Here is a 64,421-nt window from a genome sequence, read left to right on the forward strand (position 1 = left end):
GCTCCATTGTCTTTATGCTTCCAAGTTCTTTAAGTACAGCCTCAGCAGTTGTACTGACCTCTCTGTAATCAGTTGTTTTGGTGAATCTTTAGGCTGACATAATTCCTAAATGGTCATGAAATTTTACCCTTCATACTGTCTTTGGGGACCTTAATGCATATCCAGCAGAGAAGTCACTTACCACAGCATCGTTCCCAGTTATCTGAATCATTAAGTGGCCGTTATATGACTCATACCTACCTTGTTTCTTACAGAATTCCTGGGAGTAACTTTCTAACATCAAATCAGATGTAACTACCTAAAATTAAGCGAGCAGTCATGCAGAAGCCAGCAGACAGCAGGCAGTGACATCACTAACATGGCTGAGATGCTTCGCTTCAGCTCTGGGTGAAGATGTCACCCTTGATTAATCTGACTTAATCTGTGATCTGAAATTTATGGTTATTTTAGTCATTCCCCCAGTTTCTATATTGTAACAGTCATGAACTACTTAATACACACACACACACAGACACACACACACACAAATCTGAGAAAAAAGTGATAGGACATGAAACAAATTCTAGAAATCCAAATTCTGGTATCGGAAGCAGTTAGTTGTGAGAGCTCATGGCAGCCTGCCCTGTGGGGACTTTGGTTTGTTAACTAGCTACTCATTTAGAATTACTACAGGTCATTATTAAAGGCCAAAACTCTGCTTGAACATGTCTCTTTTAGCCTGAAACTGTTTGTAAAATCATATCACTACAAGCACAGCTGTTTGTATAGGAAGTAAGACTGCTCTAACTCAGAGACTAAGAACCGGCAGACCAACATAGCCATAGCTAAAGCAAAGCCAGGCTTGCTAGTTGAGTTTTGCCACAGGTTACCTTTTAGGGCTGTTTTTTGCAGTGGGAGAAAAGAAGCCAGGAAAACCATCAGACTTGCTTAGTGACCAATGCAAGAAGTGGGCATCAATGTGAGTTTCTAAGTGACCAACGATGACCCTGCTGGTTCCTAGTCTGTAAACTGATGGCTAAGTGAACTGGAGCTGTGGGGCTGTGAGGCAGTGAGAGAGTGCCTGCTTAGCCTAGCATGCACAAAACCCTGGGTTCATGCACTATGCCTGCATGAGTCAGGCTTGGTGGCTCGCAGTTACTGGGGGTAGAGGCAGGAACAGTGAGTTTGATGCCACCTGAGCAACAAGAGACCCTGTCTCGGAAAAAAACGAGAGCCAAGTTGTTAGTCGTATTTTGACATAAATAAGGTACACAGTTCAGAAAATAACCTATACTCAAAGACTGGCTCCATGCTGCATATAATTTTCATACTATTACAGTGCTCTTTGTATATACATAAGGGGACTTTATGTGACTGTTCAAACCCTATGATCTACCTGAAAATAGTCCCAAAGGTATTTTGGAAACTATCATTTCAATGTGCATGCAAGAACTTCATGCTTTTTAATGCTTTATTTAAATACTGGCTTTTGTAATTTGCATCATGTAATCTTTTACATTTCAAACCTAATTACAGATTGATTTGCACTTCTTACTGTGTGGTTTTTATATAGTTGTTACAGTCAGGGCCTTTGTTCAGAGAACAAAGGTGCAGTTCTTAAGATGCCCAGAAGGTGTCTGGGTTGTGCTGCAGTTTCCACATCGCAATGTCTGAAGTGTGTGCCTATTATGAAATTAGGACTCTATGCCCTTTTTTTTCCCTTTATAAATAGAAATGAATATCAAACTTTTATAATAAAATGTCTTTTTAAAATAGTAGAACAAATAAGTGTAATGTTTTTCCTGGGGGAAAATATAAAGCAGAAAAGGATAACATTATACCACACCAATTGAACATTCTGGGATTTTTTTATTTCTCCTATATATTTTTATTAAATGATATCTTTTATGTTCACTTTTTAAAAATTTGGGGATATCTTATAAATATTTTTAATTACATCTGAATTTCTTTTGAATATGAAATAACTTTAATACATAATTTGCTAGTAACATAAAGAATAATAATAAACATTAGGCACTGCTGGGTGCTGTACAGAATACAGTAAATACAGTAAACACAGAACTAGCCTGCAATGGCTTTTTCATATAAATCATGGTTATCTTACATGCAAACAGTAAGGGTGTGATTCTGAACATGATTTGACGGGTTATCATTTTTTTTCTGCCGTGACAGCAGATGCCACTGATGAAGAACAACTCCCCTGCGAGTATCAAATAGGTGAGGCTCCAGGTTATTCGTGGTCAATACATTTGTCTCCATCCCATTCCTATTTAACAAAATAAGCAAAATATCATGAAGTGCAGGAGATATTTTCTGGGAGTGATTTTAGATGCCCTCTATCCCTGGCACCATTTTAAATGACTTACTCTAATAATTCTATTGAGATAGGCACGGCATGCACTATCTCTTTAAAGAAAGTGTGGTTTATGAAAAGGATGCTTTATAAATGTCTAATCCTAGCTATTTTCCACTGCAAATCCATTGTGTTTTAAAAAAACACAAGAATTAGCAATTAATAATTATGTGCTATTTAGCCAGCAGTTTGTGTCAGATGACTATATAGCTAATGTACATAAAGACTAAAAACTATTTCATTGTCTTCCAATATATTTAACTTAGGTTAAAAAGAATAATTTTTACAATACAAGTAGTATTTTATTGCTCTCAGTAATAGATGTATTTTGCATGCAGCCAATCAAATGCACTATGACTTGATTTTCAATTCCACAAACAACCAGGATGTGAGAAATTCACACATTAATCACCGAGTAGGAGCCTGCTATGCTGAACTGAAAGCAGGGGACAGCAAGCCCATCTTCTAATATCTACATATAACAATCATCTGTAGTTATAACTGCTCTGTAAGGATCTCATCACTTACCCTGCTCCTACAGCCTTAGAGTCTTCTACTGAGTTAGCTCTGAGTATTTTTGTCCACAATGTACATAATGCCCCGTATGTAACATTTATACTGCATGTATGTTTATAGGCACTAATGACTAGCTTTAAAGTAATCCTATGTATGCAATAAGCATGTTGTTATTTGCCCAGTGCTAGAAGCATTCAATGTTTTAAAATATTAGACCTTAATTACAGCTTCACTTAAATATTACTGACATAATAAATTATTCTTAGTTCTGTATTAATAGGGGCAGCACACGTGGCTGAATTGTCTTGGTTTTGAAGGGAATCTAATCAAGTTGGTTTGTTTATGCATTAGAAGCTAATTTACTTCATCAGAATAAGTTGGTCTCTGCAAAACGCCCTGAGTGTCTTGGAGCTCTTGACTGGTCTCTTGTCCCTCTTTCCATCCCTTTTCATTACTAAGATATTTGTGCAGAAAACCGATCCTAAATTGCTGTTTAAGGTCACAGCGGCTTTTTAGAACTATATAAGCCAGGAACACATTGTTATTTTACTAAAAGCAGTCTGTTTCTACATATTTTTATCTTTAAAAATATCAATTATACCATATAGCACTAATCTTTTAATTTTAATTTATTTATTCAAAAGGCACCTTTCAGATTCAATGTATGGACTTTATCTTAAAATTTTGCTTTTGTAATGACATTTGCTTATATCTAATTAATGATTTAATAGAAGACACTAGAACATTGGAACATGACTTCTTTTCTGGTCTGGATGTAACCAGATTCATTTCTATGGACCCTGAGTCAGAAGTGCTTCAGGATAACACATTTTGGGACATTTTAAAATGAATTATATTTTTATCAAAGAAGACTCTAATTTTTCACAAGTACTAAAAATGTATGATTTTATAGTTGTGTAAATGTAAACTCATAATTGTACATTTTTATAGTTTGTAATTTTATGATTCTTATTAATTTATAAATGTATTAAAATATTTCTTACCAGTAGTTTTTTAAAAAGTGATCTTACTAGTGTGTAAATCATAAATACAACAGCTGTACTTCATATTTAAAAAATAAAGTTGGTAACATTTAAACACTGTAGCTCATATTCCCTGCCTATGTGCTTTACAGCTTCCTTGCCAAAATAGGAGGGTTGGTTTTTTGTTTTTTGTTTTTTGTTTGTTTCAGAAACTCTTTGTGATAATTTTACTGATTTGGCTTCACTCTTTGTTCAGTCTGTATATATAGCTTGGTATTCTCTCTCTCTTCCCTTCAAAACGTTTTACAACTGTCTCTATGAGCAACCAGAAAAGACTAATCTAATATATATATATATATATATATATATATATATATATATATATATATATATATATATATATATATATATATATATATATATTGTATATACACTTTATATATATATATATATATTTTCCAATTATTTCTTATTTCTTCCTCTCAATTTGACTCAGACAAGTATTTGCGAACAGTGTGTCCTAGTCTCATGTAGCCTTTCATGCTTTACGGAGGGCTTTTCGAGAGCTCAATCAACATTAATGGTGCATTTCTAGTTAAGGACACAGAATAGGGAGAAGTCAATTTGAGATCCCAGATGAACAAGTGTTTTCAGAAAGAATGGGCACAAATGGGTTTAGCACACAGAAAACACAGTGAACTGGCCTGCGCAGAGCACTCAGGCAAGCCAGACACAATGGGAGACTGAAGCACTGCAGAGCTTTGTGATCGACACACAATTGGAGCAATGGACTTGCTCCAACCATCTATGTTAAACTGTTGAAAGATAGGTGAAAAGCAGAGCATGCCGGAATTCTATAGAGAGTGCTGAGGAACAGCAAATGGAGAGCTACATCTAAAAAGAATGAATGCGCTCATTCACGAACAAAGTCAGAACGGGCGCATTTCCCTAGTTAATTTGCTTTGGAAGGGCACTTTAGGTATTGAGCCATTAGAAACAACAGAAAGTATTTAAACTGCCACCATTAGAATTTTGAAAGAACATAGTCTACACCTGGTATTTTATAAACATATCTATATGCATTATGTGGATACATGAAAACATAACTACCTTATATAGTTATAGTAAATTCTCACAAACTTATGACCATCATAGTTATGGTGAACCTCTTCCACTCAAAAAGATGCTAATCTATATCAATGGCAAAAGTGCAAAAGTACAGTTATAGAAACTTGAAACTAGATGTCATGCATTACATACAGAACATGGAAGTATTAATATCAAATGGCTTTCATTAGTTGAAAAAAGTTGTATATTTTTAAAATATCCCTTAAGTGGATTAATATGCTTTATGGCTTTAATAAATTTAATATCATTATGAAGGGGTGTGGAGGAATAATAAATTATAATTTGAAGCTGTTAAATACATGAAAAAGATGAATCATACCTTAATTTATCCATCACTAGCAACTTGGAAACATAATTATACTAAGAATTAGCTGTACACCATTTAGTGGTTTGGGCTGAAAGAAAAAACCTACTTTATATACATATTAGATAGCTTCCTCAGCAGAAAGAGTGGAAAACGAGCTTTGAGACCAAAAGTTTGAGGAGCCGAGTGACAAGCTCATTAATTAGGTCGCCAGTGCCTTTCACGCTGTCCCAGACACAGTGATTACTGCATGAGCGAGCGCTCCTGGCCCTGACAGCACTGGCTGCCATCAGGCGGAACTGGAACTGTCTCTGCCCCCATGCTTTCTAACCTGTCTGCATTGAAAGCCTGGGAAAATGGCCAACCTTAGGCCACCTACCAGACCCTTAAGAAGAGCGTCTGAGCCTTTCAACTTCCCTCAGGGGATGGAATCTGCCTTCCCACTAAGGTTCTGCTGGTAGCAGGTTTCATAAAAGAAAGGAATTTAAATGTTAGGAAGACAGCTGTGCAGTCCACCAAGTGGCGTAAATGCTACAGGGGCTTGGGCAGGAGCAGTAGTGATCTATCAGTAGACAGTGAAACTCTTCTATTGTGTCTGATTTCACCAGCCTTATTCTTCAAACTCTTTTCTTTGAAAGTCTACCCCCACCCCCCCCCACCCCCGTTCTGTGAGTCATCTTCGGGATTGCCAGTCATGCAGCCTACAGTTAGGATGTGGACTTAGGGAGTGATTTCTTCAGTTTATGTTCTTCCTGACAATTGATAAGAGGGAGGATGTGACACAGGCCTCTGGCGGCCACTTGCCTGCCAAGAGCCTTTGAAGGGTAAGGCAGTGAAAGCAAGGTGATGTTATTGACTAATATTTGAGTCTCCAGATGATGTCTCAAGCTCTGTCCCCTGACTTCCCAGTGAGATAGCCAGTATGTTCCTTTGGGGCAAAAAAATTGCTGTCATCTGCGACCAAAAATGTGCTTTGTGTGATTCAAACCTCAGTCTGATGTAAGAAGGGCAGTATCACTTTTATTTTGAATAATTTATAAATTTATTCTGAGTAAAGTATAGTGATTTAGAGCATATTGATTATGAAGAATGTAAAACAAATTTATAAAATATAAAGCAAAGAAAATACAATCTCTCTTAGGGTTAGAAGGATGAGAAAAGAAACTTACAAGAATATAAAAATAACATCCTCAAAACAGACCCATAGGCACAAGAACCATACAAGAGTTTTATGTTTAATAAAATAACTTTATGATAAGGAAAGCAAGAACTGAATGTTTCGTGTGATTTTTTTAAGAGTGACATGGCATAAAGTCTAAACAACACTATAATGTAAATCAAAGGCCTGGGATGGACAGGCCTGTTGTTATGAATGTATACAATCTTTACTTCTCTGGCCCTCCAGTTTTCCACCTTTCATTAAAGCGTCTTTATGTCTACAGAGTTGCGAGTGGGCACTCAAAGCTCACTGCAATCTCACAGCCCCGCTTTTGTGTCTTCTGTGTGTCAGACACCTGCTGACACTTCTTCCACTCTCTGCTCCCACCTAGGGGCCGAGGAAAAGAAAGGCTCAGAAAAGGCTCAAGCAATACAGATTTTTAAATCACAAGTTTTACTTTAAAATAGAATATAATTTGGTGACATTTAAGATTCTTTTTTTTTTTTAAAGATTTATTTATTTATTATATTTAAGTACACTGTAGCTGTCTTCAGACACTCCAGAAGAGGGCGTCAGATCTTGTTACAGATGGTTATGAGCCACCATGTGGTTGCTGGCATTTGAACTCCGGACCTTCAGAAGAGCAGTCGGGTGCTCTTACCCACTGAGCCATCTCACCAGCCTGACATTTAAGATTCTTTATCAAGCTGCTCCGTGGATTAAATTTTTAATTGTACTGTACTTTTATTTTGTAAGCTAGACTCCTTTTTTATTTCTAACACAGAAAAAAGGACACCCTGTCCCCTTATTCCTTTCTAAAACTATTGCAATAAAATATTTAGAACAATTCTTTTATTATTTATTTATTAGATTTATTTATTTATTCTATGTATATGAGTACACTGTAGCTGTCCCCAGACACACCAGCAGAGGGCATCAGATCCCATTACAAATGGTTGTGAGCCGCCATGTGGTTGTTAGGAATTGAACTCAGGACCTCTGGAAGAGCAGTCAGTGCTCTTAACTGCTCAGCCATCTCTCCAGCCCCATTTCTTTTATTTTTATACACATTATATATAATTTACATGCTATTTAATGTATGTATGTATGTATGTATGTGTATTTTGAGATAGGATCTCAAGCAGGGTAGGCTGACCTCCAACTCCTTAGGCAGAGGACGACCTGGAACCTCTGCCCCAGGCACCTCTGTTTCCTGAATACTAGGATTACAAGTCAGTGTATGCTACTGTGTCTGGTTTATAGAACCCAGGTCCTCCCGAGTGCAAAGTAAGCACCCGGCCAACCGAGCTGCACCTCTCGTCCCATCTTAGCCACTTTGTGTAGATTGTGGTGAGAAAGACATGCAGTTTACCATTTTAAACTATACTAATGTGCAGTTCATTTTCAACCATCATCATTCATCTTTAAAGTCTCTTGAAAACTTCAAAACCTTGTTCCCATTAAATAGCTTCACTGTCCTCTATCCAAGGTATCTGTCGTTTTGCTTTTGTCTTTATGGCTCTGACTACTATAGGTAACTCATATTCATATAATTATGCCTGTATGATAAATTGTGAGTGGAGTATTTCACAGACATGCCTTTAGGCTTATTCATGTTGCAGTATGTGTCACAATTGTCTACCCACTTAAAGATGACTAAGAATCCACTATGTGAATACACCACATTTGGTTTAACAACTCCTTCACCTTTGGGCTATTTTAAGTGACCTTTCTATGAGCATATGTGAACATATGTGTACAAGCATCCACTCGAATCCTTTTTTTCACTTCTTCTGGGCACTAGAACATATGGTAGTTCTGATTTTTTTGTTTGTTTTTGTTTTTTTTTCGAGACAGGGTTTCTCTGTGTAGCCCTGGCTGTCCTGGAACTCACTTTGTAGACTAGGCTGGCCTCGAACTCAGAAATCCGCCTGCCTCTGCCTCCCGAGTGCTGGGATTGAATGCGTGCACCACCACGCCCGGCTCAGTTCGAATTTTTTTTTTTTTAAAGAGCCACCATACTTTCCACAGCAGCTATACCACTTTCTATTCCCACAGCAACACGTAAAAAGACTATAATACATTAGAATAGCTTTCTATATCAAAACAAAATGTGATGCTTAGAAAACAGACATAAGGGCTGGAGAGATAGCTCAGCGGTTAAGAGCACCAGCTGCTCTTCTGAAGGTCCTAAGTTCAAATCCCAGCAACCATGTGGTGGCTCACAACCATCTGTAATGAGATCTGACACCCTTTTCTGGAGTGTCTGAAGACAGCTACAGTGTACTTACATATAATAAATAAATCTTTAAAAAAAAAAAGAAGAAAGGAAACAGACATAAAATGAGTGTTCAAAGTAGCATCAAGACATCATCATGACATTAACAAAATTGTCAGTTAAATTTCTCTCATTTGCCTATTTTTTCAGAATTAGAATACTTCATACAACTTTTATGCTGTGTGTATGTTTCCATGATATTACAAAGACAGTATAATCATCTTTTGTGTATGAGTATGACAGGGTCTTAGTGTATCTCTGGATGGTCTGGAACTAGCTGTGTAGACTAGACTGGCCTCAAAGTCTCAGATATCAACCTGATTCTGCCTCCCAAATGCTGGGATTAAAGGAGTTAATACATACCTGGTCATAATTATAATTTTAATGTGTGTGTTATGTTCAACCAAGAAAAATACTGTAATTTGCTCAACCACAAAATCACGCATTATTTAAGTTGCTAAAATTTTTCTGGCCTTATAAATATGTAATAAACACATTTATGAATAAGTACTTTTTAATAATTCCCATAAGAAAATATTAATCAATTAAAAGATGTATTCTGACAGCTGCTAATATTGAATTTGTTTCCAAAGTTGTTTCATAGATTTTGTACAATTTCCTCCTTTCTAAATGAGGAGCCCATGGCAGGAGGTTCTGTAATTTTTCTGTTAACCATTACGCCTCTAACCAATTATTTATTACCTAGTAAATACAAAATAAGTGGGCATGCAGTGAACTTTCCAGGCTGTGAACATCAGGTCAATTTTGTCTGTTTAGATACAGCGCTGCTAAGCAAGTGAGGCAGGGCAGGCAATGTCCACACAGCTCAAGGGCAACTGCTGCTAAGGTTTTCTTTGTTGTTGAAAATAATTTTCATACAGTATGTTCCCATCACAGTTTCTCCTTCCCCAACTCCTCTCAGATGCTCCCCACAACCCCACCCACCCAACTCCACCTCTCTCTCTCTCTCTCTCTCTCTCTCTCTCTCTCTCTCTCTCTCTCTCTCTCTCTTTCTCAAACAAGCACATCTTTGAATATCCACAATTTAAGAAAAAGGAAAAAAAAGTACAAGAAACACAGATATATACACAAAAACATAGACACACACTCACACACATACACACCCACACAGATATACATACATACACACATACACACCCACACAGATATACATACACACACATACACACAATATACATGCTCACAGACACATACATAAACACATACACACACACACAGATATACATACACACACATACACACAATATACATGCTCACAGACACATACATAAACACATACACACACACANNCACACTCACATACACACACTCATACACACATTCGCACATATACACACATAAAAACACAAAAGTGCTAAGTTTTTCTTCACTCACCTTGTTTCCTTTTCTTTCTTGTAATTTGTGTCATTACATCACACCCTGTTTAAGTTACACGTATCTGTCAAGCTGTTTAGCACAAACTTTTGCACATAATAAGCATCAGTTGGGTCAAATTTATTCATGTTTATTTTTTATTGACTGGGAATGTTTTTTAAATCACGATTAAAAAGTATATTATCTACACATTAACACATTACAAGGATGCCCTCTTTTATGTTAAAATTGTGGAATAAAATTAGCAAATAAAGAGGGACTCTTATAAAACTGTCCTGAGAGCCAATGTAGTATTCAATTCTACCCAGATTGTAAATGATAATAGACATGTGACCAGAACTGTCAAACTCTTCCCAAAGCAATCTCCGAGGCTAATCACACAGACAATCACTCTTTTCATTTCTATAGTAATAACAAAAATTTAAGCAATATCTCTTGATTGAAGTTGTTTTGAAAATTGCTGAGTTTGAGACCTTATTTTAAAATGCAACAAGCCTGAAATGTTAAATGCAATTTGCCATGCAGCCTAGAGAAAGGAATGAAGTGTTTGCTACATTTTTCCCTAATTGTCTGTGATTGCAGGCTGAGTAGCCCCTGCACTTCATCTTCAGAACCATTTCTCAGGGCCTTGTCAGCGTTGACCACCAGGTTTAATCAAAAGGAGGCTAAAAATAAAGATACCAGATATAAGCCTTCACAATGCCAGCTCTAACATTTTTATTTAATTGACCTTAAAGAAAAAGTTCTCAGTGGGTAAACTGTTGGTTCTTAATGAATTCTTGTTGATTAAGGTAGCATATTACCCCTTGTTAATTCTGAAAAAAAAAATCGCTGTATCAGAGTTAGCAGTTACAAATGAATCATGTTTTGTTGGTTTTTGTCTGTAGGGCAATAAATAAAGCTCGCTATTATATTTAACTATGTTATTTAGAAAGTTTATGCAATTAAGAAAGATAACTTGTATTAAAAATTGTATACATTTGCCTTTATTCCTATCCATAAATATGATCAATTTCACACAAAAGTCAGAGTGGACACAGTTACCTGGAAATTCAGTGCTATGTTTGTTGCCCATTTTCTTCCCATCACTGAATGTCACTCCAGAGCATCGCGAGAGTTTGAGTGACTCACAGCATGTCAAGTTATCAAGTCTGCCATAGACAGTAGATTATAATTCAGACATCAGCACTGACCAAATATGTTTTCCTTTTCCCTATGAAAATCAAATACTACTTCTACAGTTAAAAACAACGTTTTTCTAAAGTTTTCATCATTTTAATTTTGAATAAATTACTCATACTCATGTATTTAAGAGTGACTCCCCCATTCCCCAAATCAGTTACTTTGTTCATGCCTGATAAGAAGTGAGGGAAATGCTGGTCTAGTAAGTGAAGATATGTAGAGAGGATGCAGTATTCTGAGGTGCTGTCAATTGGGATGCTTTTGTGTGTGAGGAAAGAGCCATTTTCCTCAGGAGGAGGCCGAGGTGGGTAGAGAACAGGTGACCGGTCAAGAGGGAGAAAATCAGACTCAGTCTCTTAGTAATTTGTCATCAGCTCATAAAGAAAGCGCTTTTCGTTCTATGCATCAGTAGAAAGGGGGATTAAAAACTCTCTCTGGATGAGTTCTCATGACATTTAAGTATTTTTTAATGTTAAACAATTTGTTTATTGAAAAGGAGCTGACCTAAACAGAGTTCTCTTAAGAAGAAATGAAACTATGTTTCACAGCCCCACTGTTCTAGAGCAGGACTGGGCATACCAAGGACAGTGACAGGCTGACTTTGAGCAAGCTGTGAAATTCAGAGTATGATTCTACACTGAATTAGGAGACTCAAGTTTTCATTCCATATTTGCAGTATTGAAATGAGTTTTTTTATTACATGTGTTAAGCAAAGCATATATTCCCTTAAAATAAACTTTGTTTCTGATATGTTCTTCTTTTCATTATTACGATGCCATAGGAAAAAGTTTAGAGGGGAAATAAGTCCACGAGGTGGTTTTATATAAAAGCCACAGATAAAAGTGATCCATTATTTCTTAACTCAATAGTCATCTATTGTAAGTAAATGTATTTTTGTACATACTCTTTTTTAATATATATGCAATTTCTACTAAACAGTAGGAAGCAATTTTTTTTTGTAAAAAGTACCTCATAATATCTAGCTGGAGACTGGTAAAGGTTTTCCAGAGTTTAAAAAAAAAATCTAGTAAATTAATTCTCCAAACTTCACATAAATGAGGGAGGTCAAAGCCTGAGTTTGGGAAACTGTGCTGTGATTACTGTTTTAAAGCGACTGGCCAGTGTGCACTCCTTCTGACATGACATGCAGGCCAGTGGGAGAAGAGCAGGTGCCATGGCGACCCATCAGCACTTCCTCCACCCTCGGGCAAGCCTGGTGAACAAGTGGCTAGGCACCTGCAGAACTACGGTGACAAGGTTCTCAACTGCAGTACTACCATAGGTAAGCTGGAGACATCACCAACAGGATCAACAGTGTCTTAGAGTCCTTGTGTACTGGGGTAAGGAAGGAAGTCACTGGAGACAACGGGGTCATTTATGCACTGGAGAACCTTGCCACAATTTCAGTCTCCAACACTTTAAATTTTGTTGCAGCAAAGCTAAATTTCAAAAGCGGATCATCTGACCTACGACTTGTATTTTGTGTATAAAACTTGCTAACTGGGCTGGATTGATGGCTCAGCAGTTAAGAGCACTGACTGCTCTTCCAGAGGTCCTGAGTTCAACTCCCAGCAACCACATGGTAGCTTACAACCATCTGTAACGGGGTACATAAAATAAAATGAATAAATCTTTTTTTAAAAAAATGAAAAAAATAAAAATTTGCTTAGCATGGTTTTACTCCCACTAAATAATAGGAACCACCTCTAATTTTTAATGTCTATATTATCCTGAAGACAGCATCACCATAGAAATTATAAGGAGAAATTTAAACCAATGTGAACTTTTCTTAGCAAGTGAAGATAGATCTTAACGAAAAAGAAAGGTAATATTTACAGGATTCTAATGACTAGCACATTTATAATCAGAATTTAGAAGGCAGATACCAGTGAAAACTTAGCGACTTGAAGTTACTGTAGTTCTAACTTTAGAAACTGTTACGAATAACAAGGCATCGTATTCTTGGTATCCCTGTTAACAGAAGTTGCTGGTACCCAGTTTTGATCGCTGATACTGGGGTGAAGACTGAAGTCTGCACAATCAACTCTCAGTTGTAGATTACGAAACAAAGGGGTATCTTTGTAATTCAGATGTAACTTAATTGTATAGCCATAAAGTACAAACATGTAGATATTTACAGAAGTAATATACTATTAAAATGTGAACATCCAGTAAAATTACCTTTTGTTAATTTTAAATTAACTTTTAATTTATTTAAAATAAAAATTAGATTAATTTCTTAAAATCAAATGTACCCTAATTCAATGAAACAACACTAGCCAGGCATGGTATCATGCAACTTTAAATTCCAGGGTGCAGGAGGAAGAGGCAGATGGGTCTCTGTGAATTCCAGGCCAGCCAGTTTACATAGTGAATTCCAGGCCAGCCAGTTTACATAGTGAATTCCAGGCCAGCCGGAGTTACAGAGTGAGACACTCTTAAATAAATAAGCAAACAAGTAATTTCTTTCAGTCTACAAATAGTTATGTCTTCTCTTTCTGAGCAAATTTCAATTTCCAGTAACAATAGTTCTAAAATAAATACTTTAAACACTAGCCTAGATGTGTGGCTCACATCTGCAACCTGAGCATCTGGGCGATGCACACAGTCAGGCACAAAACCAGTGGAAACAAACCTTAGTCTGTTGTAAAAATAAGAATAGCACCACCAACAAAAAGTCTCTAAAACTTAAAATTTTCATATATGAAGTTATCGATGTCAAATGGCAGTGAAATGTACAAGCTATCCAAGAAATTCTTGACTGCTTTTAAAAACAAGTTTTGGCTGGTCTAAAACTCTCTTTATAGACCTGTCTGGTTTCAAAGTCACAAAAATCTGCCTGCCTCAACCTCCTGAGTGCTCGGAATAAAGCCATGCACCACCAGGCCTGGGAACAACGTTTAATTCATGATAACAAAATCAGAAAACTATCTTTTTAACCTTTTAACTCCCTCCATCATGAATTACCATAAATTTTTTCAGAACTTTATATCTCACAAGAAAGCTTAAACCAACGAGGTCAAAGCTATGGTTGTGTTAGCTATTGTTTATTTCACAGTCGTGGGGGGGGTGGGGGGACAACACACAGCACACATGCCTCTCAGCATGATGAGAAAAATCTGAAATTCTACCTATCACATGATCTCTTTACAAGTATGTATATCAGATATGTACTCAGTCGGCAGAGTGTTTACCTAGCATGCGCAGAGCCCTGGGCTTAACCCCCAGCACGCATTAAGTGGGTGTGGTGGGGTATTGTCTGTCTGCACACAGGAGGCAAAGCAGAGGATAAGTTCAAAGTCATCATTAGCCACACAGTGAGTTGGGAATCAGGCTGTAAGAACTTGTCTCAAAAATAAATAAGCATATCATGATCTGTGCTATCAGGAAATCAGGTAAATTTCAACGATCCGAGAGACTGTCACCTTATCTCCTACTTAACCCTCTGAGGTTAAATTACCTTGTTAGTTCTATTTTATAAGACATGGAGACCTGGGACAAAAGAAATGAAATAATTTCCAAATCACATGAGCAACAAATGATGTTAGAGATGTCCAATCTAGGTTTCCTGACTCTGGGGTGTCTCCTCTTAACCACTTTGTCCTTAGACTTCTTGGCAGTAACTGCAATTTCAAAGATTTTTAAAAAATTTATTTATTTAATATATATATATGTACACTGTAGCTGTCTTCAGACATTCCAGAAGAGGGAGTCAGATCTTGTTACAGATGATTGTGAGCCACCATGTGGTTGCTGGGATTTGAACTTAGGACCTCCGGAAGACCAGTCAGTGCTCTTAACCACTGAGCCATCTCTCTAGCCCCTCAAAGATACTTAATGTGCTACTCAGATCCGGAGTGATGAAGTTTAGCTTCCCCAGCAAAGAGGGGAAGACCTGTGGGTAGACCTGTGGGAAGGCCTGTGGGTAGACCAGGAGCACATTCTCTCATAATCTCTCAGACTGTGGAGACAATGACATCACTGACATCTGAGTCTGTCTGCCAATTGTGGCTTTTATTAGCACACCGTTGTTACCTCAGAGTGTTCTTCCATACACTTTCAGTAAACTACAATTTACATCTAGAAGTGCTTTAAAAGTTGATTTATATTTCTTGCTATTAACACAAAATTATTGTCCCATTATGTTCTGAAAGCCAAAAGGCTCTCCTGGTCCCTCTATTTACTATATAAAAATAAGTATATAAGCCAGAGGAAAAAAATATAATTTTGGGTTAAGATCCAAATAAGTAAGTTCTCAAACTATTTGAGGCTGTCAAGTATATAAAAGTGTCAGAAGGCTGTTCACACTAGGAAACACAAGGACCCTTACAACAACAGCGTGGCTTCAGGGTTCCCATGCAGGGGTCAGCTGAGATGAACTGATGTTAGGTCTCTCAGCAGCCACCTGGACTCACTGCTGCCAAGCTGGAATGTGTCCAGAGCCTGAAATACGGACGAAGAATCAGGGTGGTGGGTGTTGAGGGTACAGGGACGTTCTTAACAAGAATAATGGATGCTAAGCTAAAATTCCTCAACCTGAAAGGAATGCTGCACTAGGAAATTATCCACTGCATTTCAGAGATAGTTGGAACATATGAATGTTTCCTTTATTAGCAGAACAGGTATCTTAGTAACATGTTTCAGTGATTGCTATTTTGGTTCTCCAAATCTAAGAATGTAGTCACAAACCTACTCATGGGGAAAAAAGGAAAGAGATGAATCCACATATAAAGCATACTTTGCACATACATCTTGTTTAGTTCTGGACCACCTCAATAAACAGTCACAGCTGTTTTGGTTTCTTAATACATATAAAAGTTTTACCCAATAATATTGTAGCTTATTAAGTGTATGGTACCATTGCATCAAAAAACAACACACATACCTTAATTACAAAGTAGGGGGACCAGAGGATTGGCTCAGCAGGTAATAGTGCTTGCTGTTCTTCTAGAGGACCTGGCTTTAGTTCCTCACAACTAGTTTTTCACAATTAGTTATCCACATTGGACAGCTGACAAATACCTGTAACTCCAGGACCAGGGGACATGACACCTTTCTCAGGCCTCAGCAGGTGCCTACACTCAAATGCACAAACTCAGATTCAGAAATGCACAAAAACATAATTAAATTAAAATAAAATGTAAAAGATTTCATTGGTAACAAATTGCTAATAACCTTCTGATCCTTCAGAGTTATCACCAGTAGTGGGCAGTCTTGCCTCAATGCTAGGGGCTGCTGATTGGTTCCTAATGATGCCTTCTAAAGCTTTGGAGTGGCTGAGGCAATTTCCCAAGACAATGTTTTCTTCACTGATTTACTCTTCCTTCCACAAACAATTTCATGTGATGCTATTTGATAATATTTTAGCCACAGTAGAACTTCTTCCAAAATTGGAGTTGATCCTTTCAAACCTTGCTACAACTTTCTCAAGCACACTTAAGCATCTGAAATCCCTCATTGTCATTCCAGCGCTACCGTTAGCATCTTTTCCAGGAGTAGATCCCATCATATACAATCATCTTCTTTGCCCATTCCTAAGATACAGCTACTCATTGTCATAGTTTTACCACGGGATTAAAGTAACACAGTCAAATCTCCAGGCTGTATTTTTATACTTACAATCAGCTGCGAAGTGTGATCACTCCCAATGTCTTAGCTAGATTTCCAGGTGACTCACTGGAGCTGCTTTGTCGGTGTTTGCAGCTTTCCCTTAATATGCAATGGAATGGAAACAGCTTCTTTCTTTAAGTACCCAGCCTAGGCTAGCTTCAAACTTTGCTTCAGTGGCATCTCCTTCTGCCTTCACAGAGTCGAAGAGTGTGTGACTAGTTTAGTTTTCCATTCAGACCACTGAAACATCCTCTACACCAGCAGTTTCTATAATCAATTATTTCTTTTTTTATTGTGTGTTTTCTTAGCATCACTTTTATTTCCTTTAAGAACTTTTCATTTACAGCTTGAGTTGCTTGGTCTTGGAGGCCTGGCTTTCAGCCTGTCTTGGCTTTTGGCATACCTGCCTCGTGAAGCTTAGTCATTTTAGCTTCGACTCAAATTGAGTGATATACTACTCTCCCCTCCACCTGGACACCTAGAGATCATTCTAGAATTACTAATTAGCCTAACTCCAGCACAACTTTGTCTCAAGAAATGGTCTGGAGAAGTGGAAGAAAAAGGAAATCAACAAATCCATAGAACTGTCAAAACACATTTCTCACTTAAGTTTGAGACAGTTAGGGAAAATGAGGGACCATGGCAAGGAGGAAAACCTTTCACTCCAGAGTCTGTTTGAAGTTCTACTAGCTAAGAATCAAGAATTCTGCGCTAGTCCACCTCCCTGACCCCCCAAGGAAGTGTTTTGAAATTAAGATATGCATGATGTTTTTAGATATAATGCTACTATATACCTAGTGACACACAGTATCTTTTAAAGACTTATTTTAATTATATGAGCACACTGTAGCTGTCTTCAGACATACCAGAAGAGAGCATCAGATCCCATTACAGATGGTTGTGAGCCACCATGTGGTTGCTGGGAATTGAACTCAGGACCTCTGGAAAGAGCAGTCATTGCTCTTAACCACTGAGCCATCTCTCCAAACCAACACACAATATTTTAAGGTTAGAAACTTTTATATGTGTTGAGAAGCTCAAAAAGTTGTAATTCTATTTTAAACACTTGAAGGTGAGATAGTCCAGCAAGTGAAGAGACACAGCATAGTTATAATATTCTATGAAGGTTATCTATAAAGAGACAGTATTCCTTTTGTGTAGAAGCATTTCAAATAACAATGGAAAAATACCTGCGAGCTATGCTTAAGGCCTGAATATTTATGACCTAACTCCTTTCTCAAATATTTGTAAAACTGAAAAGTTCTGGGACTCTCCAAACAAGACTATAAACATATTTTTCAAAATACTCTTTTTACTTTATCAGCTGTAATCAGATCCAAATTCAGGGACCTTCTGATATCACTCAACACTGTATATGTAACATGGAAAGTGGAAGTCCCCACACTTTGGTGTGTCTTATGCTGTCATTGAGCACATCTATCAGCTCCTGTATTTTATATTAAAAGACTCCAACTCTGCCTCATACAGGCTCACCCTGGAATTTTTTTTTTCCTGTGGCAAATTCAAGAATCCCAACTTCACTTGACTGGAGATCTCTGAAAAAAAAAAAAATTCCAGTTGCTAGGGTGGCTATTCACAACCTGTGTCCCTGGGCCCTGGCTCGCTGCCACAGACAGGTTCACTATTTTACATGGATGTAGTTTATAATGTGCCAAAAGTACTATAAGACTAAGAGCAAAACCATTTGAGCTCAGATCACTGTGACAAATGTATAGATTGTTTTTGAGTATCACCAAGATGTGACACAAAAGAAGGCACATGCGGGTTGAAAGATGGTAACAAGATTTACTAGAGTCAGCGCTAAAACCATGAACTTTCCTCTTTTAAATAGGAAAAGGCAGTATCTATTAATGCAACAAAAATATTTGGTTTCGAATATAAGTAGAACAGGCACATGTTACCATTTAAAAGCATTCCCACCCCTAAGGCTGTTTGAATGGCCTTAGTTCTGTAGTCATTAATGGAGGTATCAGGACCCTGGGGGATTGGACTCCTATTGCACTCCTGAGTCCCGGGTCTGCCGATCTTGGAGAACCTAGGCTCCCCAAGAGATAGTCAAGTCCTCCATCTCTCCAGCCTCGAGGTTCCCAGATGATGGACTTCTCGTCACCAAGGCAACCACGTTCCTGCGTCTGGGCGTGGCCCGGGTGAGAATTCAGAGGTGGTGCTTAGGCCGCTCAAGAACCAGAGCAGCAGTGCTGGAGTCCGGGCGTCTCCTACAACTCTAGCCAGCGCGGCCCCGCGAGGAGGAAACCCCGCCTATCCCGCTCTGCCGTGCTGCACACGTGAATCCGCCTCCCGCAGAACCATGGCGGCCGGGGGCGGGGCGAGACGCACAGCCCCGCCTCCGAGCGCGCGTGCGCACTGCCCCCTGGGAGGCGCGAGCGCAGTTGATCTTAGCCATGGAAACGGGAGCGGTCCTGGAGGCCTCCGGTCAGCTGCTGGTGGCGCCGCATCCATCCTCCGGCGGGAGTTCCCAACCGACTTCAGCAGGGGAGATGTGGTCCCAGGACGCCCTCGCCTCGCCTCTCCCCTGCCGTGACTCCAGGTATGTCGGTCCCCGACACACCCGGGACTTCGTTGCTGCCTTAGTTTCCACCCCTGGGTACTACTGGGTTCCTTCAGCTTTTAATACCTCAAGAAACATCTTCCGCTCTCCATGAAAAAGCTTTTAAATGCAATTATTGCACTTTTTTAATGTACAGAGCAAATTGAATTGATCGAGGTAGTGATCCAGTTCGGCCTTAACGTGACTGAGAATACTCCCCAGGAGTTGCGTTTTACTTCTGAGAGGCCTCTGTGGAATGGAGAATGGCCCTTTGGCCCTGCTGAGGGATGGCCATATTACTCTAATCAAGTTCACGGCCTATGCTCCTTAGATAGAGATCACTCTTTCTAGGTTTATCTCTGTCTCAAGCCCTCCTGCCCAAAATTTGTTCATTCTTGGCCTCCTGGATATGTATAGCGCGTTTCTCAGGTTTCTCTGTCTCTATATAATCCTTTGCGTGTCAAAGACCAGAATTTTTTAAATGAATCCCATTCGTTATTTATTAGACCTCTGAATTGTATGCTCTCTTATTCTCATGTTCCCCTTACTCATTTTTTCACTATTCTATTTTTTTTTCATTAAATCCCTGAGTTTAGAGAAAAAGCATTCATATTATTTTATATCTGCTTCCATTCACACCCAATCACCCATAATTTCTCACAGCATCCAGTACAGATTTTGCTATTTTAGTGATTTAACTGTCTGGATCCCATGCTAGCCACAGGTTATGCCTTTCCTCCCATTAGGAAATGCCTATTGGTTATTAACTGCTGTGGAAAATCTCGGGCAGGGGACCTTTTCGTATTCCTCTGTGAGAGTTTTCTTGAGGTACATACAATTCATTTTCTGGAAGGATACAACTCACTGGTTTTGAGCATATCAACAGGTTTGCACAATCATCTCTACAGTTGGCTTTGGAACAGTTTGATTACCTCCAAAAGAAATCTTTTATGTTTAGCTGTTTTTCTCTCTCCTCCCCAATATTCCTGCCCACATTAGTTGTAGGCAATCACTAATCTTTTGTCTCAACAAAATTATTTTAGATACTCTATGTAAACACAACCTTAAAATATGTGATCTGTGTGTGTGCATCTAGCAGATTTCATGCTGCAGCTTGTATTATCCATTACTGTTTATTAGTATATTAGGCAGATATGCCCTGTATTATTTAGCCATTAGCCATTGGCAAAACGAGTTTGCCAGTACTAATAATGCGGTGGGCATTTTGTATAAATTTTTGTGTAGGCCTGTTTTCACAGATATACCTGGTGTTAGCACCAGGTACTGCAAGCCCTGCCTAGCCATGTGACCCTTGCTTGACCTGTGTTGCCAGGACAATGACCTTCTATCCCACAATCCACTTGGCTCAGTTCCCGCCCTCACTGATATGATGTCATTTTCTGTATAAGAGAGGAAGCCAACCCCTCCTCTCTCTCTCTCTGCTCTTCTCTACCCTTCTACCCGCTTTGCTGCTCCCCCACTCACGCATAATAAACCTCTCCCACGTGGAACACCGTGGCCTGGTCTGCTGCTTGGTTTTTCTGCCCAAAATATAAAACCTGGTAATGGAATAGGTATGTCAGAGGCTGGTTCCCTTGTTCAGCTTTTTGAGAAACTTACAGATTTTTTTTTCCCAAAGCTTAGTTCTACTCACTGTACATCCCCACTTGATGTGTTTGAAGGTTTTACATTAACCTCACCAACCCCTGTTGTAGGCTTTCATTTTTATTTTAGCCAATCAGGGGAATTCACAATATCTCCTGGTAGGTTTGGCTTGCATTTCCTCATGGCGAGCTTCATTTCCAGTTGGTCCATCACCCAGAAACTGTCAATTCTTATCCTTAGTTTATCTTTTAAAAATTGGGTTGTATTTTCATTGACTTGGGAGAATTAACTAATTAATTAATTAATATAGCCTAGATGCAGGTCTCTAATTACAACCTTTGCCATTCTGCAAATAGCTTCACTTCCCTGGTGGCCCGGGCTCTTGACTGCTCTCGTTCAAGAGTGTTGGGTGCCAGTGTCCTTAGGCTAGCTTGGGTATCAAGTTGTGCATTTTAAAACTTTTTATATTCCTTACAAGTCCAAATCTGCCTGGTGGCTCCTGCCTTTAATCCCAGCACTCAGGAAGCAGAGTCAGGTGGATCTGTGAGTTTGAGGCTAGCCTGGTCTACAGAGTTGAGTTCCAGAACAGCCAGGGCTACATAGAGAAACCCTGTCACAAAACAACAACCGAGAGAGAGAGAGAGAGAGAGAGAGAGAGAGAGAGAGAGAGAGAGAGAGAGAGATCCTCAAGACAAAGTTTACTTTTATTTGACAGTAAGTTGGTATGATTCAAAAACTCAGTTTGCCACTAGTTAATCTTGTGTCTTAGTTGTCACAGTATTGTTGGTTTCCACTTTTTAGTAAAGTTATTTGCAGTTATTTATATGAATATCAGATTCTACTCCAATGATGCCTTATTTTGAGAGAAAAGGTTGTCAACCCAGTTGAATTATTAAGGTGGGAGAGGTATGGGAGGGTAGTTTGAATCCTCAGCCATTTCTTAACAGTTTAACTTTCCAGTGTTGTGCTGGCTTAATTTTATGTCAGCTTGACACAGGCTAGAGTCATCAGCAAGGAGGGGACTCCACATGCCTCTCTAAGACAAACCTGTGGAGCATTTGTTTCATGTGATGGATGGGTGGGCTATGCCTGGGCTGGTGGTCCTGGGTTCCATATGGAAACAGGCTGAGCAAGCCATGGGGAGCAAGTCAGTAAGCAGCGCCGGTCCATAGGCTCTGCATCCGCTCCAGTCTTTGGGTTCCTGCCCTGACTTCCTTTAGTGATAAACAGTGGTGTGCAGTGAAAGTCATATAAGCTCTTTCTTCCCCAAGTAGCTTTGTTCACCAAGTCATCGGAGTATAACCCTGGATAAGACAGCTGTGCATTGATATTCTGATGCTGTACACTGGGAAAAGTGAAAGAGAACAGACAACTCCTGTACTACCTGTACAGCACTGCCAGTATCAGCTGTCTCGTACCCCTATCTAGTCATCTTAGGTTTTTCTTTTTCCCTTGGGGGAGGAGTTGGAGTACTAAGGGTTAAATGTAAGGCCTCATTCGTGCTTGGTAAGTGCCCTGGTCCCAGACCTCTTTTTTACTTTTTATTCCTGTTTACCATCTCCACCCATATTACTTAAGCTATGCCATTAACATAGCTGCAGGCCTTTACAAGCCAACATATTCTGCTAAATTTGAGGGTTCAGTTGACTCTCAGGATTTGGCCCCTCACCATGAAGAGCTAAACCACACAAGAGCTTGCTCTGAGATTACCTCAAGCTGGTGCATGTTATTTATGAGTGCTACAAAATGAGCTCTGTTTGAGGGAAGGGAGACAGTTCAACCAAAGGGCTTGCCACAATTTTTGGAAATGATTAGACTGAGTCATGAAAGTGAACTAAAATTACTGACTAGATAAAGGAAAAAAAATTATCGTAGACAGAGAACATGAGGAGAGGCATCTAGGAGGAAACCCGAGATCTGTTTGCAGGACAAGGATTAAGAGTTGTGGAGGGCAGTTAGTAATCTGAAGAAGACCAAATGTCATAAAAATAGTTTACTTGGTGTCCTTTATAAAACGTTTAGTGCATCTGCAAGTGATAGCGAGCCTTCTACTACACAGGTGTGTATACTTTCTAATACAAATGCAATCAACAATTTAATTTTACTCTTTGGTATTTCAAGAGCATCTTTCTATGATTCTCTATGACAACTACGGAACTACTAAAAGGCAAATGAATGTGGTTAATAGAATAGCAGCTTTATATGGTATCACTTCTCTGTCTCCCTTCCCATCTTGTTTCCTGACTTCTCTCATGGCTGGAATATAAAGACTTTAAAATCCTGACCATCTAATGAAGCTCATTTTCTTGACTAATGGAATCGGCGATAGATAACTCATTTTGGGATATCTACTCCACTCTGCAGGAGCATAACCTTCTGACCCTGCAACACAAGGTGGCTATTTCAGAACACTAAGGGTAAACCACTGAGGCAGATAAACTCTTATAGAGGGAAAAGGAAAAACAACAAATAACAACCTGTATTAAGGTTCCTGTCTTAGTCAGTATACTGTTGCTATGAAGAGACACCATGACCATAGCATCTCTATAAAGGAAAACATTTCATTGAGGCTGGCTTGCAGTGTAGAGCTTTAGTTCATTATCATGGCAGGAAGCATAGCATGCAGGCAGACACGATGCTGGAGAGGAGCTGAAAGTTCTCTATCTGGATCAGCAGGCAGAATGAAGAGAGACACTGGGGCCTGGCTGGAGCATCTGAAACCTGAAAGCCCACCCCCAGTGACACAGTTCTAACACACCTACTCCAACAAGCCCATCCTTCCTAATAGTGCCTCTGTCTGTGGGCCTATAGGAGCCATTTTCATTCAAACCACCACAGTTCCCTAGGTCACGGCTCTGTTACCTTGTGAGGGTACATGGCTGCTACTTAAGTAAAAGCTGCACTTGGCTCTACATAGACTAAGGACAGTGGACTAAAGGTGTAAGAACACAGATGTTTACAGTTTAAAGAACATCCTAACAGTGTAGCAGCAGGTGCTGCCTGACACTGGGTAGATAGAACGATTAGCTAAAGGACTAGTTTAAAGGGCTATTTTAAGTTATTCTATTTTCTAACCTAACGATGAACCACTGAAATAATATTGTTCTAGCTGATCTTGTATCAGGCAACTGGTTTTCTTGTTTGTTTTTTATTTTCAGAATAAGCTGTGTAGGAAAAGTAAATAGAATCTACTGCACTTGGTATTTTATCTTTGAGTAGAAACAACCTACACTAAATGACACAAAAGTTGCACAGGTTATTTCTGGCGTATTAAAGACACTGGCAATAGAGAGACTAAAAAATGAATTGCCAAGTAGCTTGCCTATGATAACATAGCTATTAAAATACGCATCTATTCTGAATTCTTTTCGTTCCCAGCTTATATTTCCTTCTAGTCCATGTTATGGGTGGATGACAGTTTTGAGGCAACTTCTCACTACTAGCCCTGGCTGATCAAATTGGCCTTGAACTCAAGGATCCACCTGCCCCTGCCTCTGTCCCTGCCTCCTGATTGCTGGGATTAAAGACTGGCTCCTTACTGTATTTGAGCTCTCAGTTTCCATATGGGTTTTTATTGAAATGCTACTAATTTTATATAAGATTTGTCTCTTTAAATTATTTGAAATTTCTAAGTTTATTGGAATTTTTTAAATGATATTCATAACATTTAGTTGTATTTTCTACTTTGTTTCCCAAGAATTATAGAGAAATATCCTTATTTAGACAGTTGTGATTGACAGTGTTTACACAGCCCATTTAGTTGAATACTGTGCATTTTATAAAATACAACCACTCAATAATGTATATATTATATCGTCTATGACTGCTTTTCTGGTATTAGATAGTATTGTTATAACAGAACTAACCAAGCTAAGAATATTTACTATCCAGGCATTTAGAGTCAGTTTATAGACTGTAACTAATGACCCTGTAATAGAAAGAAAGACCAACAGCAGAACTCAGTGGGAAATAGTAGAACTGCCCACAGATCTATCTAAGTAGAGAGTACTGGCCTTCTGTACTCCTTTGGCCTCAGAATCTAAATGATGAGTTAAAAGTCTAATATCAAGGAGTATATGCTAACTACATAATAAAGAATAAGATTTCCTTTTTAAAAAATAAGTTAGCATGATTATTTTGGAAAGAAAACAAACAGTACCAATTATGTTACAAAGTGTTGAGAAGGAACCAAGGTTAGAAATCTTGCCTGTAAAGGAACTAAGTCAGGAGAAATCTGGGCTGTGTTTCCTCCAAGTCTTCAATGTTATATTTCCTAACTGTAATTTATTTTTTCTTTTTTTTAATAGATATTTCTGCTTATAAAAAAGATGTGACTCTCAGACTTATCCTGAATGGGAAGTATGAGTCCAGATGTCCCTCTGCTAAATGATTACAAACAGGACTTCCTGCTGAAGCGCTTTCCACAGACTGTTCTTGGAGGCCCTCGACTCAAACTAGGCTACTGTGCCCCTTCTTACATATATGTTAATCAGATTGTCCTTTTCCTGATGCCATGGGCCTTAGGTGGAATAGGAACACTCCTATACCAACTGGACATCCTAAGAGACTACGCTGCAGCAGCGCTTTCAGGAGGACTAATGGTGTTCACTGCGGCTGTCATCCAGCTCATGAGCGTGTACGCCAAGAGCAAGTCGGTGGTGGTCAAGAGGATGAGAACCAGGGATATTTTAGCAGAGGAAGACCAGCACGAATTTACAAGTTGTGCTGGTGCTGAGACCGTCAAATTTCTGATTCCTGGCAAAAAATATGTAGCCAATACAGTTTTCCATTCTGTTCTTGCTGGGCTGGTGTGTGGTCTTGGAACATGGTATTTGCTCCCAAACCGAGTAACCTTGCTGTATGGCAGCCCTGGGGCGACGGCTGTGCTCTTTGTTTTTGGGTGGATAACACTTTGCATAGGAGAATACTCACTCATTGTAAACACCGCCACAGAGACTGCAACATTCCAGACCCAGGATACTTACGAAATCACTCCTCTCATGAGACCACTTTATATTTTTTTCTTTGTTTCTGTGGACCTTGCACACAGGTAAAAACTTACAGAATTATTTAATGACTTGCTTTGTTTTAAGTATACCTGGCAAGAGAGCCTTTCTTAGTGTTAACAAATGATGAATCTGTGAGTTAAAAATTATGACCCAACTATTGGGATAGTTAGGTTATTTTGATGATTAGTCTTTTAGTATTGATCTTTATAATATATTCATGTTATAATGAAGTAGCAAATCTTATTGAAGAATCAACACATAAAAAAACACTTTAAGGTACATAATTTTTGAGTCCTGTACTTCATTTTAAATCATTATTAATTAATTAATTTGCATCCCAAATGCTGCTCCCCCTCTCTGACCCTCCCTCACAGAATCCATCTCCCCCCTTCTTCTCCACTGAGAGGGTACTCCCACTCAGGTATCCCCCAACCCTGGCACATCAAGTCTCTGTCAGATTAGGCACATCCTTTTCCACAGAGGCCAGACAAAGCAGACATGCAAACTAGACCACATGTCTGCTACACATCTGCAGAAGCCTCCTGCCAGCCCCTGTATGTTCTTTGGTTGGTGTCTCAGTCTCTGAGAGCTCCCAGGGGTCCAAGTTACTTGACTCTTTTGGTTTCCTGTGGGGTTTTCTTCCCATTCAGGGCCTTCAATTCTTCCCCCCCAAGCCTTCTATATATGTTCCCAACCTCTGTCCAATGTTTGGCTGTGGATATCTGTATCTGTTTCAGTCAGCTGCTGGGTAGAACCTTTCTGAGGACAGTTATGTTGGGCTCCTGTCAGCAAGCGTAGCAGAGTATCATTAGTAATGTCAGGGATTGGTGCTTGCCCGTGGGATGGGTTGCGAGTTGGACTGGTTTTTGGTTTGCCTTTCCTTCAGTCTCTGCTCCATCCCTGTTCTTATAGACAGGACAAATTTTAGGTCAAAGGTTTTGTGTGGGGGTTGGTCCTGGCGGTCCTGCCTGGCTATAGGAAGTGGCCTCTTCAGGTTCCATGTCCCTACTATTCAACAACTCGACTAGGATCACCTGCATTGACTTCTGGGGGCCTACTCTATTCCAGGGCTTTAGAACTTCCTAGAGTTTCTTCCCTCCACCCCAACACACCCCATATACCCCCAACCCTACATATCCTGCTTGTAGCTACAGATTCCCATTTATTCTCCTGGCCCCCTGGGCCTCTCTCCTGTCTCTCCCCACACCTGATCCTGCCTCCCTCTACCCATCCCCCTCCTCTCTCACACCCAGTTCCCACCCTCCTGCTCCTATTATTATTTTGTTTCCCCTTGTAAGTGTGATTCAAGCATCCTTACTTAGGCCATCTTGTTTAAGTTCTTTGAGACTGTGGGTTATATCATGAGTATCCTATACTTTATGGCTAATATCCACTTACCAGTGAATACATACCATGCCTGTCCTTTTGGGTCTGGGTTATCTCACTTAGGATGATATTTTCTAGTTCCACCTATTTGTCTGCAAAATTCATGATGTCCTTGTTTTTAATAGCTGAATAGTATTACATTGTGTAAATTAATTACATGTTCTGCATCCATTTTTCAGTTGAGGGACATCTGGATTATTTCCAGTTTCTAGCTATTATAAATAAGGCTGCTATGAACATAGTGGAGCATGTGTCCTTCTGGCATGGTAGAGCATCTTTTGGGTCTATACACAGGAGTGATATAGCTGCGACTTTAGGTAGAACTATTTCCAGTTTTCTGAGAAACTTCCAGATTGATTTCCATAGTGGTTGTACAAGTTTGTATCCTACCAGCAATGAAAGAGTGTTCCCCTTTCTCTACATCCTTGCCAGCAAGTGCTGTTCTTGAACTTTTGATCTTAGCCATTCTGATTGGTGTAAGGGGGGATCTCAGGGTCATTTTGATTTGCATTTCCCTGATGAGTAAGGATGCTGAACATTTTTTTAAGTGCTTCCCAGTCTTCTGTTGAGAATTCTCTTATTAGCTATATTTTGGATATTAGCCCTCTGTCGGGTGTAGGGTTAGTGAAGATCTTTTCCCAATCTGTAGTCTGCTGTTTTGTCCTGTTGGCAGTGTCCTGTGCCTTACAGAACTTTTCAGTTTAATGAGATCCCATTTATTAGTTGTTGATCTTAGGGCCTGAGCCATTGTTGTTCTGTTCAGGAAATTGTCCTCTGTACCAGTGCATTCAAAGCTATTTCTCACATTCTCTTCTGTTAGATTCAGTGTATCTGGTTTTATGTAGAGGTCCTTAATCCACTTGGACTTGATTTTGGATGGGGAAATATATATGAATCTATTTGCATTCTTCTACATTCATACATCTACTTAGACCAACACCATTAGTTGAAGATGCTTCTTTTTTTCCATTGTATGGTTTTGACTTGTCTAAAATCAAGTGTCAGTAGGTGTGTGGGCTTATTTCTGGGTCTTTGATTCTATTCCATTGATCAAACTGTTTCTGTACAAATATTATACAATATGTATTACTATTGCTCTGTAATACAGCTTGAGGTCAGGGATGGTGATTCCTGCAGAAGTTCTTTTATTGTTCAGGATTGTTTTTGCTATCCTGGGTTTTTTGTTTTTCCATATGAAGTTGAGACTTGCTCTTTCAATGTCTGTTTAAAAAAAAAAAGTGTTGGAATTTTGATGGGGATTGCATTGAATCTGTAGATTGCTTTTGGTATGTTAATTCTACTGATCCATGAACATGGGAGATCTTTCCACCTTCTGATATCTTCAATCGTTTCTTCAGGGACTTGAAGCTATTGTCATACAGACCTTTCATTTGCTTGGAAAGAGTTATGCTAAGATATTTTATATTATTTGTGATTATTGTAAAGGGTATTGTTCCCCTAATGTCTTTCTCTGCAAGTTTATCATTTGTATAGAGGAAGGCTACTGGTTTCTTTGAGTTAATTTTATACCCAGCCACTTTGCTGAAGTTGTTTATCAGCTATAGGAGTTCTCTGGTAAAATTTTTGGGATTGCTTATGTATACTATCATCATCCTGAAATAGTGATACCTTGACCTCTTCCTTTGATCTCCTTGTGTGTTGTCTTATTGCTCTAGCTAGAATTTCAAGTCCTGAATAGATAGGGAGACAGTGGGCAGCCTTGTGTGTCTCTGATTTTAATGGGATTGCTTCAAGTTTCTCTCCATTTAGTTTTATGTTGACTATTAGCTTGTTGTATATTGCTTTTATAATGTTTAGGTATATTCCTTGAATCCATGATCTCTCCCAGACTTTTAACATGAGGGGGTGTTGAATTTTGTCAAAGGCTTTTCAGCGTCTGGTGAGATGATCAAGTGTTTTTTTTTTTTTTCTTTCAGTTTGTTTATATGGTGGATTATGTTGATGGATTTTCATATATTAAGCCATCCCTGCATCCCTGGGATGAAGTCTCCTTGATCCTGATAAATGATATTTTTGATGTGTTCTTGGGTTTGGTTTATGAGAATTTTATTGAGTATTTTTGTGTCAATGTTCATAACAAAAATTGGTTCTCTTTCTTTGTTGAGTCTTTGAGTGGTTTAGGTATCAGGGTAACTGTGTCTTCATAGAACAACTTGGGTAGTGTTCCTTCTGTTTCTATTTTGTGGAATAATTTGAGGAGTATTGGTATTAGCTTTTCTTTGAAAGTGGTAGAATTTTGCACTAAGACCATGTGGCCCTGGGCTTTAGGGGGGACGAGGAGGGGGACTTTAATAACTTCTATTTTGTTAGGAGTTAGGAGACTGTTTAGTTTACCTGATCATTATTTTACTTTGGTAAGTGGTATCTGTCTAGAAATTCATCCATTTCATTTAGATTTCCAGTTTTGTGGAGAGCAGGCTTTGAAGTAAGACTGAATGATTTTTTAAATTTCCTCAGTTTCTGTTGTTATATCTCCCTTTTCATTTCTGATTTTGTTAATTTGGATACTGTCTCTGTGTCTTTTAGTTAGTTTAGCTAAGGGCTTGTCTATCTTGTTGATTTTCTCAAAGATCTAGTTCTTGGTTTTGTTGATTCTTTGTATTGTTCTCTTTGTTTCTAATTGATTGATTTCAACCCTGCATTTGACTATTTCCTGCCATCTATTCCTCTTGGGTGTGTTTGCTTCTTTTTGTTCTAGAGCTTTCAGGTGTGCTGTTAAGTTGCAAATATGAGATCTCTCAAGTTTCTTTATGAAGGCTATGAACTTTCCCCTTGGCACTGCTTTCATTGTATCCCATAAATCTGGGTATGTTGTACATTTATTTTCATTGAATTCTAGGAAGTCTTTAATCTCTTTCTTTCTTTCTTCCTTGATCAAGTGATCATTGACTAGAGAGTTGTTTAGTTTCCATGAGTATGCAGGCTTTCTCTTGTTTCTGTTGTTGTTGGAGCCCAGCCTTAATCCATGGTGATTTGATAGAATTCAAGGGGTTATTTTAATCTTCTTGATCTGTTGAAGCTTGCTTTGTACCCGTTTTATGGCCAGTTTTAGAGAAGATTCTGTGAGGTACTGAGAAGAAGGTATATTCTTTTGTTTGGGGGTGAAAGGTTCTGTAGATATTTGTTAAGTCCATTTGATTCAAAAACATCTGTTATTTTCATTGTTTCTCTGTTTAGTTTCTGTTTCAATGACCTGTCCACTGGTGGGAGTGGGGAGTTGAAGTTCCCCACTCTTATTGTGTGGGGTTCAATGTGTGATTTGAGCTTTAGTACATTTTCTTTTATGAATGTGGGTTCCCTTGCATTTGGGGCATTGATATTCAGAATTAAGACATCATCTTGATGGATTTTTTTCCTTTGATGAGTATGAATTGTCTTTCCCCATCTCTTTTGATAACTTTTGATTGAAAGTCTATTTTATTGGATTTTAGAATGGCTAATCTAGCTTGTTTCTTGAGTTCGTTTGCTTGGAAAATCTTTTTTCAGACCTTTACTCTGAGGTAGTATCTACCTTTGTTGCTGAGATGTGTTTCCTGTATGCAGCAAAATGGTGGATCTTGTTTACCTATCCAGTCTGTTAGTCTATGTCTTTTTATTGGTGAATTGAGTCTATTGATGTTGAGAGATGTTAATGATCAATGATTGTTAATTCCTGTTATTTTGTTGTTAAAGGTGTTACTGTGTATATGTGATTCTCTTTTGGTTTTGCTGTGATTAATTACTTGTGTTTTTTGTTTGTTTGTTTTGTTTTGTTTTTTAGTGTAGTTACCCTCCTTGTGTTGGAGTTTTCCTTCTTGTATCCTCTGTAGGGCTGGATTAGTATAGTAGAAAGATAATGTTTGAATTTGGTTTTGTCATGAAATATCTTGGTCTTCCATCTATTGTTATTGAGAGTTTTGCTGGGTATAGTAGTCTAGGCTAGCAACTGTGGTCTCTTAGGATTTTTTGGCTTTTAAAGTCTCTGTTTAGAAGTCTGGTGTAATTCTGATAGATCTGTCTTTATGTGTTACTTGGCCTTTTCCCCTTACAGCTTTTTATATTCTTTTTGTTGTTGTTCTTTATATTTAGTGTTTTGATTATTATGTGGCAGGAGGGTTTTCTTTTCTAGTCCAATTTATTTGATGTCCTGTAGGCTTCTTGTATGTTTATGACCATCTCTTTCTTTAGGTGAGGGAAGTTTTCATCTATAATATTGTCGAAGATGTTTTCTGGCCCTTTAAGTTGGGAATCGTCACTCTCTTCTATATCTATTATCCTTAGATTTGGTCTTCTCATTGTGTCTTGGATTTCCTGGATGTTTTGGGTTAGGAGCGTTTTGCATTTTGCATTTTCTTTGACTGTTGTGTCAGTGTTTTCTATGGTGTCTTCAGCACCTGAGATTCTCACTTGTATCTCTTGCATTCTGTTGGTACTTGCGTATGTAGTTCCTGTTCTCTTTCCTAGGTTTTCCATCTCCAGGGTTGCCTCCATTTGTCTTGTCTTTATTACTTCTATTTCCATTTTTAGGTCTTGGACTGATTTATTCATTTCTTTCTCCTGTTTGTATTTTCCTACATTTCTTTAAGGAATTCATTTGTTTCCTCTCTAAGGACTTCTACCTGTTTGCCTGTGTTTTCCTCTATTTCTTTAAGGGAATTATTTATATCCTCTGTAAAGGCCTCTATTGTCTTCATGAACTGGGATTCAAGATCATAGTCTTGCTCTTCAGGTGTTTTAGAATACCCAGGGCTTACCGTAGTAGGAGAGCTGAGTTCTGATTGTGCCATATTGTATTGGTTTCTGTTGATTAAATTCTTACTCTTGCCTTTCGCCATCTGGTTTTCTCTGGTGTTGGTTGGGTATCTGGGTATCTGGGTTGGAGCAGACCTGCCAGGAGGCAGTTGGAGCCATGTGTCTTTGGTTTGAGCAGGCCTCCTGGAAGGCAGTTGGATCTGTGGACTGGGATACAGTGTGCTGATCTGCCACTGCTGCTGGTGTAGGTGTGGACCAGAAAGAGGATGGAACTTCCCAAGGCTTCTAGGCTTGCTAGGGTCCCTGAAGGTGAAGGGGGAATCTGGGGCAAGGAGATGTGTCTCACTTGTATGTGTGTCAGGCTAGAGCTGGCCTCCTGGGAGGCAGGCAGGCAGAGCTGTGGGATGTGTTGAGGTGCTCTGATCCATGATGTTGGTGGGGTAGGTGTGGACTGGAAGTTAAATCAAGATTATTTTTTTAAAAATTCTATGAGATAGGCTGGGTAAAACCTTGGGAAAGTAGAACTTTCTAGTGGGGTAATTTTTAATCAGGTATAATTTAATATGTATATACTTACTATTATATAAAGGGCAAATTTAATGAATAGAAAATTTATAGCCAGGCAGTGGTGGCGCACACCTTTAATCCCAGCACTTGGGAGGCAGAGGCAGGTGAATTTCTGAGTTCGAGGACAGCCTGGTCTACAAAAAAAAAAAAAAAAAAAAAAAAAAAACAAAAAAAAAAAAAAAAAAAAAAAAAAGAAAGAAAATTTATGATTTTGTAATACTAAAAATGTAGACAGAATGATGGTTTTTAAATTAGTTGTAGAAGAAAAATGGAAAATCTTCTAAAACAAGCATTTTGCAAAGCTTCTTGTCTTTTTAAAATCTAGTTTCTGTTTCTCTTTGTGTAGACTATAGCTTTCTCTACCAGGTAGAAATGTACAGCCATGTGATGGAGCACATGTTTGGGTGTGACAGAGTTCATTCATTAAAGCCTTAAACTATGTGATGTAATTTCATCATGGAGCCTTTAAAAGATGATGTGATGAAGGTGGGCTTTGGTCTGAAAGGACTGGTACCTTTACATGAGACATTGAGAGCTTGATCTCCATCATGTGAGACAACAGTGACCATCTCTAAGCCAGGAAGGGAGCCCTTACCATCCTCCTTGTACCTGGGTATTAAACTACTGACTCTGAAACTATGAGAAAACAGGTTTCTGTTGTTTAGGTTACCCAGTATATATTTTGTTATGGCAGCCCAAGCTGACAAAGGGTTTAGATAACAAATATCTAAACAGAAAATGGAGGTAACATAACTGAGCAATTGGTAGACACTCAAAGATCTGGGGTGTACAGGGTAGAAATTGAAGCATCAGCACTGATTCTGATAAGCAATCCTTTCTTATACATTGGCAAAGAACTTAGCTACCTGCTCATGTTTCATGGAAGCTAGAACTTGTAAATGATAAAATAGAATATCTGAGAAAGGAAATTTTGAAACAAATGTGTGAAGAAATAATATCTTTACTGTTTACATTAAAATGCAAAAGGGGCCTGGTGAAGAAAATCAGGAAAAAAGAACCAGAACAATAAATTTGGAAAATTCCCAATCTGCATTATGACAAATTGTGGTGAGAACACAGGGCTGAGGCTGTGTGCCACCTGGGAAGTTGGTGCAGGGTGGTGTCCTGGTAAGCTGGTGCAGGGTGGTGTCCTGGAAGCAGACAGTTGGAAATAACTGTGTGGAAAGGTGATAATACAGTGAGGGAAAGCTACTGACCTTAGATTTCAGAGGACAGATGGACAGAACTATTCACCTGTGGATGTGCAGTGTTGGAATGAAGAGGAATGATGTCCAGGATAGTTCTGAAATCAGCTTCAGGCCACATGGCCTCTGCCTAGGGCTCTGAAGATGGGGCCATTCTTCTCAGCCAAGCGAATGACATCTGCCACGTGCTGGGCTGGCTACAGCCACTCCAGGCTCTGAGAACACCAATGCAGAACCAAAAAGTTACTCCCAAACCAAGAGATTGATGCAGCCCATCTTGCTGTGTTCTGAACTTCCTTGGGACCAATCACCTAGTCCTTTTTCCCTTTCACATTTGATTCTAAGAGCACGTCACCTCAGTAGCCTGTATCACCATTCACGTGGAAACCCTGCACTTAGTTCTTCAGGTTCACATGTGAAATGGAATTTTGCCCCAGGATGGGTTGTACTGTGAGCTTCACATAGCTGATATAGCTGGTAGTTAGATAAATTAGGCACATTTAGGTGGTCATTGGGTGGTACCCAGATGAGATTTTAGGATTAATGCTGGAACCACTGGCACAAAAATGTATTTTTGTACTTGAGAAGTGTTAAGTCTTAAAGAAACTCTAGACAAGTGGCTAACTGGGATGCCTATTTACTATATCAAAACAGACACTAGCCACCGGACTCTCCGTATCACAGGTACCTGTTACAGGGTCATACCTCGCCCCCTACCCTAAACATCTCCTGACCCTGTGCTTCCCTCTCTTCCCTCAGCTTCTCTTCCCTATAAAACTCAACCATTTTGACTCAGACATTTTGGCCAGGTCCCCTCTTGGCTTGTGGCCTCTTCTCTCCTCTGTTCCTTTTTCCTCTCCCACCCCAGCTCTCCTCTCATGGCTGAATTCAGTGTGGACCCTCTGGCTGTTGTGAGAGCCAAAGTTATGTTTTAAGTTTTAATTACTATGTGTAAGATTCATGAAACAAACATGCCTCTAACCTGTAAGCCCCTGGCCCAAGAAAAGATACTTCCTGAAATGCTGGAGGCCGTTGTCTATGGGAGACAAGGAGCCACGTTTTCACTCCATTAAATAGGCAGGAAACAGGTCAAGATATATACTTGCCCCTGTTTGGACCAGATGGGAATATGGTAGCCTTGTAGGGTTGCCTTTTAAAGCCTCTACAAGGTGTGACTCCTGACCGTTTTCAGGGAAACCAGAGATGGACCTTGCCAGAGAGTCCATCAACCTGGCCAGTATTTAATTAAAGCTTGCTTTAAATTTGGCTTTAAACTGTGGCTCTGGTCTTATTCTTGACCCGTGGGATTTACACTGTTAACTTCTTTGTATCTACAATAAACCTTCTTCTTAACTATACCTTGGAGTAGTCATGTCCTCATTTTCTCATTTAAGAAGGACCTGCATTGTCTTTATCTGGGCAAGGATGAAATATGTGGACTCAGTTGTGTGTTGCGAAGCCTGAATGCAATGTAATTAGGGGTAAGGCCTTTGAAGGTGATCAGGCCCAGCACATCAACCTGCGCTGCAATGAGGCCTTCATCTGCAGCGTGAGGGTGAGCACTCATTCGCATTCTCTCTGTGGTCTTGGACAGCCAGCATCCTCAACTTTCTCAACTTGGAGAATATACTTTTCTATTATTTTAAACCACCCAGTCTGTAGTGTTGTGTGATGAGGGACTGGATTAAGTTGACATTTGAAAATACAAAGACCGTTTGTATACCGACATAGACCACAGATGTCAACAACTCTGAACCTCTTCTAACTTTACTACATGTATAGGTGAGGACAGTATGAGCCCTATGCAATTCTTTACCTAATAAGATATTTAAGGGAGAATAAATGTGAAGTTTAGTTGGTTTCCTAATAGCACTATCATTTACCAACAAATTATAATTAAATGCTTGGTTTTTTAAAAGTTAGCTATAAGACTCAGAATTTTCAGGATACATTTGTTTGTTTGTTTGTTTGTTTGCTATTATCTTTGGGTGTTTTGTTTTTAGGGGTTTGGTTTGTTTGTTAGTTTGTTTGAGACATAGTCAAGTAGTCCTGACGATCTTGGAACTTACTAAGTAGACCAGGTTGGCCTCAACTCATAGAAATATTCCTGCCTCTGTCTCTTATGATTCGGTCTGCCTCGATCTTGGCTTGAAAGCCATCTTACAGTAAAGACAAACTAAAAGACATAAATAGGTCTATTCCATTCCATTTTATGATTAAACTTGTGGCTCAAGGACTGGGCTATGCCCCACCTGTAACCTTAACTAGAAATGGTTCTGACCTGTCTGTTTCAGGAAATGGCAGTGATACCTTTGTTTCAGAAAGTTGTTTTGACCACTTTGTTAGAACCACCTTGCAGCCATGCCTTATTTTTTAGAAGGTTCTTATGAACAACTTCTTACACTTATGCTCTGCTTTGGTGACCCCTGTTTATTTGCCTGCTAAATCTCCCATTTGGAAACCCCCTTACTCCTGAGCTAAAAAACCAAAAACCCCCTTATCTTCCCCATATCTGGTGTTAATCTCTTGAACCCTGCCTTAGGGAACGACAGTCCAAGTACAGGAATAAAGCTTGCTTTAATTAATTTGACCAGCACTTGGGTTGGTGGTCTTTCTCCTCACATCTATGGGACTTAACAGCTCTGAGTCAGAATACAAATTCATAGGTTACTATTCTCACTATTACATTTCTGAAGTCAGTAGCCAGGCGTGGTGGCGCACACCTGTAATCCCAGCACTTGAGAGGCAAAGGCAGGTGGATTTCTGAGTTAGAGGCCAGCCTGGTCTACAGAGTGAGTTCCAGGACAGCCAGGGCTATACAGAGAAACCCTGTCTCGAAAACAAACAAACAAACAAAAAATTTCTGAAATCAGAAAAAAAATAAATAAAATTTCTGAAGTCAGAAACTAATACCTGTTGGACTATGTCTCTGCTTAAATAGTCCTACGTTCTTTCACTGTATTTTCTTTAAAACATCATTTCTCATCTATAAATAAAAGAGTGAAAAGTATTTCTTACTAAATTTTTGCTGGATTTAATGTTTAAATGTTTTATAATTAAAAAGGTTTCTTTTTTTAACTGTGACTAAGACATGAGGCAAAGAAAGCCTTACATCTATTTGTAAAGAATAAAGTATCATAATCAAAAGTGTTAACCTTCCGTTTTTAGAAAAACAAAAAGACAACTGTGCACAGAGCCCTGGTGTAGTAGGTACAATGACATTTGCAATGACATCTAGTCTGTAGTATTGTCTGATGCTATAGTATGATGGTGCAGCTAACTGCTATATAATGAGTGCTCTCCGACTCTGGACAGAAATACCAAACTGTTTCTTAGTTTTATCTCTAAAGATAGCAAAAAAGGCTGAAGAGATATAGCCCGTAGTACAGTTCTGTTGTATTAATAGTAAATGGCTCCCTATGAATGTTATATTATGAAAAATGGGGTTAAATCTTCAGTGCTTAGCTCAGAGAATTGGGAATTATCTGAGAAAATAATTTACATTTACAGCCTCTTAGCCACTGTATGAGGTTCTTTTTCATGGCTTGTATATCTTCAGATGTGTAGAATTTGAAATATTTTTTATATTTGTTTATTTCAAGCCCAGTTTTTCTTAATACCTGATTTTTTTAATCCTAGGAAATTTCTGTTACATTATTGGATACATTAAATATTTTTTTCATAGGAAGTAATTAACTACAATAATCTTTTAAAGGTCACGTTATATATAGAACAAAATAATCAGTATTTGGCTAATTATATGTTTATATTTACTTATATAATAACCTTATATTTGTTTATAATGTCTGATAAATACTGTTACTATGACATTGCTTACTAAAAGAGAAAGGTTTCTAGGTACAGCTTTATTTTGTAAACTATTTCCTGAACATGGCTGTTCTCATGCAAATCTGTTCGTGAGTGTATTTTGGAAGGGAAGGTTGTCTTGACAACAGACTAACCTGTTGCCCTTCACCACCTTCAGGTTGTTATGTGTTACTCGATTCTTTTTGTTTTCTAGAATTCTTTTGTTCTCAGAATGGAGTGTATTTTATGTCAGATTTCACTGGTGGAAAATGTGTCCTCTGACTTAACACCTCGTATTAACCTTGTGCTCACTGCCTGCTCCCTGCTTAAACAATCTGAAAGGTATCCAGTATGAAGCAGTGGTTGACTGGCGCAGACCAAGCATGCCCATGGGCAAGCATGTCTAGATGATTATTATTATTATTATTGTTGTTGTTGTTGTTGTTGTTGTTGTTGTTATAGCCGTAGTTAATGCGTGCTTGTATTCGCACGACAGAAGCTCTTAAAGCTGAGTGATGAAGTTGTCTTTAGTTCTGAATAGCTCAGGTATTCAAGCACAATTATACTGTAATTATGAGTCTCAGCTTTTTCTCTTGAAAGTCTATAGCACTCCATTAGTAACTGTTGGCCCCTTGAATCAGTATTTGATATTTATTCTGAAAAAAAATTAGCAGTAGGTTGAGAATGTTTTCCTATTTTTTACATTTTTATTAAATGATTTAAATCATTTTTGTTAGTTTAACCCTAATATTTTACCACGTATCAGTTTTCTCCGATTAAAATGGGGGCCACACCTGCTCTCAGGAATATTATTGTACAAATATATCTTAAACCCATAACATCTCTTATCTAAAATAAAAGCATTATTAATGCTAATGTTTCCAGGCGTAGCCTGAGCTGCTCACTGGGTCTGAGCCCCAGACAACAGCGGGGAACAAGACGAGGGACTGCTAATACATGCGTGTTGATGCTGCCCTGCCTCTCCAGAGTTCCTTGCCATTTTAAATTATAAAGTCTAAAGAATCATTGGTTGGATTTCAGCTGACGTAGACTTAAGGGAGAGTATGTTCTGGCCTCGTCTACTCAGTGTTTTAGATATCTGCGTTTAGTGTTACAGATGACCTGTAATCCTTTTTTCCTTTGCATATTTGAATCTGCATCTTCTGTAAAGCTCTGCACAGCTGAGGTAACTGCTGGCTGAGGGCAATGGTCACAGTACGCACGGATCATTTGGAAGTAGGGCCTTTCATGTAAGCTTGCTTTCTTGGGATATATGCTATTTATGGGCTTATTACTTCGTATGATTTAAGTTTTTTTTTCTTTTTCTTGTAGGTTTATTGTAAATATTCCAACTCTAGAGCAAATGAATCAGATTTTGCACATCGTGTTTGTGTTATTGCCCTTTCTGTGGGCACTTGGGACTCTGCCCCCACCTGACGCCCTTCTCTTTTGGGCAGTGGAGCAGGTTTTAGAGTTTGGCCTTGGGGGTTCATCCATGTCCACTCACCTACGGTAAGTTGTCACATTGTTCTTGAGTTTTGGAGTTTGGTGTAACTTCTGTTTTTACCTCTTCACATTTTCTGTGTTCATTGTGGGGTGGAAGTAAGTGCTCGGGGGCTCTTTTAGGAGTCAGGTCTCCTTCCATCGTGTGAGCTCTACAGAAGGGACTTGGGTCATCAGGCTTGGCAGTAGGAACTCTTACCCACTGAGCCAGTAAGCCTGTGTCTTCTTTCCCCGCCAGGTTATTGGTCATGTTCATCATTTCTGCTGGAGTACCGGTGGTGTCGTATTTCATTCCCAGCACCGTCGGAGTGGTTCTTTTCATGACTGGACTCGGGTTCTTACTGAGTCTTAACCCAAGTTACGTGAGCATGGTCTTCCGGCACGGTGTGGCCAGGCACAGGGTAGGAAGTAGTCATGAGGCTATCCCAGGCAATTCAGGACATTGGTTCTGGTGGAAGGAATGCCTTCTGTTCATCACTGTGCTGGGCATGGCTCTCTTGGAGGCTGGGCTGCTGCATCACTATGTCAGCTTGTCACAGGTCTCCAGAAGCGGCGCTCAGTCTGTCGTGGGCTATGTTCTGATGGCGTTACTTTCAATAGTGTGGATACTGAGAGAAACTCAAAGCATCTACATCTTTGGGATTTTCCGAAACCCTTTCTATCCGAAGGATATACAAGCTGTGTCTGTGTTCTTTGACAAGCAAAACAAGCTCCTGAAGATTGGTGCTGTCAGATGGATTTTGCTAACTCTAGGTAGGAAGGTACCATTTGTTAACTCTTACAAACTGTAGTTAGGAAAGACTGCTCACATTTATGAAATAGACATAATCTTTATGTTTGATTTTTTTTGTTTGTTTGTTTATTAGCTTTTCAGCTAATTGCTTAAATGTGCCCATGAGAGCTGTTTGCCAAGATAAACTGTGGTAGGAGCAGTTTCTGTGGTAGTCAGACTCACCGTGCTTGTGTCTGTTTTGCCTCAGTGTCCCCTTTGGCGATGGTGGCCTTCCTTGCACTGGACAGCTCCTTACACGGGCTCCACTCTGTGTCTGTCTCCATTGGATTCACCAGGGCTTTCAGAATGGTAATCCCAGTATGCACTGTGAAGCACTGCCTGTGGCTGAGTGTAACTGTGGTTTTTATTAACAGTTTGAATTCTACCTGAAAGTGGATCATTTGTATACTGTAGGTGTGGCAGAATACAGAAAATGCCTTACTGGAGACTGTGGTGGTATCAGCCGTGCACATGGTGTCCAGCACAGACTGCTGGTGGAACAGGAGCCTTGATACAGGAATCAGGTTGCTATTGGTAAGTGCATTTTTAACAGCTCTGTTGAGAGATTTTTTTTTTTTTTTTTACTCACAATCAAACTCATCCGATTGAAGGCTTTTTATTCAGTGGTATATGTTCAGAGTAGTGCAACTACCATTGAGATCTAAACTTAGAACACCTTCAACATTCCTAATGTTGAATGTTGAATGGCCATTCTCCATCCTTTCTCCCTACCGTCTGTAGCTATTCTGGTCCCAGACACCACTTACCTACTTTCTCTCTGTGTGGATTTGCACCTTACGGATGACCTACCCGAATGGCATCATAGAATGTGTGGTCCTTTTTTTCTTCAGTTTTTTAATATGTTCTCAATGTTCACTTGCATAGCATGTATCAGCACTTCTTGTTTATTGTCAAATGATATTCCAATGTCCATGCACCGCTTGGTTCATACACTCATCAGATGATAGATATTTAGCTTTATGCTTTTCAGTGTTGACAGGAATATTACCGTGAACATTTGCATACATATTTTTGTATGGACATGTTTTTTATTTCCCTTGGGAGGGGGCAGAGAAAGGGAGGGTAATAGATGTGCACCTAGAAATCTGGTCACACAGTAATCCACATTTCACGCTTCTGACTTTAGGAACTGCATTGTTAGCGATAGATGAGGTCTCTCCAGCTATTCCACATTCTCTCAGCACTTGTTCCCTGATATTTTGATTATGCCACAGCCATATCCACTGGAAACGGTGAGAGTCCTGCAGCCAGCTTAGGGGCTTGACACAGTTCCAGCAAAGTTGAGCTGACTGCTTCTGCAGGAGTCCTGCTGTCACTAACTTTGGGGGTTTGGTCTCCCCGTGTTGCATTCTTGGAGAGCTGCAACATTATGATTCATTTTGTATCTTTTCCTGAGATCAGTATGTCTGAGTCTTTTTAGGAAAATCCTAAAATTAACTTTATCTGACCACTCTTTGGAGGACTTCCTTATGCCCCGGTGTTAATGAAGCACATTTCTAAATGAGGCCATTACTCAGGGAATCCTCTTGGGGTTACTGCCCCTGTACTAACTCAAACAGTATGACTGGTGCAATGCAAACAGAGACAGTTAACAAACGCTGACTGGCCAGGAGGACAGGTTACAGAGTCAAGGTATCTTTTTATTATAGGCTTAGTGTTCTCTGAAAATGTAGTGCAAATATAAGGGGTCGTACAGGGCACTCCTCTGGAAGAATAGAGCTCAGTGCATAAGATAAGTTGAGTAAAATAAGCTTTTCTTACTCTATAGTGTAGATGATGAAACATACAGTAAAGGAAGTTAGGTATTAGTATTTGTGAGTCATAAAAAGACCGGTTCAGATTTTTTGCTTGTCTGGAATATTTTAAAACTACAAACACTGCCAGCTTAAAAGCAGACTATAATATAATAATGTGTTTGTTTTGGAGTAGTTATTCTTTGGATTCTTTAAACTGGAGTTGTAGGATAAGATAGGTTATACCATACATTGTAGGATAATAAGAATAAAATCGGTTCTGTTTGTATTTTCTAACTGTAACTGAACTTGTAACCATGGACAATGGACATGTAATGAAAAATCAAACATAATCTGTACCATGAGATAATCATTAGTCTGTCTTTAGTCTGTGAAACCTGTATGAACAAGGAAGCACCGGGTTGCTAGTCAGTCAGAGCTGGGAGATTGCCCTGACCTTCCTCAACTTCCCACCTGTCAGCCGTGACCCTCGGACGAGGGAAACTCCCCACTTCCCCTTGGGCCACCCACGCACCCATGGTGTCCTCAGAGTGTAAAGTACCATCTTGCTGTTGTTGTCCTGTTTTGTTTTGGGCTGAGAGGCAGGAAAATGTTCAGTTGAAGAGGGAAAGCAGCATTTCAGGAGGAACATGTCAGCATGTCAATCGTTTCTCATTAAACATTCTGCATAGATCTTGTAAAGTGCCCTTCATTGCTAAGTAAGTATTTTTGTCATGAAGGATGGATGCTAGAGTTTGTCAAATGCTTTTTTCTGTGTTTTTAACAAAGTGTGATATGTTGAGCTTTGACTGTTAAATCAGCTTTATATTCCTAAATCCTGCTTGATCATGCAGCCCAGTCCTTTTCATATGGTGTGGGACTGAATTGCCTAATACCTAGTCTGTCATCTGTATCCTCAAAATGTGTATAAGCCATGTGTGTATAGATATCTACACTTAAGCTTTCCTTGTGATAGTGTCTGGTTTACGTTCCAGGACCACCTAAACTGGATTAAAAAGCATTCTATATACTTACATTCTCTGGAAGAGATGTTGTTGATTGGTAAAGGACTGGTATTGATCATTCCTAATATTTCATGATATCTAGTAAATATTAATATTTTATTCTTTATATTGTATATTAATACTTTATATTTTATATAAAATAATATTTTATATTTATATTTAAGTGTTTTTTATAAAATATTTATATTTTAGTTTTATATAAAATACTACCATTTTCTATTTATATTAATATTTAAGTGTTATAGTATTTTGTAATATTGAAGACATACAAATCTCAGCTGTTCTGAATGAGTAGTTTGAGAGAGTCATTATTTTCAAATTTGTACCTACCCATAAGCCCACCAGACTCCAGAGGACAATTCCAAACTCAGTGTCACATAGTTGCCTCTGATTAAACTCGGTTGGTCACAAAACCAAAAGTCATGAATGTGAGGGAAGGATTTGTAGGGAAGTGGGGGGGTACATAGAGAGGAGAGGAGATGAGAGAGGGTTATGAGAATATAATCAGAATGCATTGTTTGTATGTATGTATGACATTGTCAAAGAGAAAAAAATTAATTGAAAAAAGGAAAATAGTAACATAAAATAGTACTTAGCTGAACACATAATACCAAGTTATAAATTTTAATCATTATACTACATTTTAGAAATTAACCCTCCCTAACAAACCTGTACTTTGAATATATAAGTACTGATTCAATGTAGTTTAATTCAATCTTTTGTTATCAGTCTAGTTTTTTTCCTTCGGTTACCTTCAATAAATGTGTTTTTCCTAGAGTTTATCCCGGTCACCTAATTTAATAGCTTGTGATTGTTTACCTAGGACATTTAAGTGGTGTGACATAATTTACTTTTTAGAGACACCAAACTTGGGTTGAGAGCATAGCCCACGTGGTGGAGTGATGAGTTGGCATGGCAGATCCCAAGCACGCCAGAGCCTGGCAGTGCAAGCACAGGTCTGTGTTCCTGCGCCCTGAGGAGGAGGAGGCCAAGAGTGTCAGGAGTGCAAGGTTATCTTCAACTACAAAGCAAGTTTGAGGCCAGCCAAGGCTACTTAAGATCCTTCCTCAAAACACCAAACCAATAAACCTAGTTTCTCCTTTATTGCTTTTGAAGTTCCAGAAAATTATAACAAGGAATTGCATGCTGAGGCTGTCCCCTCAAAATACTGAGGCAGTAATATAATCATTATGTGATTTTTTTTTCTTATGTGATTTTCTGGAATTCATAAGACATTTGTTAAGATAATCATCTTTCTGTATCCACAGATCGGTATCGTGCGAGACCGTTTGATTCAGTTCATCACTAAGTTGCAGTTTGCCGTGACTGTACTTTTGGCATTGTGGACAGAAAAAAAACAGCATAGAAAAACAACAACGACTTTGTGTGTACTCAACGCTGTATTCGCCCCCTTCGTACTGGGTATCATAGCTCTTTCAACACTACTGTCATCTCCTCTACTGCCCCTCTTCACACTGCCTGTTTTCTTGGTGGGGTTTCCTCGTCCAGTCCAGAGCTGGCCAGGAGCAGTGGGCACTGCAGCCTGTGTGTGCACCGACACTGTGTTCTACCACCAGATGGTCCCCAGGCTAACGGCGGCACTGCAGACCGCCATGGCGGCCGGAAGTTTAGGTGAGTGGTAAGCTGTGCCTAAAAAATTCTTTCTGATATATTTTAGTAAGAAAGGAAAGAAAGAAGGAAGGGAGGGAGGGAGGGAGGGAGGGAGGGAGGGAAGGAAGGAAGGAAGGAAGGAAGGAAGGAAGGAAGGAAGGAAGGAAGGAAAAATAAAACAAGCAGAAGATGCTTTTGATCCAACAATAAAACAGATTCCAGTACTTTGATGTGTAGCCAGAGACTAAATATGAAATAGAATTATATGTCTCCAGGGAAATGCAAATCAAAACAACCCTGAGATTCCACCTCACACCAGTCAGAATGGCTAAGATCAAAAACTCAGGTGACAGTAGATGCTGGTGAGGATGTGGAGAAAGAGTAACACTCCTCCATTGCTGGTGGGATTGCAAGCTGGTACAACCACTCTGGAAGTCAGTCTGGCGGTTCCTCAGAAAATTGGACATACTACTACTGGAAGATCCAGCAATACCTCTCCTGGGCATATATCCAGAAGATGCTCCAACATGTAATAAAGACACATGCTCCACTGTGTACATAGCAGCTTTATTTATAATAGCCAGAAGCTGGAAAGAACCCAGATGTCCCTCAACAGAGGAATGGATACAGAAAATGTGGTACATTTACACAATGGAGTACTACTCAGCTATTAAAAACAATGAATTTATGAAATTCTTAGACAAATGGATGTATCTGGAGGATATCATTCTCAGTGAGGTAACCCAATCACAAAAGAACCCACATGATATGCACTCACTGATAAGTGGATATTAGCCCAGAAGCTCAGAATACCCAAGATATAATTTGCAAACCACATGAAACTCAAGAAGAAGGAAGACCAAAGTGTGGATACTTCGTTCCTTCTTAGAAGGGGGAACAAAATACCCATGGAAGGAGTTACAGAGACAAAGTTCGAGCAGAGACTGAAGGGATGACCATCAGAGGCTGCCCCACCTGGGGATCCATCCCATAATCCACCATCAGACCCAGACACTAGGCAGATGCCAACAAGAGCCTGCTGACAGGAGCCTGATACAGCTGTCTCATGCGAGGCTCTATACCCCAATACAGGGAATGCCAGGACCAAGAATGGGAGTGGGTGGGTTGGGGAACAGGGGGAGGGGGGAGGAGATAGGGGATTTTCAGAGGGGAAACTAGGAAAGGTGATAATATTTGAAATGTAAATAAAGAAAATATCTAAAAAAAAAGGATAAGAGCTCCAATATATTTAGAATGAATGTAATACTAGTTATATAAGACTATGCATAAAAATCCACCTTTACCACCAAACCCAGACACTATTGCAGATGCCAACAAGAGCTTCCTGACAGGAGCCTGATATAGCTGTCTCCTGAGAGGATCTGCCAGTGCCTGACTAATACAGAAATGGATGCTCACAGCCATCTATTGGACGGAGCACAAGGTCCCCAATGAAGGAGCTAGAGAAAGAACCCAAGGACCTGAAGTGGTTTGCAGCCCCCTAGAAGGAACAACAGTATGAACTAACCAGTACCCCCAGAGCTCTCTGGGACTAAACCACCAACCAAAGAAAACACATGGTGGGACTCATGGCTCTAGCTGCATATGTAGCAGAGGATGGCCTAGTTGATCATCAATGGGAGGAGAGGCCCTTGGTCCTGTGAAGGTTCTGTGCCCCAGTACAGGGGAATGCCAGGGCCAGGAAGCGGGAGTGGGTGGGTTGGGGAGCAGGGGGAGGGAGGAGAGGAGAGGGGATTTTCAGAGGGGAAACTAGGAAAGGGGATAACATTTGAAATGTAAATAAAGAAAATGTCTAATTTTAAAAAGGAGGAAAAAATAAATTAAAAAAAAAAAGAATTATATCTCTCCTGCTTATTCTGAGATAAAATTATAAGATAAAAATACTTAAAGAAAATTTCCCTAGGGTGATTTGACAATTTAAAAAGGGAAACTTTTTGAAAAAAAATTAATTCATTTAGCAAGCTCACCATTGAAACAGAAAAGCCTTTCTGCTCATATTTTTCATGTTCTTAGGGCGAATATCTGTCAAGTTGATAAAGTAGACTCTACCTGTAAAGTGGGAAAGCAACTGCTCGTGTGGGCCACCCTGCCGAGCACCTTGCAGAACAGAGACCTTGAAAGGAAAGCAGTGCACTGTCTGTGTAGATGTTGAGGGCCAGTGAGAGCCTCTCAACAGGTGCCACTTGGGGAGTCACTCCCTTGTAGGCAGACATTTCAGTGGGTGGTGACCAGCCCTGCTCAGTTAACTCATCGGCTCCACATGCTGAATGTGAATAAGGAGACTTACACACAACCACACAAAAGAAAAGTGCTATTTCTAATAGCAAAGAAATGGAAATGCCTTAATTGTTTCCTGGCCAGTAAAGGAATGCTCAAAATCAACTATAGTCACAGAGTGAATTCTAACACTTGGAATGAACTTAAGCTGGTTGAAGTCAGCATGAGCAGTCTCATAGGTACTATGTTGAAAGAGAGACCTAAGTTTTAAAAATATACATTGCAGGGCTGGAGAGATGGCTCAGTGGTTGGGAGCATTGACTGTTCTTCCGCAGGTCCAGAGTTCAAATCCCAGCAACCACATGGTGGCTCACAACCATCCGTAATGAGATCTGATACCCTCTTCGGGGGTGTCTGAGGACAGCTATAGTGTACTTACATATAATAATAAATAAATCTTAAATATACATTGCAAATTGATATAAATTATATAAAAATCTCAAATCCACAAAACACTGTTCTGTATGATTATCGTTTAGATCAGTGTGAGGTTGGCTTCGTGCATATTTAGCATTTTATTCAGTAGTCTCTACTTAGTGATTTTGCTGGCAAATATATCCTCAATTTTTCTGTATTCTCTCTCACTTATATGTTAACCCTTCCAAATGTTCGTAAAGAGCTTGGCTTAATACCTCATGGTATGCAGTGAGTGCACATTTCTATGCTTGACCTAATGATGGGCAAAGTAGTTGAATTTGGTTATAGATGTTTAATTCTAAGTATTCACAGAACAAAACAAACCCCAAAATTATTTCTTTTCTTTCTTTTATTTTCTCTCCTGTTTTGTTTCTTTTAGGTCTCCTCTTACCTGGCTCTCATTACTTGGGCCGCTTTGAGGATCGTTTAATATGGATAATGGTTCTAGAGCGTGGCTATACTTACTGTTGCATTAATGTTAAGGTCAGTACCACTTGAAACTCCTCCAGCAGTTTTTATAAAGCATATGTCAAGTTTTACCCATTATGTACACATCAATAACTTAGCTTGAAAGAAGTGGATCTTAGCTGATGAAAATCCATGATGATTTTTATATTTCAGTAAGCACCTATTGATAGCTGACTAGTTCTGACCAGATACTAGAGCATGGTACCAACATTACCTACATTTTAATATTAATATGTATTAATATTAGTATCGTTGTTTTATTGCACATATGGGTGTTTTGCCTGTATATCTGATTACATGCCTGATACTTATGGAGGCCAGAAGAGGGCATCAGATCCCCTAGAACTGGGGTTACAGATGATTGTGAACCACCATGTGGATGCTGAGAATCAAACCAGGGTCCTCTGGAAGCAGCCCATGCTCTTAGCTGCTGTGCATCTTTCCGGCCATATCTCCGGAGAGATGTTCTTCTCATCTGTGTCTAATTGAACATCTCAAAAGTGTGAGTCAGTAGTTTCTTAAATTCCCATGTATCACATAAACATTTCAATTTACTAAAAGCAAATTCCCACTCCACTAGCCTCCATCCTGCACCATTCTTTTTTCTTTTAAGGGCAAAATGCCCTGTTAGAGTTGTTTATTCTAAATTCTTCCCGTTCTGCTTCACCGGATTTAGGCGTTTGACTCTGTTCCCAAGCTTGCACTTGTTGAGGTCTTCAGTGGCTCTCACCTTGCTAGTAACCCAGTGTTTATTCTCAGACCCGTGCCGCATAGCCAGGCAGCAGCATTGACAAGACACTCTGGTTTCCTGAGTTGTCTTTACCTTGGTAAAGACGACCTCTTCGCATCAGAGTCCCAGAGCCCGGCAGTCGTCAGAGACAACGCCATTCCGGCTGCTCGGGTCAAAAGTCATTATAGACCCCTTAGTCCTGTAACTGTGTCTGTTCCATCACCTCTGACCCCCACTTGTCTTCATCCTTTATCCACCGCAGGTCATTTTAGTGGCCTCTTAATCTATTATTAAGCAAAATGATCTTGAAAATAAGGTTAGGTCATGTCACTTCCCTATTGGAAACCCTATAGTGTGATGGTTTTCAATCTGTGGGTTGTGACCCACTTGGAGAATTGAACAACCCTTTCGCATGGATACCATGAAAGATATCCTGCATATCATATATTTACATTTCGGTTTATAGCAGTAACAAAATGACATTTATGAAGTCACAATGAAAATAGTTTTATGGCTGGAGGTCCCCATAACATGAGGAACTATGTTAAGGGGTGCAGCACTGGGAAGGCTGAGACCCACTGCTGTAGCTGATTTCTCTCATTTAGAGCCAAGGCTTACTACTACTTCTTGACCCTTCTGTGCTACTTTAACCCTGTTCTAGCCCACTGGCTGTTTCCTCTCTCTTCAGGTAGTCAATCCTGTGGCTTACCACCTTCAAGCGTTTTCTTTCCAGACATTACAGCCATTGTTTAAAGCTACAGCTGCTCCCATCCCAGCAGCCCTTGCCTTGCTGTACTGGCTAGCTTTGTGTCAACTTGACACAGCTAGAGTTATCACAGAGAAAGGAGCTTCAGTTGGGGAAATGCCCCCATGAGATCCAGCTGTGGGGCATTTCCTCAATTAGTGATCAAGGGGGAGAGGCCCCTTGTGGGTGGGACCATCTCTGGGCTGGTAGGTTTGGGCTCTATAAGAGAGCAGGCTGAGCAAGCCAGGGGAAGCAAGCCAGTAAAGAACATCTCTCCATGGCTTCTGCATCAGCTCCTGCTTTCTGACCTGTTTGAGTTCCAGTCCTGCATCCTTTGGTGATCAAAAGCAGTATGGAAATGGAAGCCAAATAAACCCTTCCCTCCCCAACTTGCTTCTTGGTCATGATGGTGTGCAGGAATAGAAACCCTGACTAAGACACTTGCCAACACTTTACACCTCCTACAAATTGAATAAATGATTGCTTTTTGTCTGTGTCCTTCACTAATGTAATGTCACAGGGAATGTAGCTCTGTTTTAATCTAAGAATGTAACCTAAGGCCCTTTAATAGTGTTCAACACAAAGCAGACCTTTAGTAAATAGTCCCAAGTCCATAGTAAATAGGTACATTCTTCATCTTCACGAAGACTGGATGGAAGATCTAGTAACCAAAATGCTGTCCCTTTACAACTGTGACTCTCAAAATTTAGTCCTCCGTCTACTTGGATTAACTGCAAATGGAAATGCCTGAGTTTGACTTTGGACCTTCCAAATCAGAAACTAAGGGTTGCTCCATTGATGTGTGAAGTACCATTACTCCTTAGAATCTCCCGAAGCTTCCTCAGAAAGTCTGAGAAGGAACATGCAGGCTGCCATGAGTATTTTTATTTTTTTCATTTTATTACATTTTAAAATCATACAGTTTACTATTACCCAGTGACATAAATCCTTTTAATGACCTCTCATGATTTTCACACTATTCTAGGTAACCTTTATCGATCGGTCTATTTATTTTAACCAAGCTGACTTAGGACTTGCTAGCATTTGTATTACTTTGAAGTTTAAAAAATTTAATCTTCATAAATGTATTTACTAATTTTTTGTAACTCTAGGTAATATTATAATGCAGACGATGTAGTTAGGTCATACCTATACCCACTTCCCCCTCTAACTCCTTCCAGGCTTTCTGTGTGCTCAGTGTGCATGTGTGCAGGGCCATCTGCTGGAGCCTTGACAAATTATGTATGTGGGCCACATCCGTGAAGAAAGCTGTTTCTCCCTCCCTGGCAGCCATCAGTTGCCAAAAGCTCCTGCGCTAGGAGTGGGGCGTCATGAGGGAGGCCTCCCCTCTCCTGTGCACACTGGGACGCTGGCTGCTTGTGCAGGCGGTCTCCGCCTCTGTGGCTTCCTGAGCGCAGCAGCTCCATCAGGGCTAGAAGACACTGTTTTGCAGCAACCCTGCTTAGCCTCGGGCTCGTGAAGTCTTTCTGGTCTCTCTTGCTGATGCCCTCCAAGCTATGAAAGAAGTGGGTGTACCTAGATGCCCATGGAGGGTTGAGTACTCCGTCCTCACTCAGCTTCTAGATTCATCTTTCCTGTGAAGTAAGAGGAACCTCAGAGAAGACAGGAGATCTGGGGGGAGAGGGGGCAGGGGAGGGACATGTGGTGGAGCAGTCACTTAAAAGTGGGACAGGAAAGCACTGGTGGTTTGTGCTATATGTAAGTAAGTTACCAACTCTGATAGTGAAGAATGAACTACTAGTGAAATTGTCAGCACAGCTAGACTGGGGACAAGTTCCCTTAATGAGCACCTGGGGAATGTCTTGATACCAGGTTGCCTGTGGAACTGTATTAGCATGTGTCTAAAACTGATACAGGAGTGTACTTAGTCACTCAACACCTACCTGTGCATCTCATTTGGCTTAGACCCTGGGAATATAGTCATGGCCGAAGACGGTGCTTTATGAAACTTAACGTTGCAATTAGTCAAGACAGACAGTAATCAAGTAAATGTAGGAATATGGTTATGATACTTCCATACACTAGAATAATTATCTTGGTCTCATATAAAGTAGGATGAAAAGAATGCAGAGATATTGCAACACATTTAACAGTTCTGATTTTGCTACCCCTCCTCCCAAATGAGTCTGACTTAAGAGTTTTTAATGTATGATTCATCATTAACAGCAGATCATCTTATGAAAGTATGGCACAGTAAGTCTTAACTGGCGTCTGGCGGGATTTTCTATAATTTCTTTTAAAATCGTATTTGCCTTCCTTTTACTCTCTCTATCCAACATCAAATGTGTTAGACGATGCAAAGCTTAAGTGGCAGCTGTTCTTGACTTAGAGTTTGTGTTGTCTTTCTATATCTGTGTGATGAGACTCCACAGCGCTTGTGAGACTGGTTGTGAACCCAAGTGTTTCTCTTCCCTCTTTAGGGGTTAGAACTGCAGGAAACATCCTGCCACACTGCTGAAGCCCAGAGAGTTGATGAAGTGTTTGAAAGTGCTTTTCAGCGAGAACACCCACAACTGTGCTCCCTTAATGAGCACCTGGAGAATGTCTTGACGCCATGCACGGTTTTGCCTGTGAAACTGTATTCTGATGCCAGGAATGTGCTGACTGGCATAATTGATTCTCCTGACAACCTGAAGGAATTTAAAGATGACCTTATTAAGGTACTTGTGTGGGTCCTTATTCAGCACTGCTCTAAAAGGCCCAACACGCAGGAGAATGGTCACAAAACTGAAACCACGGGAGAAACCTCACAAGTACTGCCACCGGCTGCGAACAGCTCACCGTGCCCCGAGTCCCTGGAAGACTCCGAAAGTGCAAATTCAGACTGGTCTGATGGTAGTATTTTTGATGATGAACCAGCTATCAAAAACAGAACAGAAAAACTTCGGTCCAAAGATATACCTTGTACAAAGTTGCCTATTCCAGGGTCCATCGATTCCCAGAATCCAGACGACCATTCTGCAGGCACAGGTCCCAAAAATGATCTTTACAGGACAGTTATGTTGGGACTCCCTGCTGTTGACAAGGGACAGCGAGAAGATGGGGCATATATTCCTCTTGTGGAGTTTAGTTGTTCCCAGTCTCGCTTGCTGAGTTTGCCTGAAGAATGGCGATCTAACTCCACACCCCATTCCAAGATCATAGAGATGAGCCCCTTGTTTCCAGAAGACTGGTACCAATTTGTTTTAAGGCAGTTAGAATGCTTTCACTCACAAGAAAAGTCACGTGTCCTAGAGGAAGTTGCAAAGGATAAGGCTTTAAAAGACTTGTATGTCCATACAGTGATGGCTTGTTATATTGGTTTATTTGGAATAGACAATGGAGTGCCTAGCCCTGGTCAGCTAGTGAGAGTCTACAATGGTGGCTTACCCTGGGCTGGCACCTTGGATTGGCTCTCAGAAAAACCAGAGCTGTTCCACCTAGTTCGGAAAGCATTCAGGTAACTCATTTTGATTATATACAAGTTGTTCTTATTTTTTTAATTACTAGAGATATTTTACAATTTTTTTCAAAAAGCTTAGTCTATAATTGTATTGGAAACAGATTAACTTCTACATTTTTTATTTTGTTTGCGTGGAGGATTTTTTTAGTAGGATTCATTGGATTTCTTCATTTCGGCTGCTTTCACTTTTCCTTCATTTTGTTTGTTTAGGGTTTTGTTGTGTTCGTTGTTTCTGTCAGTATCGAGGGTAGCACCTGATCTCCTGCCTCCATATGAGAGTGCTGCTGTTACAGGCATGAGCCACCACCACGTCACTTATAAGGTGCTGGCTATCAAACCCAGGGCTTTGTTGTGATAGGAGGCAAGTACACTGGCATGAGCTACATCTCCCTCATTTTTTTTTTTTTTTAATCTGAAATGGATGTTGAGACATGATCCCAGAGTGGCCTTGAACTCATTGTAGAAGCCAGGGATGACCTGGCCACCTTGCCTCCGCCTCTATCACAGTGCGTGCCACTGTGCCCCTCTATGTGGCTTCCTTCCACTTCCAGGTCTTAAAAATATTGAACAAATAGCTTTCATCTCTAAGGGTTTTTTAAAAATATTCTGAAATTGTTTGGGTTTCTATATTTTAGGTATACGCTGAAACTAATGGTTGATAAAGCAAGTTTGGGTCCAATAGAAGACTTTAAAGAACTGACCAACTGCCTCAGAGAGTACGAGAGGGACTGGTACATTGGCTTAGTGTCTGAAGAGCAGTGGAAGAGAGCAATTCTAGAAGAAAAGCCGCGCTTCTTCTGCCTGGGGTATGAGTCTAGCATGGTAAGGCATTTCCATGTAGAAACTTTGAAGATTAGAAGGTGTAAATATTTTAATTATCAAATGATGTAACTTTCTGGCTGTGGATAATGTATTAACGGCAGTTGGAAGTCATGGTCATGGCTCTGTTATCAGGTAGAGTAACTTGAAATAGTGGGTCCGTTTCCTTCTGCCAGCTGATTAGGGACAATTGAACATGTACTACTGTACAACAGCTGGCCTTAGAGGGTGCATGCATCTGCCAGAGCACAGTTGACAAAATGTGTTCAGGTTTTTATTGCCAGTTCAGGTGTAAGAATTACCACTTTAGTGTTAACTCCAAGAAGAGAAATTAATTTGTAAGTAGTAAATTACTTCTTTTGCTGACATTTATACTTCACTTGAGTCAAATCTAGCCTTTGAGAATTCAGAGAGACTTCAAATTGAGGGCCTTTAAAAACCTACTACTTACTCTTATTTCATTTAAAATAGCTTTAATCGGACACAGTATAAAGCATTGAATGTTTTGAGCCTATTTTGGGTTTCAGATCTATGTAGCATTACAGCAGAATGAAACGACTTCAGCGTCATCTGCCAACAGAAAAGATTTTTTTTTTTTTTTTTTTTTTTTTTGGTTTTTCGAGACAGGGTTTCTCTGTAGAGCCCTGGCTGTCCTGGAACTCACTCTGTAGACCAGGCTGGCCTCGAACTCAGAAATCCACCTGTCTCTGCCTCCCAAGTGCTGGGATTAAAGGCGTGCGCCACCACGCCTGGCTAAGTTTTTTTTTTTTAGTTGCCATGCTAAGGCATATAGCAAACAAACATTAGTTGACTTTTTTTTTTTAATATACTAAATGCATTATCAAAGAACAACAAGAAACCTCTATGTGAAGTACATCATGTTAGCTCCTTTCTCAGCAAGACAGGAACTCCATTAGAGTGGTGCCACCAAGGACACAGGGCTCACCCTCCTCCTCTGCCCCAGTTAAAGGATGATTTTCCCTGGGGTTAGGATGTCGGTATTCCTTATTCTCTTCTCCCCCCCCCACCCCCCCCGCTGTGACTGCTGAGGCCAAATTCCAGACAGTCAGGAAGTGGGCTCCCTTCTGGGCAGCCCTTCTCATGGGAGGCTTTATCTTAGACACACTACTACCAGGAATCTGGGCCTTGATCCTGTTTGCCTATTCATTTGATAGAGGTTATACACTGAAAGAGATGAGCTGAAAAGGCCTGTAGTTCCCTGTGCCCACAATGAAGTGTTGTCTCCTGAGGTGGGAATATCTGTCAGCGAGCATCATGTGAGGGTTACATCTCCAGACCTAGGCTGCTGCCAAAAAATTCCCTGTGACAGAACAAATCAGAGAAAAATAATAAAAATCAAAGAAAAGCTGAGCTCTGAAGCATTCCCCAAAAGAAATGATTCATTAGCTGTGTTATGACTATACTGAGGTATACAGTTGGTATACCCTTGGGCTTGTTGTAGAAGTGAATGTGCTTTCTAGGAATTACACAGAAGAAACCGGCAGGGCAAGCTATACTGGGCAGAGAAAGAACTCCATCATTATGGATGCAAAATCCTCAACACAATAGTAACAAAATGATCCAGCATCCTATAAAAACAGCTTTTGTGTCAAAATAGTATATAGATTGGTTTAAACTATAGTACACAATAACAGCAGAATTAGAAACAAAAGCTCCATAATTATCTAAATAGATAAAAAGGAAAAAACTCATAGTGAAAACTTTTTTTTTCAGCAGTTGAACTTGATATTAAAAATATATAGTTACCATGATAGTACTGTGCTGAAAATTCCTGCCTCAGTGTATTGGAAAGTAATGAGGATTTGATGAGATTGTAAATGTTGAGCTTGTGATGGGATTAGTGGCTCTTTCAACACGAGGACACATTAGCCCCCTGTGTGCATTGGATACCTCACAAAGACAGGAAGAAGGCTGCCTTCCCTGAGCCAGAGGAACCCTAGCCATGGTGAGCCCTGACTGCAGTTTTAGCTTCCAGAACAGGGAGAAAACAAACCTCGACGGAACTTTCTCTTCTTTATCCCCCTCCCTTCTCTCCTCTCTCTCCGTCTTTCTACAAGGGTCTCACCATCCTGCCCAGGCTAGTTGTGTGATTCAGGAATACCTAAGATCCGTGATCACCCTGTCTCAGTCACTCAGGCTGCAGAGCCTAGAGGCCTGTGCCGCTGGGCTTGGCATAAGTGTGGCTTGTGACAGCTGTGCTATGGCAGCGGAGTGGTAAGATGAAGGAAAACTGGATCAGAACTGAAGAAGGAGCGCTATTTGCAGGTAGCAGAATCTTATGTTTAGAATGTGAGGATTCGTTTTTGAAACTGTTTGAGATAATTGTACAATGTAAAAAGTTGTTCAATATAAAATAGTTTATATGTTTTACTTACCACAAATGATCAAACCAAAATTATAGGACCATTGAAATGGCTTGGCAGATAAATCACTTGCGACCATATCTGATGACCTGGGTTCTATCTTCAGGACCCACATAGTGAAAGAGAATCATCTTAAATTTGCCTCTGACCTCCATATGTACACTGGGACGTGTGTCTGTGTACACACACATAATGACAATTTTTTTAAATTAAAAAAATAAAATACAAGCCAGGCATATCTCATGCCTCGAATCCCTATATGCAGAAGGCTAAGAAGGCAGGAGGATTGTGAATTCCAGGTTATCTGGACTATATAGTAAGACTGTCTCAAAAATACATAAAATATTTAGGTAGATATGTAATAAGTATGAAACATGTACTCTAAAAACTGTAAAACATTGTTGAAGGAATCAAAGGTCTAAATAAATATCAATAAAATAAAATTCTCGTATTTATAAATAAAATACTCATAAAATACCTGTTTTCAATCAAACTATATTGTTGAAATGCTAGTACTGGGGACTAGAAAGATGACTCAGCAGTTAGAGCACAGACTGTTCTTCTAGAGGACCTGGATTCATTTCCCACCACTACCAGCATGACTCACAATCACCTGCAACTCTAGCTCCAGGGGATCTGGTGCCCTCTTCAGACCTCCATGGACATTAGTCATGCAAGTGGTACATAGACCTACATGCAGCCAAATCACTCACACACACACATAACATGTATATGTTTTAAATGGTAATTCTCGTCAAAGTAACCACTATCCCATTCAAGACCCATGTGGCTATAGTGAAAATAGGCAGAGTGGTTTTCTAAAATTCATGGAATGTCAAGGAACCCAGAATAGCCAGAAAAGTCTTCTTTTTTCTTTTTTTTTTTTTAAATTGGTGACCTCATACTTGTGAATTTCAAAATGTATCATAAAGCGTCAGTATCTGATACTATGAGTTTATGCATAAAGATCGTGTATCCCTAGTGCAGTGGAAATAAGAAGGATGCCAAGACCATACAATGGAGAGATGATTGTTTTCAACAAGTGGTACTGAGACTGTTGTAACCACAGTTAAGAGAAGCATCAGATTGTGGATATCATTTCCCCATGGCTGCTACAAAAACTCATCCCCACAAACTGGGGGACGTTAAGGAACAAATTTATTGCCCAGTTCAGGAGCTGGGAGTCAGAGTCACGGTGTCAGGAGGTCACACTCCCTGTGAGGGCTCTGGAGAAGAAGTCTCCCCTTGATCCCCTGCTTCTGCTGGCTCCTGACATTTCTCAGCTGGGGTGATGTAAAGTCGGTCTCCATCTCCACATGGCCGCCTTCTGTGTGTTGTGGAGAGCTCTCCTGTTCCTTTTTTTTTAAAGGACATAAGACATTGGCTTAGTTAGAATCCACATAAATCCAGGATGGCGTTATCTCAGAGTCCTTGTGACATGTGCCAAGTACCCACCCCAGTAGAGGCCATCTTCACAGGACAGATAGTCCTCTCGTTGGAAGAAGCTGAAACCACTGAAGGTCTCAGCTACCACCATATTAAGTAACTGACCTCTGATGTTTCAAGGAACTAAATGCTAAAACCATGTAAATTTTAGGAGAAAACATAGGCGTAATCTTCATGACCTCAAACTTATGAATAAGTTCTTAGACATGATAACAAAAGTCTGAGAAACAAATGAAACTGCATCAGGTTTAATATTAGGTTTAAGGACTGTAGTAGTAATAGCTCAGCAGTTAAGAGCATTGTCCACTTTCCCAGAAGACCAAGATTCTACTCCTGGCATCCACATGTCTCCTCTCAAACATCTGGAACTCTAATCCCAGACCCAACCCCATCTTATGGCCTTCTCAGGCCCTGTATACAGACATGCATGCAAGTAAACACCCAAGGAAAGAAAGGAAATGAGCAGGTGACCAGTACTGGAAGTGGCACAGCGGTGGAACGTTTGCCTAGCACACTGAAGACCTCAGGTTGAATCCCCAGTATCAGCAAAGAAAAGACAAACACATGCATAGACCCTTTAGTTACTGGCCTAGTGGCTTACTAAACCAAGGACCTAGGAACCTGAGGGAAGAAGATTGCCACAGTTTGAGGCCAACCTGGGCTATAAAACAAGCCAAAGCAAAAAACAGCCAACCAAAAATAAAGTTGTTTTCAAATGTCACATATCTGTAATCTCAGCAGAAGAAACAAGAGTCATTCTTGGTTGCAGCGGACTTTGTAGTGAGTTTATATCTGTGGCCATCTTAGTCCACATAAGATCCTGTCTTAAAAACAAGTAGTTTGGAGAGATGATGGCTCAATGATTCAGACACTATTGCTTTTACAAAAAATTGGGGTTCAATTCCCAGCCCCCATATGGTAGTTCACAACTCTTTGTAATTCTAGTTCCAGGGGTCCAATCCCTCCTTGGGGCACATGCAGATAAAATACTTACACATATAAAATAATAGAAGCAACATTTTTTTATGAAGAGGAGGAGAGAGAAGGGCCAGGACACATTCTATTCCGCAGGAGGATCAAGATTTCACAGTCATCCTCTGCTACACAGAATACAGCTCTATCCTGGACTATGTGAGGTCCTGCCTCAAAACAAAACAGTATTGAAAAATAAATAAATAAAATTTGTGTGTTAAAGCATATTGTCAAAAAGTGAAAACAACCCAGGATGGGAAAAATAACTGTACATATCTCATAAAAAGATTTGTTGCAGAAATATATAAATAATTTAGACTCTAAAAAACAGAGAATCCAATTGAAGACTGACAAAAGCAATATACTCACTTCTCCACAGATACACAGTGACCAGTAAGCACACACACAAACACACAGACACATGCACACACATACACACGCACGCACATACACAGTGCTCTGCATCATTAATGACCATAATAAAATTAGGGCTGAGACATGGAGCTGACTGGTAAGATTCTTGCCTAGCATGTGCAAGTCTCTGGCCTTGATCTCCACCACTACCCAAGAGAAAAAAGCTACAACATTTTATTGCACTACAAGCTAAAATTAAAAGTCACTAAGTCTTGACAAGAGTATGATGAGATTAGAACCCTGATATGCTGATGCTGGCAAGATAACTCTGGTAATTTCTCAGGTATTTGGTCATGGAATTATTACACGACTCATGTTCATACTGGAAAAGAACAAAAGTATAGACTGACAAAAACTTGCACACAGATGTTCACAGTGTAGTATTTATATGGCTCAAAGGCAGAAGCAGCCCAGCCATGCATCAACAGATGATGGGTATGGAATATGGTATATATTATTGTGGTTTATATTATAGTATGCCGTGGCCATGGAAAAGAAGGAAGGACGACAGTTCAAGTACAAGGGCCATGAACTTTGAACAGGTGGATCTGTTCAGGTAGAGAGTCATTGTGGTTGCTAAGGGAAGCTAAGAAAAATTGAGGAGCTAAGAAAGTGACAGCTGAGAGCTCAATGTTTCTTTGTGAAGCCATGAAAACTGGTCTCAGATGTACTGCATTAGTTACTGTACATTCTGCGAATCTCCAAGAGCCATTTGGTTTTAAATTGACAATTGAAATGAGCAAACTGTGCAGAAATTGAACTACATCGCATTAAAACTTTCTGACAAGGAGCTTAGCTGAACAGTTATTCACCCTGGTGATTAATCTTTTTTTTTCTTTTATTGGATATTTTCTTTATTTACATTTCAAATGTTATCCCCTTTCCAGGTCTCCCCTCTGCCTCTCTGAGGGTACTCCCCACCCACCCACTCACTCCCGCCTTCCCACCCTGGCATTCCCCTACGCTGGAGGCAGAGAAAACTGAGCAAATGAAATGTTTTGCAATTAAGTGAAATCTTTCTCCTCATATTTACGTAAAGTGTGGTTCTGGATTCTAAAGCTAAGCAACTCATGTACGTTTAAAAACACCGATCTCTACTGTTGGGTACGCACTTCTGCTTTATTTCTTGGTGATCTTTCCCGTGCCTTTCACACTTGCAGGGCGTTTACACCTCCAGGGTCTTGATGCTTCAGGAGATGTCCGTGCACATCGGGAAGCTGAACGCTGAGGCCGTTCGAGGTCAGTGGGCCAACCTCTCCTGGGAACTGCTTTATGCCACCAACGATGATGAGGAGCGGTACAGTATCCAGGCTCACCCACTGCTGCTGAGGAATCTCACTGTACAAGCTGCTGACCCTCCCTTGGGATACCCAATTTTTTCCTCAAAACCTCTCCCGATACATTTGTGTTAGTTATTTTGACATCCAAATGCAAGCACATCAGAGGAGGCTCTTAACTGAAAAGTAGGAGTGTGCGTGTTGTAATTTCACTAGACTTTCTCTTTGCCCCAAGAATGCCTGAGAGAAAGCCTAAGGTCTGCGAAGCTGTTCCTCAGCCGTTTGAATGACTCAGACAACAGGTCCTCGTGTCTAACATGGGTAAAAGTAGTTGGCCAATATTTGTGCTGTATGAGTTCTGATTGGTTTTGGTAGCTAGAGATATTTGTACAAGATTAGATATTTTTTTTACTGCTTTGTTAAATGTCTGAAAGGTGGTTTGTCTTTTTAAAAAGTCAACAGGTATGGAATTACATAGTTAAAAGACATTCATATCAGTGTTTTAAATAATAATGAATCCTTTTAATGGTTGACATAACATGTACATATATTTATTTGAAATGTAATTAATTTTTAGTATTTTTGAATGTACTGTTTTAGCATTTAACATGGTGTGAACAGTTCCATTCAGTGTATCCATGTTTCATATACTTGGCTTGGAAACCATAAACACTTGAAATAAAATCTCACCAGCTAAATTTTGTTCTTTGTGTTTAGAGAGGGATATCCAAGTGTATAAGTGCCTACCCAGGCTTGTGGAGGCTAGAGGTCAACCTCAGATAGTATCTCTCTCAGGGACTTGGACTTGCTGGGTTGGCTAGACTGGCCAACCATTGAGACCCACGCTGTGTCCACCTCCCCGGCCAGTGAGACCCACGCTGTGTCCTCCTCAGCAGTAGGATAACAAGTACATGCCTCCATGCCTGGCTTTCTGCATGAGGGCTAGAGAACAACTTGAGGTCACCATGCCTAGATGGCAAGCACTTTACCAACTGAGAGACCGTCCCAGCCTCTCTCCCACAAATTTCTGTTATATGTAAATGAAACAGGGCTCTTCATTCACTATGAGTATTCTCACAACCAGAAGACATCCCATAGTTCTGACTCCTTATACAATACTGACCACTGAATTACCCAGTGGGACCACCAGTGCTGTAAGTATATGAGCTGGGTAGTTAAACTAATTTAGGATGTAAGATAAATAAACTAGTCCAGTAACTGGGCTAATTACAAACTATAACCAGCATACTTTAATAAGCTCCATCATTTCTTTCTTTTTCTTTTCTTTCCCTTTTTTTTTTTTTTTTTTTTTTTTTTTTTTTTTTTTTTTTTTTTTTTTTTTTTTTTTTAGCCCTGGCTGTCCTGGAACTCACTCTATAGACCAGGTTGGTCTCAGGCAGACATGGTGCAGGAGGAGTTGAGAGTTCTACATCTTCATCTGAANTAAGATAAATAAACTAGTCCAGTAACTGGGCTAATTACATAATGCTACCAGTCTAGTGAAATGAATTTTTTAAAAGTTTCAATGATTTTAACACTAGAGATTTTTTTTTTTTTTGTTCTTTTGTTTTTATTTTTTCAAGACAGGGTTTCTCTGTGTAGCCCTGGCTGTCCTGGAACTCACTCTATAGACCAGGTTGGTCTCAGGCAGACATGGTGCAGGAGGAGTTGAGAGTTCTACATCTTCATCTGAAGGCCACTAGGAGAAGGCAGCTAGGATAAGGGTTTTAAAGCCCATGCTTACAGTGCCACACCTACTCCAACAAGACTGTACCTCCAAATAGTGCCACTCCATGGGTTAGGCATACTCAAACCACCACAGTGATGGCAGCAGCAGGCATGGTGCTGGAGCAGGCGTTGAGAGCTTTACATCTTAATCCACAGGCAACAGACAGAGACTGACTGGGCCTTGGCTGGACTTTTGAAACTGAGACACTCACCCCCAATTGGCACACTTCCAACAAGGCCACACAGGTAGTTTATCAGCTGAGGAGCCTATGGGGCCCATTTTCACTCAAACCACCATAATGTTGGACCATCCATTCAAAATAGAGCACCTGTCACAATCAAGTATGCCACCAACTCCCCTGTGTGAACTGCTTGTTCCCCAGAGTGGCACTAGGAGCATGTGAAGGAACCTTTTTTAATCTTTCAAATTAATATTTTTATTGATTCTTTGGGAATTTCACCTTGTATACCCTGATCACACTCACTTCCATGTCTGCCCTGGATCCTTGTGACCCCGCCTCCCCAAACAAGTCCAGTTTGTGTTGTCTGTATACTGGAGCACGGTTAAACTCCCAGTGGTCCACCCTACTAAAGAAAACTGAGTCCTCCTCCACCTCCACTTGTAAGGGGAGGGTCTGATGCTAAGGTCTGTTCCCCAATTGGTTCTTGATGTGTCTGTAAAGAAAGCTGCGGAGCAATTGTTGAGCAGAAGGTAGAGGCGGGACTTCTGGGTCGCAGGGAAAAAGGCAGAGGAGAGGAAAGAGAGTCGCTTTTCTGCCATCCTTTGGAGGAAGAAGAACACAGCAACCATGTGAGGTCTCCTGGGGCCTACGTTACAGATGGGTGGCCAAGGATGTTTGGCAGGGGCTAGGTGGGAGTAACTACTGAAGTTTAGGACATGTGGAGAGATAAAGATAATAAATTGGTAAGGGCATGCTTTTCCAGGGAGGAGATGCCAGCACTCAGCAATTGTGCCAAGAAGCCAAAGTAACAAGTTGTGTGTGTGTTTTATCCATGGATTCAAAGGAAGCTTGGCAGGGAGCTGGTAGAGTGGACACCTCCTGGAGCTAAAGGCAGGTAGAACAAAAGGGAAGTAGGGCAGAAGTTGGTAACTCTGCCCGTCCCGGGGCAAAGGCAGTAGCAAATAAAAACTACAACATACACCACTGCCAGAATCATCAGTTATGGAGAGCTACCCTTCAGCATCCTTCATACAATTGGTTTTGGTTTTGTTTTAGATTTATTTGTTTATTTCGTGTATGTGAGTACACTGTTGCTATCTTCAGACACACCAGAAGNGGGCATCAGATCCCCATTACAGATGGTTGTGAGCCACCATGTGGTTTCTGGGAATTGAACTCAGGACCTCTGAACTGAATTGAACTCAGTGCTCTTAACCTCTGAGCCATCTCTCCAGCCCTCTTCACACAATTTTTAAGTTCTCTTTGATAGCTTCCATTTAGGCTGGAAGGTGGGAGTTCACCGAAGCCTTCCATGTCCCTCTTTTTTTCCAAGACAGAATCTCACTATAGAGTTCTATAGACCAGGCAGTGTCCCTCTTTCTCAATTATATGTCTGCAGTCATTGAAGTTACTGCTAAAAGAGCTTCCTTGCTCTTTACAGTCAGCTAGAGATCAGAACACGGGCTTGCTCATGGTTTCTGGCAACAGCACAGACCACGAGCTCAGCCCCCAGCTGCAGTAGAACCATGGACCCAGACAAGGCCCTCGGAGGCAGTCCAGACCACAGACATCAACATGGCATGAGGTGGCAGTGCAGGTCACTCACTCTCAGCAGTAGGGCCCGCAGCAGCAGCATAGCCCTCGGACTCAGCATGGCTTCAGGATACAGCATAGAACACAGACATCCGTGTGGGCTTTGGTGGTTAGCACAGACACAGACATCAACACAGACCCCAGACATGGACACAGACATGACCCTTGGCTACAACAATGGATCCTAGTGAGAAATTTGGGGAAAGAGGTCCTCAGGATAGTAGGAACCCAGTTTCTCCTTATCCTTCCCACTCTCCCTTCTCCCTGTAACCACAACCTTGACAAAAATACCTTTACTCTGTGGCATTCTCCCACCAGATGTACCACCATACGTCCAAAGCAGTGGGGTCAGTCAGCCCTGCACTGTAGCCTCCAAAACTGGGCCAAAATGAAGCTCTCCTTGGTATAGATTACTTCGGGCAGAGAAAATAACCCAACGCTCTAAATCTTAGACTTACACAGAATCCAGGTAATAGTTACTAGATCAGGCTCTAAAACTGCGGTGTGTAATACTCTTAAAGATATAAAACAGGATGGAGAATGTTGCAAAGAAGTAGAAACTACAAAGAAGAAGAATCAGTTTCATCTGGCAAGTCACCAGATGAAAACGTCATTAGCGAAGCGTCGGCATTCAGGGGATGGAGTTATTCTGGATTCCTGGGGATTGAATCCGTGGCTTTGTGCAATGGGTGTTCTACCACAAACCTATACACCAGGTCCAAATTTTTAAGGAACATCAAAGCCCATAAGTAAACATGAGAAATAATAGTAAAGGCACAGCCTGTGTGCTATAAACATAGAGACATGCAACAGGCAAGGGGTGGGCGTGGGAGTATCACAAAAATAGCCAGAAAGGCCTAAAAGACATTACTTTCCAAGGAATGGCAATTTCATTAAACAATGGGTAACTTCTCAACAGGAAAAAAAAAAAAGCAAATGACAACAGAATGCTCAAATGACAAAAAAAAAAAAAAAAAAAAAAAAAAAAAAAAAAAAAACACCAACACCACAA

The 64,421-nt window shown here is 40.1% G+C and overlaps 1 protein-coding gene across 1 annotated transcript; it reads left to right on the forward strand.

The window, feature by feature from the left end:
- The first annotated feature begins 19,297 nt into the window (after nucleotides 1-19,297).
- On the forward strand, nucleotides 19,298-60,693 carry Pcnx4 (pecanex 4). The gene is made up of 11 exons (XM_021201912.2): nucleotides 19,298-19,477; nucleotides 25,390-26,132; nucleotides 39,141-39,320; nucleotides 39,550-40,064; nucleotides 40,292-40,392; nucleotides 40,498-40,617; nucleotides 44,131-44,494; nucleotides 47,568-47,671; nucleotides 51,573-52,591; nucleotides 53,230-53,416; nucleotides 59,790-60,693. The coding sequence occupies exons 2-11, from the start codon at nucleotides 25,435-25,437 to the stop codon at nucleotides 60,039-60,041; spliced, it is 3,540 nt and encodes a 1,179-aa protein (XP_021057571.1). The 5' UTR covers nucleotides 19,298-19,477; nucleotides 25,390-25,434; the 3' UTR covers nucleotides 60,042-60,693.
- The last annotated feature ends 3,728 nt before the right edge of the window (nucleotides 60,694-64,421 follow it).

The sequence above is a fragment of the Mus pahari genome, chromosome 7 (assembly GCF_900095145.1).
Source record: "Mus pahari chromosome 7, PAHARI_EIJ_v1.1, whole genome shotgun sequence".
Lineage (NCBI taxonomy): Eukaryota > Metazoa > Chordata > Mammalia > Rodentia > Muridae > Mus > Mus pahari.

Excerpts from the sequence above, each read along its gene's own strand:
- Pcnx4 (XM_021201912.2), top strand. The coding sequence starts at position 25,435 with ATGGGAAGTATGAGTCCAGATGTCCCTCTGCTAAATGATTACAAACAG. Across the intron at positions 40,618-44,130 it reads CAGGAATCAGGTTGCTATTG|ATCGGTATCGTGCGAGACCG; the intron begins GTAAGTGCATTT and ends CTGTATCCACAG. Across the intron at positions 44,495-47,567 it reads CATGGCGGCCGGAAGTTTAG|GTCTCCTCTTACCTGGCTCT; the intron begins GTGAGTGGTAAG and ends TGTTTCTTTTAG.